The sequence below is a fragment of the Phascolarctos cinereus genome, unplaced genomic scaffold, assembly GCF_003287225.1.
Source record: "Phascolarctos cinereus isolate Bilbo 61053 unplaced genomic scaffold, phaCin_HiC Scaffold_5;HRSCAF=322, whole genome shotgun sequence".
NCBI lineage: Eukaryota > Metazoa > Chordata > Mammalia > Diprotodontia > Phascolarctidae > Phascolarctos > Phascolarctos cinereus.
In genome coordinates, this window is record NW_027555958.1 from 118,395,009 (window position 1) to 118,467,097 (window position 72,089).

General features: G+C 38.5%; 1 protein-coding gene and 1 non-coding gene across 4 annotated transcripts; one reads left to right on the forward strand and one right to left on the reverse strand.

Annotated features, from left to right (window-relative positions):
- The first annotated feature begins 356 nt into the window (after positions 1-356).
- On the forward strand, positions 357-54,250 carry IL20RA (interleukin 20 receptor subunit alpha). 3 transcript variants are annotated; one of them, XM_020987154.2, is made up of 7 exons: positions 357-803; positions 36,171-36,306; positions 43,472-43,650; positions 46,720-46,895; positions 48,457-48,601; positions 51,195-51,334; positions 52,160-54,250. In XM_020987154.2, the coding sequence occupies exons 1-7, from the start codon at positions 692-694 to the stop codon at positions 52,952-52,954; spliced, it is 1,683 nt and encodes a 560-aa protein (XP_020842813.1). In that variant the 5' UTR covers positions 357-691; the 3' UTR covers positions 52,955-54,250. The 3 variants fall into 3 exon arrangements, with proteins under 3 accessions (XP_020842813.1, XP_020842815.1, XP_020842816.1); XM_020987156.2 differs by lacking the exon at positions 357-803 and adding an exon at positions 35,746-35,845; XM_020987157.2 differs by lacking the exon at positions 357-803 and adding an exon at positions 40,250-40,337 and having other exon boundaries at positions 36,227-36,306.
- Positions 54,251-65,956: 11,706 nt separating this feature from the next.
- On the reverse strand, positions 65,957-66,058 carry LOC144458061 (U6 spliceosomal RNA). The gene has a single exon (XR_013487612.1). It is a non-coding gene; the product is annotated as a U6 spliceosomal RNA (small nuclear RNA).
- Positions 66,059-72,089: the final 6,031 nt, after the last annotated feature.

Below are 72,089 nucleotides of genomic sequence, written 5' to 3' on the forward strand. Positions count from 1 at the left end.
GATTTCTTGAGGGCCTACTTTGTGCTAGGCACTGTGATAGACCAAGGTGATTTAAAGACCACAAAACAACCACCAAAAATAAACAAATAAATAAATGGAACCAGTTCTTAAGGAGTTTACACCAGAAAGGTGTTTGATGCATGGTGTTAAGTTGTTGTCCCAGGGTCATCCAGTCCAGACATTTGCCAGAATGCTGGTTTCAGGGGCTGCTGTCTTCCTCCCTGGTCCCTCCTGTCCTGCAGAGATGTTCCCCTCCTGGGTTCCTCTGGGTTTAACTTTCCTCTCTCTTTCCTCGCCCAGACTTCTGGGCCTGGACGCAGGGAGTGGGTGGGGCCAAGCAAACACCTCCTCCCCTCCGGACCTTATTTTACTACCTAGGCTTAGCTCCTTCTCTCACCTGCTCCAAGCAGACCCAACCGAGTCCAGCCGAGCGAGGGAAAGGTCTTCCCTCTCCCCGCCCCCTTATCTGTCCAGTTGAGGTGGGGGCCCCGTAGTAGCGCCCGAACGGGAAGTGGGAGAGCTGCGCGGAGCAGAGCTGAGCCAAACTAAGCGGAGCGGAGCTGAGCGCAGCGCCGGCCGCGACCTCCCGGGAGCTCACGACAGCGGCTCGGCGGCTGCCTGGAGACCTGTGACCTAGCCACTCTGCGACGTGAGCTGACTATTCTGAGATGTGACCCTCCGCCCCTGCCCAATGCGGACCCTTCGGCCCCGCAGGAGAGCAGCAGCTAGAGGGCTCTGGGCGCCCTGGTACCTGCTCCTAGTGGCTCGGCTTCTGCTTCACTTACTGCAGCCGGGTTTCTCAGGTAAGTGTGTATGTATGCTTATGTGTGTGCCGGTCTGAGTGTGCCCTCCAGACGCAGCCTTAGCTCGTGCCTCCTCCCCAGCCCCCTTGCCCCTATCCTCTATACTGGGGGGCTGAAGTTGAAGTCCCGGGACTGCAAAGAGGGCACTCCAGTTGCTCAGGGCTCGGAGCCCCATGTGCAGGATTCGCCGCTGCCGCCTCCTCCTCCTCTTCCTCCTCTTCGATCGGTGTTTCGCTTTCAGACAGGGACACTGGCTCTGGCCCAGAAGTGGGTAGGCAGGGGTGTAGAGCGTCCACTTTAGAGTCTTCCAGGGATGCTGCCTGCTTCCTCCCTTCTTCCTTTACTGCAGATCGGGGCAAGGGCAGAGGGTAGCCCCAACACTTAGGACGTGGGGAGAGAAATTCCTACTTACCTTTCACCGTGATTGCAAGGCAGCCTAGCTAAGTTTGTTGATTTTCACTTTTTTTTCTCACCACAGGAATTGGATAATCTGTTGATAGGATGACAGGATATAGAGCTGGAAGAGTGGATGAAATTATTTAGCTAGTCCCCAAACAATGTACTGATGCTGGGACAAGGGAAATAATTTTCATAAGGTGATACTCTGTGGTACAACCGCAATTTCAATCCAGGTCTTCCAATCCCATATAAGAAAAACTGACTTTTATATAGCAAGTTGGAAAGCTTTTTTTTTTAACAGACTTTATCCAAATTTGATTGTTCCACATAAGGATTATCATCACCCTCATTTTACAGATGAGGAAAGTGGGATATAAAAGGTTGCTCAAGGTGGTGCTAGATGAGGTAAGGCAGGTTTCCAACCCAGTTGATCCTGAATTCAGGTTCAGAGAGCTTAATCCACTGCAGGCTGCCTGTAGTGTTCTTTCTACTCCAGTTCCTTCTAGTCATAATATGGATGTGACCTCTTTTGAAGTACTGCCAACTAATTGAAACTTTTATATAGGTTAAGTTACAATTAGGATAATTAGTATGTCACTGTTAAATATTGACATATTGACTGTCTCTCTTTTTTTTAGTTAGTAAAGGTTTCTATGAAGAAGAAAGCAAAGAGATACCTACTTTCATGGGTGCATCATTTTTTCCTTTGTCGTTACTTTCAAGAAGATTATTTTCAGATGGGTTTGAGAAGTAAACCTTTCAAATTATTCTAAGCATTAGTTGAATGACAGTAAATTATGACTCAATCAAAAACATCAATTTCCAGGCAGAGCAGATACACACCAGATTATGTTTCCTAACGGTATGATTTTTTAAAAAAATTATTGTAATAACAAGTAAGTCTAAAAATACAGTAAAGTTTCCATTAACTGGAACCAAATTAACCAACACTTTAAAAATTACTTTTTCTTTTTTTTTTTTTGCACTCCAGCTTTAGGAGAAAGAGGCAACTGATGAGAAAACAAATTCATTAATGCCTTTCATTGGTATTATACCTCACAGTTTCCAAAGTACATACATTATCTGATTTGATATCCAGAATAATCCTAAGAAGTAAACAGTGAAGGTATTATTTCCCTTTTGCAAATGATTAAATTGAGAATCAAAAGTTCAGTAACTTGCTGAAGGCAAGACTGCTAGCTGAGGGCACAGACTAAAACCCATGTTGCTTGATTCAATTCAGTTAGAAATTATTAAGTGTCTACTATGTGCTAGACACTGGATATAGAAAGGCAAAGTGAAGTAGTAACTGAATTCTAGGCAGTTTTATTCAACTGGGGAAAAACATGTACAGAGATAATGATATGGTTGTTGTTTTCAGCAGTGGTAGACTCTTCATTATCCCCATTTGGGGTTTTCTTGGCAAAAAATACTGGAGTAGTTTTGCCATTTCCTTCTCTAGCTCATTTTTACAGATGAGGAAACTGAGGCAAACAGGGTTAAGTGACTTGCTCAGGGTCACACAGCTAGTAAATATTTGAGGCTGGATTTGAACTCATGGAGATAAGTGGTCCTGGTTCCAGCGCTCTATCTGCTGTACCACCTACCTATCCTTTATGGTATGGTAGCCAGAGTTATTATTCACTTGGACTCAGGTAGAGCTGGGTTTACATTCTGCCTCAATCACTTACTAGCTGTGTAACCCTAGGCAAATCATTTAATTTCTCTGGTCCTCAGTTCCTCATTTGCAAAATGATGGGGTTACATCAGATGACCTCTAAATCCTTTTAGTTCAAAATTCATGATCTTATGATCCTAATTTAAATATAAAATATATACCAAGTAATTGGAGGGGGGAGGCATACAAATTGGAATGGTCAGGACAAGTCTTGTAGAAGAGATTGTATTTGGACTGAGCCTTGTCAGAAGTTTGGGATTGGGAGGCGCCATGGAACAGTGGAAATAGCATTAGTCCTTTAGAGAAGGGACCTAAATTCAGATCCTGCCTCAGACAGTTATGACCTGCGTGACTTTGGGGTTAGTCATTTCACCTTGTCTCAGTTTCCCTATCTGTAAAAAAGAGGGATTTGCATTAGAGAACATCTGAGGTCCATTCTCATTTTATGATTCTCCTGTTCGAAGAGGTGAAAATAAGAAGGGGTCAGCTTATATAAAAACATGATTGTAGGAGATGGAATATTGTGTACAGTTTGTATATTGCAAGGAAATAAATTTGATTGGCACGTGGAGTGCATGAGATAGATTAATGTGAAAACAGTATAGAAATATAGGGTGGAAAGTGATGTTGAAGGACCTAAAAGATGCATGTAGGTCTCACAGTGTATAGAAAGCTCAGGCAGGATTTAGGAAGACTTGAGCTCAAATCCGGCCCCAGGCACTTACTAGCTGTGTGACCCTGGGCAACACATTTGACTTCTCTCTGCCTCTGTTTCCTCAACTATGAAATGGCAATAACAGTACCATCTCCCTCCCAGGGTTGTTTTGAGGTCAAATGATATAATGTTGGTAAAGCACTTTTAGCACTGTGCCGAGTACATACTAGGTGTTTAATAAATGCTTATTTGCTTCCTTTCTTTAAATGCCAAACATTTTATATTTTATCTTTGATGTAATAGGGAACCACTGAAAACTCTCGTGCAGGAGAATTACATGGTCAGACTTGTGCATTAGGAATATTAATTTGGCCACAGTGTGCAGGATAGACTGGAGAGGAGAAAGAATGGAGTCAAGGAGATAAGATTGGAGGATGCTACAGTAATCTAAGTGAGAGCCTGAACTAGTATGGTGGACATGTAAAGACTAGGGAAGGGACAAGAAAGATGTTACGGAGGTAGAATCAGCAAGACTTGGAACCTGATTGGATGCAGTACAAGTGGAAGGTGAGGGAGAATTAAGAGTCAGAGATGCTTCCAAGGTTGGGAAACTGGCTGAATAGACGCATAGTAGTACCCTCAGCAGAAATAACAAAGTTTGGGATATTGGATAAATTTAAGAGAAAAGACAATCAGTTCCATTTTGGACATATTGAGTTTGAGATGCCTCTATGGTCATTCAAGTGGAGATATCCAGAAGGCAGTTGGCATGCAAGATTGAAGATGAGGACAGACAGGATGGCTAGGTAGATTTGGCAATCATCTGCTTGGAAATGATCATTGAATCTTGAGAAATTGAACTACAGAGTACAGAAAGAGACAAGGACACAGGACAGATTCTTGAGATATACTCACAAAGTGGGTAGATCATGGATTGTGAGCCAACAAGGGATCCTTGGAAGGAATGGTCAGACAGGTAGGAGAAAAGCCAGGGGAAGAGCACTGTCAGGAAAATCCAGAGAAGGGAATGAACAGTGTCAAATGCTGCAGAAGGAAAAATGGATGAAGACCAAGAAACGTTACTTCCTGGCCTCTCTCCCCTTGTCCCCGACTATTGCCTTCTTTCTGAGATTGCCTTCCATCTGCTCTTACTTGTGGATAGTTCTTTGCATTATTATTATTATTATTAGCGTGTGAGATATTTGAGGTAGGAACAATTTTTGCTTCTCTTTGTATCTTCAGCACTTATCAAAGTGACAGGCATATAGTAACACTTAAGAATGGTTATTGACTGATAAAAGCAAGAGATTTTTGGTAACTTTGGAAATATCTGTTTCAGTGGAGTAGTGTGACTGAAAACCAGAATGCAAAGTGTTAAGTAACTGCAATGTGAGGAAATGGAGGCAGTAAGGCAGTTTTTTCTAGAAGTTCGGTTGTGAAGTAAAAGAGATAGAAAAGACTATGACTTGAGAGGATGGCAGAACCAAGGGAAGACGCTTTAAAGTTGGAGGAGACATGGTAAATTTAGATATTTTGTGGATCACAGGAAAGAAGCTGGAGGTAGGGAGAGGTCGAAAATTAGAGAAGGGATGCTCTGGGGTACTGAGTATTGTGTTAATCCAGGAACTCAGAGGAATATGAAGCTGGAGACCTACAAGCTTTCTGTGTTCTCAAAAACTGATCTGATCTGGGTCAAAGTCTGCTTGTTGCCCTGGTCTGAGCTGTGCAAGTTCCTGACTTGTGTTTGGGTTTGAGTAATACAGGTATGGACTTATCCCAGTTGGAGTTCCAGTAAACTGCTGCTGACTCTGCCACCATCAGTCAGCTGGAAAGCTCTGTTGGTTCAGCGTACCAGAACTGCAGGCTTCTTTTTGGTCTGGGACGCCTTTTTTGGTTATTTCCCTGAAGTCCTTAGACTGGAACTGAGACATTGCTCCACTCCTAGGGTCAGGGCCATGCAGCTGCTGCTTCCCTCTGAACTTGCTACTCTCTAGATATGCTATTCAAAGCCTACTGCCCCTCCTCACCCTGGACCACCACCCCAAGGCTCAGATCCATTCCAGTGGGCCCCTTTTTGCTGGATCTGAGACCTTTTCTTACCCTGGTAGGGAGCTTCTTCCAGGGCCCGAATGCTGCATAGGGCCATTCCTCCATGTGCACAAACCTTGCTTTCTGTCTCGTTTTGCTGACCTGTGCTGGAAGAATGACTGAGAGTTTTGGGGGGTTTTCCCTCTTGGATTTCCCAGATCAGAACTCAGTCAGGTACATTTAAAAAATTTGTGTGGTGGGATTGTGGGGTTGAGCCTGTATCTTCTTCCTGCTTCTCTGCTGTCTTAGCTTCTCCTTCTGCACCCACTCACCCCCACCCTACCCTCACACCTGACTCCATTGATTTTGGATGACTGTAAATGTCTGTTACAAAGGAGAGTGTCTACAAGGGAGTGGGGAATAGGTTACTGAGTAGTGATAGATATGCCTCCAAAAAGTGTAAATAAAGGGTTCTCCTGCATGCAGAGAAGAAAAAAATTTTAAATATAGATAATTCAAATAAAGCAATTTTATTACTACCTTGTTAAATCTTACATATGTATATATCTATATCTGTATCTAACTATAGTATATTGCCCATATGTGTATATATTTATGCACATATATGTATACATACTGTGGCTCATATTTATATAGCTACTACTATGTGCCAAGCATTATGCTAAGAGTTTCAAAAATGTTAATTCTTCTGATCCTGACAACAACCAGCCTGGGAATTAGGAGGAAATAGCTATATGCTTTTTTACATAGGCTTTTTGCACATCCTTTTCTTTTTGTTTTTGAAGGCAGTTGGGGGTTAAATGATTTGCCCACACAGCTAGTCAGTGTCTGAGTCCAGATTTGAACTTGGGTCCTCCTGACTCCAGGGTCAGTGCTCTATCTACTCTATCCACCTAGCTACCCCCCTAGCTGCCCCCTTACATATTCTTTCCAAGACCCACCTCTGACCAAAATACTGGCTTACCCTGAGCAAAGCCACTTCATCACTCAATGCCCCAGGTAACTCTCCAAGACTCTAAGTTTAGGGAGTTTTCTTAGTGAGAATTCTCTACAACAATGAAATCACAGGTTATAACCAAACAGCTGGTAAATTCTAGAGGCAAGAGTTAGACCTCCTTACTTCAGGTCCAACATTTGTTCTCTATACCAGACATTTTTCAGACATCTTTGAGGAAAGTAAAAAAATAAACAAAAAAACCCCAACTTCTCTGCATTATTCTTCTCATAATAATTCTGTTTATTTGAGATGAATCAAAAGGTCTCAGGTAGCTATGGTGAAGGTGGCTTAAAGCCCTTTGACTCACCGTATATTTGAATGTAGATATGCATCCATTCTTATGATGCCCTTTCAGTAGAACAAGGAGAGCCATTCTCAAATCTTCTATTTTCTAAGTAATCTAAACTTCTTTAGACACATTTGTCATCTTCTTAACATATTTTATAATTCTCTGAATCCTTTCCAAGTCTCCACATCTTTTTGGCTTACAGAGTCTGAAATTAGATCTCTGATTACTACTGAGTGATTTATTGCTGAGTTGTTATTGACACCTGTTGGGACTACTGTTGCCTTCCTTTTGGCTAAAGTTGGCTGAAAAGTTGTTTGGCTTTTTTGTCTTGAGCTCCCATGAGGTAAACTTATCACTTAATAGTATCTGTTTGGTAGTTTTATGTTGGGGTTGTGGTATAAAAGCCAATCTAAAAATGTAATGCCAATTAAGAATTTAAAACAAACATAAACCCACATTTAGGGGAAAATAAATACAAAGACAGATGTTTTCATCCAGATTTAGGAGGAAAAAAACCCACTTAATATCCACCATGTTAAGTGCTCTGAGACTCTCCAGATCTGTATTCCAATCTCATCTCTGAGACTTTCCACCTGTAGGACCTTGTGCAAATGATCTAACCTACTTGAACCTCAGTTTCTTTACCTGTAAAATAAGGGTATTGAACTAGGTGGCTTCTGAGGCCTCTTCCAGCTCTAAATCTATGATTCAGTGATCCTACAAGCCATAAAATGAAGTCAGCAAAGCCTGGATTTTGCAATAACAGAACTATGACTTAGACTTTTCTAAAGTTTGTATGGCACATCAAATCCTGTCTTGAGTTCAAGGGAACTGACTCAACTAAATCACAACCTAGAGAACAGCAAGAACTATTAGATGTGATTGCTGAGCCACTCTTATGATTTGGAAAGATACTGAAAAATGGAGGGGGTACCACAGGAGTAGAGAAGAGCAAATCTCTTGATGAAAGGAAGAAAGAAAGAGAAAGGAAGGAAGAAAAGAAAGGAAAAAAGAAAGAAGGAAGAAAAAAGGAAGGAAGAGAAAGAAAAAGGAAGGAAGGAAGAGAAAGAAAAAAGAAAAAGGAAGGAAGAGAAAGAAAAAAGAAAGATTAAGGAAGGAAGGAAGAAAAAAAGAAGGAAGAGAAAGAAAGAGAAAGAGAAAGAAAGAAAGAAGTTAGTCTACAAAACATGGTTTGGTTATAATTCCTGGCAGAATCCAAAATGTATTATTAAAGGGATAATTAGTGAATGTCTAGAAAAGGAAGCAGTGATCACATAAAGCCAAAATGGCTTCTTCAACAATAAATCATGCCAGACTAGACTAATTTCCCACCCTCCCCCGCCCCTATCCTTTTTTGGTCATGGTTACTAAACTGGTAGATCAGGGGAGTGTTACAGATAGAGTTTACCAGCTGTTTTCTAAAATCTAGGTTAAGCGTCTCCTCCTATCATTTTGGGAAAGATGGAGACGCATGAGCTAGACATCATTACATTACATGGATGCAGAATGGACTGGACTCATTGAATGTCTAGACTTGAAGATTAGTCATTAATAGTTCATTCTCAGTTTGGAATGAGGTGTCTAGTGCCCCAGGGTTGGGCACTTGTCCTTATGCTACTTAACATTTTTATCATTGACTTCTATAAAGGCACAGATGACCTACTTATCAGATTTACAGATGACAAAAAATTGGGAGGGATAGTCTACACATTGGATGACAGGCATGATTCCAAAAGATTTTGACAAGCTAGAACATTGGGTTAAACTGGTTAGGATGAAATTTAATAGGAGTAAATGTAAAGTATTACATGTGGATTAAAAAAATCACAAGTAAAAGATAGAGAAAACATGGCTAGACTTCAGTATGCCTGAAAAATCTGAGGTTTTTGGTATAGTCAAGATCAATATATGTTAATAACGTGGCATAGCAACCTAAAAAACCAGTCTGACCTGAGCTTGCATTAAGCCAAGTATGGCTTTCAGGAAGAACAAGGTGATGGTCCCATTGTATTCTGCCCTAGTCAAACTGCATGTGAATATTGTGCCAACTGCCATATTGTGCTACGTGCCATATTTTAGGAAGACATTGATGAGCTGGACAGCATCCAGAAAAAAGGTAATCAGAATTACTGAAAGCAGGAATTCTTAAATTAGGGTGTGAGAATTTTTAAAAAATATATATTTTGATAACTATGTTTCAATATACTTGGTTTCTTTTGTAACTCTCTATATTTTATTTTATTCATTTAAAAACATTATTCTCAGAAGAAACTCATAGGCTTTACCAGATTGCCAAAGGGATCCATGACGCAAAACAAGATTAAGGAACTCTGGCTTAAAGGAACTGGACATATTCAGCTGGGGGGGGGGAAGTCTTAAGGAAACTATGATGGCTGCCCTCAAGTATTTGGGAAGGCAGGTTATACTTGTTCTGTTTGGTCCCAGAGGACAGAATTAGGAACAATGGGTAGAAATTGCAATGAGGCAAATTGAGGTTTAATATAAGAAAAAAAAAATTCTAAAAATGAGAGCAACCCAGTGTGGAATGGGTTGTGTCATATGCGCTTCCTCAGTGTTGGAGGTCTTCAAGCGAAACACTGGATGGCCACTTGTCAGGTATGTTAGAGAGATTCTTGTTTAAATATGGTCTGGACTAGATGCCCACTAACAACTTTTTAAGCCTGAAATTCTATGAAATTTTTACTATGAAAGTCAATAAAACCAAAGTTTAAAAAATGTGATTCATTGATAAATACATTTCATGAGAGTGGTATTGGAGTGTAGTGTTGCTTTTTTCAATTAGAGTGCCCTTGTGGTCCCTTCATGTCATTTTTGCCAAATGAATGTATTTTAGAATGTGTCAGATTTAGATCACAGAGCATCATGAAATGGATGTTACTTAATCTATTCCTCTCCATGAGGAAATTTCCTTATTCTAGATTTCCTCAGTTGTAAAATGAGAGGGTTGAACCAGATGACATCTAAAGTCTCTTCCAGCTTAAATCTATGACTGAATTAGAAACCTTACTTTCTCTATGTATGATCTATTCAGTAAATAATAATAAAAGCTCAAAGTTGTCTGGTGATCTAAATAAACTCTCTGATTTATTCCTCATACCATCCTTATAAGGTAGAAGGAAAGTACTTTAGGCCCATTTTGTAAATGAAGAAACTGAGCCTCAGAAAATATTTTATCAAGTTAAATAGCTATTGAATTTGACTTGAAATTGAACCAAAACCCAATTCAAGTCCGTTGCTATTTCCACTATACCATACTATTTTTACATATGTGGGTTACACACAGTCATTTTTTTGTTCAATAGTTAAAGACTCAGACATGCAGGGAAAAGTGGGTAAGGAGACTCAAAGAAAAGAGATAGTAGATAAAATGCATTGTTCTACTCATTCCCCATCCCTCCTCATGGCTCCTGTGAAAAACCAGGAAAGGTTACCTGGAAAGCATGAGTGTTCAGATAGGATTTTTAGGAGATTGAAAGAGAGGGGTGGGCTTAGGTTTCAGACTGTTTATCCTGATAATGTTGAAATATGAATGGGGGGATGAGGAGGAATCAAGGAAGAATAAGAGATGTATGTGTTTTTGTTGAATAGAAAGTGTATAGAAAGAAATATCAGACTACTGATGTAAGCAATGTAATGTTCATCATGGAGTAAAACGTTAGATGATGAAAATTATTGAGAACAATTAAAATTAAGTTGTAAGATGGTCATGTTTATTAATTTGGAAAGGTATTTAAACAAAATAGAAGGTCAAAAGAAGAAAAAAGTTTCAGGGAGGAGGCATGGGATATATTGGAAGCTGCCCTGGACTAGATAGAATTAGAGTCCTGGGTTTTTATTCTAGCTCTCTCACTAACTCATTGTGCAACTTTAGGTAATAATAATGATAATAGCTGGTATAGTATGTATTAGGGCTTTAAGATTTGAAAAGCACTTAATAAATATTTCTTCATTTTATCCTCACAACAACTCTGGGAAGTAGGCAGTATTGTTATCTCCATTTTACAGTTGGGGAAACTGAAGCAGACAGAGGTTAAATGATTTGCCCAGGGTCATACAGCTACTAAGTGTCTAAATCAGAATTTGAACTCAGGTCTTCCTGACTCCAGGTCCAGGACTCTACTGCCCCACCTAGCTGACTTCTCATTTTAGCTCTCTGAGCTTTTGTCAAATTAGGATATTGGACCAGATGATCTTCAAAATTCTTGCCAGCTCTATTTCTTGTTAAAATTCAAGAATGTTGGTCTAATATATGTTGAAGACAACATAATTAACAAATTAAGGAACTGTTAGCTATTAACATTTCAAATAAACTATTAAGTATATGCAAATAGGTTATGCCTTACGCAAATAGGATATTAGGGACGATTTATTGATAAAATTATACTTGCATTTTGAAACTGTATTTACATTCTGTAAATCTTTCACTTTCAGGAAATCAAGCACAACTACTGCTTTCCAATAGAAATATTTCTTAAGAAGGCATAAAGCTGGATTTCAATTAACATTTTAATAAATTGTTAGGTGCCAAAAAGTTTTCTCCTTCAATGGGAAAAAAACCTACGTGCCCAGTTAATGACTTAAAAGTAAAGTTATCGGGTTATCTTGCATTTTAAAAAAAGCATTTTGTTCTAAACTTTTACGGACACAATAGATGTCTAAATCTTTGCTCTATAATACACTTAATACTAATTTGTAATTTTCGTTAAATGAGCCTCATTTCTCTTTCTCTTCCTCTCTCTGTCTCTCTCTGAATCTGTCTCTTTTCTTCTGTCCTCTCCTTCTCCCCTCCCCTCTCTTCCTCTCTCCTCTCCTCCCTTCCCCTCCCCTCCCCTCCCCTCTCATCATCTCCCCTCTCCTTTCTCTCTGTCTCTCTCTCTGTCTCTGTCTCTGTCTCTGTCTCTCTCCCCACGATCAAAAGTAAGTTTATGAAAATGTGTACTTGTATGATTAGCACAAATGTTTAAGTATTAGGGAGGGGGGAAATGGCAGCAATCCTTCCCTAAGCAGCTTTTATTCTTACCCCAAAGGAAATAAGAGTGAGGGTCATCGGAGATATACAGTTCTCCAGGGTGTGTCTCTTGCTGGCAGTGCCTGTTTGCAGGGCTACCCCCAGCACATGTAGAGGGGAAAATCCTACTTACTACTGGTTGCCTAGAGTGTGGTTTTGAGGTGGTAAGCCACTTCTTTCCCTTAGGTGTAAACCTTGGGTAGAAAGAAGAAAGGTTTCATTTCTTATTTGAATTGGTGTATGTAAGTACATAGAGCTATCCTTGAAGTCAAGTAGACCTGAGTTCAGCTTCTGAAACTAACACGTCCTCACCTGGACCCTGGACAGTGACTGCACCTCACAGTTGTCTAGGCCGGGGGTGTCAGACCCAAATAGAAATGGGGGCCATCAATCTGTACATAAGGACCCTAGTTTTTTGTTGTTGCTGTTGTTTAGTCAATTCGTTACATCCAACTCTGTGAACTCATTTGGGGTTTTCTCGGCAAAAATACTAGGGTGGCTTGCCATTTCCTTCTCCGGTTCATTTTACAGATGAGGAAATTGAGGCAAGCAGAGTTAAATGACTTGTCCAGGGTCGCACAGCTAGTTGTATCTGATACAGTGTTATCTATCTTTTATTGTATTTTTATTTATTTTGTTAAATATTTCCCGGTCACATTTTAATCTGATTTGGTCTGCAAGAGGGAGTATTTTGTATTCTACAGGCTACTTGTTCGAGACCTCTGCTCTAGGCATCTAAAGACTATAGGTATCAGAGAAGGGGCCAACCTACATTTGCAAGAGGGAGTTTACTTATCAGTAACTGAATTTCAGGTCTAAACTCTATGTCCATGAGACAATTAAATTTTTAAAAAGTATCAATTTCCACATGCCTGTCTTTTTTTATGCAATAATTTTCCCAGATATTCCTAAAAAGATCATTTTTGTTGCTATGGAAAGCCTAAACATTATTACTTAACCTATGGATTACTTAAAGTTATGTTTAGTAGCTTATATTTCCTGATGTGAAATAGCTTGAGCAGTCTTAATGTAGTGTTGTGCATATATAACCAGCCTATTTTTCAAGTTTGACTACTTTTGGGGGTCCAGATAAACAGACTTTAGCATTAAACTGATACAAACAAAAGGAATTGAATGGAAAACAAAATCACCCTTTATATGAAAAGGCACAACTGAACAGTCTTCTTGCTTTTTCTATATCTGTGACATCATCCTTTTCTTTATGCATCTATTTCAGGGCAATTACAGAAACATTTTCATACTTATAGTATGAATAATGTATAAGCATAGTCTCTAAAACATGGCAGTTCTGTCTAGCCAGAATATCAGATTGTTAGAAAAAAGAACAGTAGAATACTTGACAAGTGGAATTGGAAAGTTCCTTTGTGTTTTCCATTAGGACTGTTTCCTTGTGGCCTTTTGGTTACCTTTAACTTTTGTGTGTTTTATTCTGTTACACATTTACTCCATCAAGTTAAGAATAAATATTTGAATGGTTCTCCTTTTTCTAAAACTTACTTGTGGTTTTTTGTGACGTGTGTTTTTATGCAAATTTCACTACAATTTCCTGTAGTTCTGGTTTTTAGGAGCTGTCAGCATATGCCATCCATGAATTCTAGGTCTTTTGTTTTTGGAAAAATGATGTGGCTTAACAATCCTGTGGGCCACAAAATCAAACAGTAGCACAGACAGTCCAATCACTTCAATCACGTTTGTAATAATTTTGATCAAGTGGTCATATGCTCTCTTATGCTGACCCCTTTGATCAGCTCTCCATCAAACTAATTATTGTCTTAAACCACTGGAAGAGAACCATGGCATGGATAATCCCAGCCACCCAGAAAAGCAACTACTGGTATGATAATGCATTCATTATAAGACATTTTGGCAAAATTGTCTTCTTGGTTATTGTTTTGGCACATCATTTTCTGCTTGTGGACTTTCCTCCTTTCCCATTTTTCAGGAATATACAATGTTAATCAGCACCCATACGAGTGTTGTTGAGAGGAAATCCACCTCAGCCCCATCCAGAACCATCAATCAATGAATAAATATTTATTAAGTGCCTACTATGTGCCAGGCTCTGTGCTGAGCATTGGGGATACAAAAAGGCAAAAAGGCAGTCCCTGCCCTCAAGAAGCTCACATTATGAATAATGAATCTTAACCCAGAGAGTAGCTCTGGGTCTTCAGAAACACCATCTTCTGCATCAGCTGCTTCATATTTAATGTGAATGAAACTTTTCTGGAGCAGGAAAGAGAGTTGCACTTCTGTCTCCTTCCTCTTAAACCTTATCCTCTTCCTTGGAGGCTTTCTTCTTCTTAAAATTCCTAAGTAGTTTCAAGTAGTATTAGAGAGTTTTTGTGAAATCAGAGAAATAAACATGTGTGGAGATGATAGACTTAGTGGCTATAATGTACTATAAGAGCCTCAAGGATGATGGTGGACCCAAGAAGTTACTTTCCCATTCTTCTTTAACAAAATCAACATGAATGTTTAACTATGGCTTTTCTTCTATAGAGTTATTATCTTGGGTGATATTTTACCACTTTTTGAAGAAGACATTAGTTTTCAGGGCTTTATTAGATTCCATGTGCTTAACAAGATACTTCAAACCAAATCTACTTTATCTATAACATGAGAGAATGGAATGACTTTTTTTCCGCTAAAGATATTTTTGCAGTAACCTTCCAAGGTCTTACTTGTATTCAATATTTTCAAGGCCAGATTTTTCTAATTTCACCACCTGAAAAACTTTTTTTTAAGAACTTGTGTTTTCCTGATAGTTATACTCTATTTGGAGAGGTTTCAAGGCAAAGAGGACAGATGTCCAGTTTGGGAATGAGGAGACCTGGACTCCAGTGTCAGCTAGCTGCATAATGGGATGCCAAGATACTTAGACCCCAGGAAGCTGCTGGACTCTTGGAGGCTAATTCTTCTCACCTTTTAGAGTCACAAGATTGTGGTCTCTAATCTCTACACCTAAAATGGAAAAGAACCAATGCAGAAGGCAAGAACCAAGGTATTTTTCCTGGGGGCACAAAGCCAGCCTCTATGGGGAAAGCCCAAGACCTCTCTTTTCACAGCATTGTCTCTCAATGATTCCATGTTACCTCATTCATTCTCATAATTCCACTATCGATGATATTCAAATATACTTCAATCATCATCATGATGATTGATTTCACTGTTTTACAGTGTACGTGACACTATAAAATGTTGGAGAATTACAAAGTGGAGAAATTGTTTATTCCTTTTCCCTAACTAGCATGTACTAATAACTGAGGTTCAGTGAAAAAAAGAGTATGGTTTATATCTCATTAAAATAATTTCTTACCTGTATGACTTCAGACAAATCCTTTTATGTCCCTGAACCTGTTTCCTCCTGCATAAAAGAAGGGTTGAACCACATGGCCTCTAAGGTTGCTTATAGCTCTGAAGTTCATGATCTTGAGGCAGTTAGGAAATGCAGTGTATAGCGTGCTGGACCCAGAGTTAAAAGGATCTGAGTGCAAGTGTGACCTCAGACACTTGTGTGATCCTGGGCAAGTCTCTTATCCCCTGTGTGTCACAATTTCTTCATCTATAAAATAGGGATAATAGCACCTACCTCCCAAGGTTGGGATATTTGTTAGCATAGTGCCTGGTACATAGTAAACTTTGCCAACCTCAAAGCACTATGGGAATGCTAGCTATCATTGTCTTAGGATCCTGTGAATTTACGACTATCTCATGTATAAAATTTACAAAGTGATTTACACATATTATTTCATTTAATTTTCACAACCACCTTGTATGGTAGGTACTACAGATATCATTAGTCCTTTGATTCAATAATAAAACTGAGGCTCAGAGGAGTTAAATACATGGTCAAACAACTAATAAGTGTCAGAAGTAGGATTTTAATTCAGGTGTTCCTGACTTCAAGTCCAGCATTCTGTCTACTATATCATGTTGCCATTGAAAGACTGATAGAGTCTGGACCATTTAAAAAAAAATTAAACGTATACTAGAACTTGTACTCCTAGCAGGGGTGTGTTGGAACCAGCTTGAGCCAGCCTGCTGATTGTTAAATGTTTAATGTGAGCATTTACACCTCAGTAATCAGCAAATTGTAAGAGCACTTGATTCATTGTTCCACTGATTGTCTAGATTTAAGAAAGAGTTTGGACAAAATGTTAATAAAGCAGATTAAACTTTTTAAATCATAGTGTCAGAGATACTTTTTTTTTTTGGAGTCACTTGTTAAAACCAGCATACACCCCTGCCTCCACGTGAATATTTTCCTATGCAAAGAAATCTTCTTGGGAGCCAATATACTTATTTCAGTGATTTTACCATTTTTCAAGGAATTTCTGGAACTGTTCTTTTGGACTCACCTTTATAGCCCACAGTATATTCTTATGAATATCTTAAGTGTTGCAAATCATCATTCTTTGAAAGTGGATTTGATTTTCAGAGATAACCAAGGATCATTTCAGAATCAAGCCTGGTGAGCAGTATAGATGATCAAGCTGGGCAGTGCCACTTACACTTTTTTGTTTGTTTGTTTGTATTTTAAAGCAGAGTCTATAAGGGAATGAAACTGATATAGGAAAGCAGCATAGCTCTAGACTTGGAGTCTCAGGGCTTATGTTAGAATCTCAGCTCTGTCACTACTTGTGTCGTCCAATTCTTTCATCTGTAAAATTGTAAAGGACTTAGCTTCAGTGCCTAGCACATAGTAAATGCTATGTAAATGTTAGTAATGATGATGATGATAGTGATGATAAGAACATTGGACTAGGTGACCATTAAGGTCCCTTCCAGCTCCAGATCTGTGATTCTTGGTATTATAAATTGGTCTTGAAGGTCATCCAAAAGAGGAAACCCCAAAATACCTAGAATAATGGCAGCATTATTGGAATAACCATATCATCTCCCAGTTCAATTTGGCAAATGTTTTTTAAGGCTTTCTGCTATGTTTTGAGGATACAAGACAAGAAAGAATCCATCTAAAATTATGTTGTTTTTCCCTTTTTCTGATCTCATGGTAGTTTATGATCTGCTTATGCACTTATCATATTCTAATTTGCATTGTATTTCTCTAGGTACATCTTGTTATTCTTAATAGACTGTAATCTCCTTGAGGAAAGGTATTTTCAGCTCCTTTTTCATATCTCTCTCAGAATCTAACATGTCACATATAGTAGGTACTTAATGTTAACATCCCCTTTAGGGCCACTCCTGCGGTTACTCATATTAGCTACTTCTTTCTGTTTCTAAGGGCGATCGTGCATTCCTACTGCTGTTACAGTAATTCATGAGCCTCTATCACTGTACTTGCTATTAACGATTAGCCAGTAGACTCAAATAGTTCTCATCAAAGGCATTTACTGAAATGGCAAAGCAAGAAGTTAGTATAAAACATTCTCCAAAAACATTTTGGGTTCCATTCTTCCACAAAGTACAGAGTTGGGGGGGTGGAGATTTGGCACAAGCTTAAAGTATAATGACAGTGAGGACCCAATGTGGAGGCGTGATGTTCCATGGAGTCAAAACCAAACAGCTGTTGATGGAGATTGGAGAGTTACCATTAAGAGATATGTACAAATGATTAGCAGAACCAAAAAAAAAACCAACAAAAATTTAAAAAAGGATTTTTCTTACCAAAACTCAATCATGCAACCTAGTTAATAAACAATCTTGTATATCTTTTACATGAGACAAAATTCCAGACCTGATTGTTGTCATAATTTAACTTGTTTGCAGCTAAGAAGGCCAGAATTTCAAAGCTGAAAGACACCTATCAGCTAATTGAGGGACTGAAGTTTTTCAAGACAAAATTAGAAGTCTTCAAACAGAGATAGATGGCCACTTGTCAGGAAAGTTTTAAAAAGTTATTGCATCAGTTTGGACCAGCTAGCCTCTGAGGAGCCTTCTTGATTCAGATTCTGTGAGATGTGCATGTTATGTTCTCAGTGACAAGAAGTTTTACACTGTTTTTAAAGATTAGACATATTAAATTAACCATCTTCTTTCATTTTTCTTTCTCCATATATTTAAATAATATGAAAAGGTTTCTGAAATTTGTTTGCAGAGATTGCTTTATCAACTGTAAGTGCTTATATCTCAGTCCACGATAACCTCATTCACCACAATAGAAACCACACTGGGGGAGTGGAAAGTTGTATTTTTTTAAACACTCTGAGGTACTTTCCTATTTCAAAGTACATAGGTTACATACAGTAAATGTTTATTGCTTGCTACTTTACCCATCTCCATTCATTCTATGATGTATGAAAAGTTTGATAGTTTCTGAGTAGTTAATAATTTTATTAATTGTGGCTAGCAGATAATTAATAAAATGGTCATTGGCTGTCTCTTATAAACCAAAGATCCTTCCTGGAGAATAATGAATGTTTAAAAAGCCTTTGGAAAAAGGCATGTCCCTGAGGATGGAAATCTTCTCTGATTGGTTAACAATTAATGGTAGACATATTAATGAGAAAGTGAGCAAAAAGTCTTCAGCTCCTCCTAGAGAGAGGGTGATCTATCATGAGACTCAGCTGCCTCCAGCAATCTGGGCAAAAGAATCCATCTCTACCCAGACCTCACTGTGTGGGTCTCCCTACATTCTAATGGAAGGCTCCAAGGCTTATTTCCTAAGGGAAAGATCTGGCTTAGACTGGATTCTGTTTGCAAGATCTCCTAGTTGGGTGGAGTCCCACACAAGATCCAAAAGCATGTACCTTGAGGATTTGGGTAATCCAGTTTATCAGCAATGTCCTTCAGAGAATGGCTGAATAACCTACAGGGGTTTATTTCTGAATGATGAAATAGAAAGAGAAAATTTAATCTCAATTAATAATTGGTTATTAATATGAGAGAAATAATCATTTCTCTTAATTCTTTTATCCAATAAACATCTATTAATCAACCATTGTGTACAAAATTCTGTGTAAAGAAGTGATACTTGGGCAGATGAGTAAGACCTCTTCCCTACTTCAAGTACCTTACAGTCTATTAATGATCATTAAGTATGTTTACAGGTAAATATAACAAGAATTAGGATATGATAAGTATATAGAAAGAGTGTACATGCTGAAAGACCAGAGAGACTAAGTTTATCTGGAAGGCTCAGGGAAGGAGTCACAGGCAACATTTGATCTGGGCCTTGAATTCTAAAAACATATTGATGAGTAATGAGTCATATAGCTAACTTCTGCCTCTAAGAATCTCTATATACTCTCAAAACCCAGCTTAAGTACCACTTTCTACATGAAGCCTTCCTGAAATCAATCCCCCCAGCTATTTGTAACTCCCCCTACCAAACTGCCTTGAAAATATGTGTGTATATACACACATGCATGTATGTATGTGTATATATACATACATACTTATATATACACACATACATATGTATATATACACACACATACATTCATATGTATGTGTATATATATGTGTGTGTGTGTGTATATATATATATATATAAAATGTGTGTATACATATCCACATGTTCATGTGTGTCTATTTGTATATGCTTATATGTGTCCAAGATATTTTCCCAAATAAAATTGAAGTTGCTTAATGACAGAAACTTCTTTCTTGTCTTTGTACCACCACCCCTCAGCATGTAATATAGACATGGGAAGTACCTCCCTGACATGGAGGTATTCAATAAATGTTTACTGAATGACAGATTTACCTCAAAAGATATGAAAGTTCACATGATCCCATGATAATTCAAATGATGAAATCCCCTGTGGATAGGCTCTACTGGCTGCTCCTGAGCCCCATGATTTTGGTTATTCACATGATTCTACACGCAGATCCAATTTTAGAAAACCAAAAGTAGACCTAGAAGGTCTGGTGTAGTCTCTGATTAGCTTTCCCACAACTTCCCTAGCTAATCAAAACCATGAGAACTTCATTGTCCCTAAAGGGGAAGTCCCCAGAACAGGCAACTTTTGACTGTTAAGTCGTGTGCAGGCGGGTTCTTTCCCTTGTTTCTTGATGACATTGACGTTGACAATGTGAATTGGAAAGTCTGAGTTCAGTGGTCAAAGTGAGGGTTTGGTGGGAATCACAGTCTGAAGGTCTGGATAAACTTTCTTATAAGCAGCTCACCACTACTTATTGATGATAATTAGGGAGTATTTTATATTTAGGATAGTATTTCTATATTACAGGTAAGTGAAAGTACTATTTTTCTGCTAGATGGACAGCTAAAGGTGGGAGTATAAAGAGTAATATCCCATAGGAGCTGTGAAACAATCATTCTTTATTATATCCAGTGCACTGTGACAGTTGGAGATAGTGTAACTGTATTTTATATAGTTCAGGTATAAAAATATAATTATGAAGTTCTCATAGGTTTTTATAGTTAATAATAGCTTGCATTTATACATAGTAATAATAGCTTATGTTACGTAGTTAATAGCTTATATTATTTAAAGCTTTATGCTTTCCAATTTACAAAGCATTATCATCTCAATAGGAGGTCAAGTATCGTTATCATGGTTTTTCTGGTTAACAGGTGATTAAGGATGGGAAAACTTCATTTCTTCTTTAAATTGATTTTTTTTTTCATATTGAAGTTCAAAACTCTTTCCCTTTCCTGCATTAGCAATGTCCCTCTCCTGGTCCCTCTTGTCATTGTGAAAGCAAGACAATTCAATGTTAGCCATGTCTCAAGTCTCTTGGATGATTGTAACTGATCCCTTCACTAACAGGGTGTTAAAATCAAAACTTCACAAAATACTTTCTCAATGGCACGTCTTTAGCAAGGACATTAATAAGCCCAGCCCCTCTAGAGTGTAAGCTCCTTGAGGGCAGGGTCTGTTTTCATTTTTATTCTTTATATTCCAAGGACTATCACAGTTCTAGGCATATAGTAGACACTTAAATATGTGTTGAATTGAATTATTGAATTGAAAGTGGAAAGCATTCAAAAGAGAGTGGATAGGATAGTAAATGTCCTCAAGCTCATGTCAAATGAAAATATGATTAAAGGAACTGGAAATATTTAGTCAAGAGAAGACTAAAGGGGAATGTTACCGTTGCCTCTAAATATTTGAAAGATTGAAATTAGAACAATAATTAGAAGTTGCAAAAAAGGAAATTTTAAGAAAACAAATGTAAAGAAAGCTCTCTGCTCTTTCTGAGTCTGGTCACAGAACCTCACAGGTTACGAGTCTCTGGTCTCTGGTCACATTGGGAAGCTGCCTAATTATTTGCCTAAGCAAATAGTAGCTTTGCTGATAGCCCCCTTTACTATTTCCAGAAGGACTCCACTTAACTTTTTGTACTATTTTGGGGTAGAAGAAATTACTTATTATAGTTTCTCATTAAAAGTTTTGACCGGGTGATATAATAAACAAATAGGTGATACCATAAGCAAATTAAGGGAGCATGGAAAAATTTACCTATGAGATTTATGGATAAGGTGAAAATTTATTACCAAACTAGACAGAAGGAATTACAAGATGGATAATTTTGATTACATTAATTAAACAACAAATTTACAAGTTTTTGCACAAACAAAACCAGTGCAGCCAAGGAAGGGAAGCAGAAAACTGGGATAAAATTTGTATAGCAAGTTTCTCTGATAAATTCCTTATTTCTCAAATACATAGAAAACTGAGTCAAATTTATAAGAAAACAAGTCATTCCCCAATTGATAAATGGTCAAAGGATATGAATAGGAAATTTTAAGACAAAGAAATCAAAGCTATCTATAGTTGTTTGAAAAAATGCTTTAAATCATTATTGATTAGAGGAATGCAAATTAAACCTCTTGAGGTACTACCTTACACCTATCAGATTAGCTAATATGACAGAAAAAGAAAATAACAAATGTTGGAGGCATTGTGAGAAAAAGGTGGAGTTGTGAACTGATCCCACCATTCTGGAGAGCAATTTGGAACTATGCTCAAAGAGCTATAAAACTTTCCATACCCTCTGACCCAGAAATACCACTACTAAGTCTGTATTCCAAAGAGATTATTCTTTAAAATGAAATGATCTATCTGTACAAAAATATTTATAGCAGCTCTTTTTGTAATAGCAGAGGATTCCCTATCAAATGGGGAATGGCCAGTAAAGTTGTGTCATATGATTGTAATGGAATACTATTGTGCTATGAGAAATAATGAGCAGGATATTCTCAGAAAAGCCTGGAAAGATTTACATGAACTGATGTAAGGTGAAATGAGCAGAACCAGAATAACATGGTACACAGTAATAACAATATTACATGACCAGTTGTGAAGGACTTAGCTATTCTAAGCAATACAGTGATCTAATATAATTCCAAAGGACTATGATGAAAAATACTCTGTACCTCCAGAGAAAGGGCTGATGGAGTCTGAATGCCGATCAAAGCATATTTTTAAACTTTTATTTTTCTTGATTAGGGGGAGGAGTCTGTGTTTTCTTTCACAACATGACTAATATGGAAATGTGTTTTGCGTGACTGTACACATATAACCTATATCAAATTGCTTGCCTTCTTGATGGGGTGGGGGAGGGAGGATAGAGAAGAGGAAGAAATTTGGAGCTTTAAATTTTTTATAATAGATTTTAAAGATTATTTGTACATATAATTAGAAAAAATTTTTAAAATTTTAAAATTAATAAAATAAGAAATAAAAATTTTTTATTATTATTTGGTCTGGTGAAATTTTTAGTTTTTTGCTGGAAGAGGTATGGGAACCCTTCTGCTTGTTTCTATATTGGCCAAAAATCTCTCATGTTGTAAATTGCTCTTTTTCTTTACATTGCCATGGTCATTATGTAATTTGTGTCTTACTTCTGCTTACTTTGCTCTGTATCAGTTCATACAAGTCTTCCCAATTTTCCCTGAATTCTTCATAGTTGTCATTTCTTAAGGCATGATAATATTTCATTGCATTCAGATATTTTAACTTATTCAGTCTTTCTCCCATTGATGAATGCCCACTTTGTCTCCAATTCTTTGTACTAAAAAAGTACTACTATCAATATGTTTGTGTATATGGAACCTTTTCCTCTGTTTTTGTCCTCCTTGGTCTATAGGCCAAATAGTATTAAAATTAGGTCAGAAGGTATGTATAGTAGCACTATCTTCAAGTGAAGGTTATAGGCATAATGTATCTAAGTGTATCTCAGATTTCTGCTGAGTATTTGACAAAGTCTTCATGTTTTCCTTAACTGAAAATTCAAAAAATGTGAGCTAGATTTCAGGTAGATTTGAAAAACCAAAGAATTTTTACTAACACATCAATGAGGACTGTTTCTGATTTTTCTTTGTATCCCTATCATGCGTAATAGGTACTCTATAGAAATTCATTGTAAAGTTAATGATGTCATCATGAAGGCGATTCCCTAATGGTACACCCCAGGTTTCTGCCCTTGGTTCTGTTCTCTTCAACAAACTATTTTACTTTGATGAAGACACAGCTGACATACTATCACATTTGAAGATCATATTAATTTGGGATGGATGAAGCAAATTCACAATGGACAGTCATCATCCAAAAGATCTTAACAGACTGGAATGATAGCAATTGCTAACAAGCTGAAATTTAATAGAGATAAACTTCTGTATTCTGATTCAAACATTTAGCCACACAGGTGCAAATTAGGAGAGAACTGATTTAAAATTATTTCATATGAAAAAAATTTCAGCATTTTAATTGAATGTTAGCTTAGTATAAGTTTTTTTTAAATATAAATTCATTTATTTTTAGTTTTCAACATTTACTTCCGCAAGATTTTGAATTCCAAATTTTCAACCCATCTTGCCCTCCCCCCCCAAGATGGCATGCATTCTGAATACCCCTTCCCCTAGTCTACCCTCCCTTCTATCTCCCCCCCTTCTCTTATCCCGTTCCTCTTCTATTTTCCTGTAGGGCAGGATAGATTTCTGTACCTCATTTCCTGTATTTCTTATTTCCCAGTTGCATATGGAAACTTTTTTTTAAACTATGTGTTTTTAAAACTTTGGGTTCCAAATTTTCTCCCTTCCTCCCACCCCACCCAACCTCATTGAAAAGGCAAGCAAGTCAATACAGGCCATACATGTGCAGTTATGCAAAACACTTCCATAGTAGACATGTTGTGAAAAACTAACTCTATTTCCCTTAATCCTATCCTGCCCCCCATTTATTCTATTCTTTCTTTTGACCCTGTCCCTCCTCAGAAGTATTTCCTTCTGATTACCCCTTTCCCAATCTGCCCTTCTCTCTATCATCCCCTGCTCTCTTGTCCCCTTCCTCCCCTATTTTCCTGTAGGGTAAGACAGATTTCCATACCCAACTGAGTGTGTATGTTATTCCCTCCTTAAGCCAAATCCTATGAGAATAAGATTCCTCATTCCTCTCACCTTCCCCTGTTTCCCCTCCACTGTAAGAACCTTTTCTTGTCTGTTTTGTGAGATAATTACCCATTCTACCTCTCCCTTTCTCCTTCTCCTAGTATAATCCTCTCTCACCCCTTAATTTTATTCTCCAGATATCACCCCTTCATCTTCAACTCACCCTGTGCCATCTATCTATCTATCTATCTATCTATCTATCTATCTATCTATCTATCTATCTATCTATCTTCTATCTATCTATCTATCTATCTATCTACTATCTATCTATCTATACATACATATAATTTTTCCCTCCACTACCCTAATACTGACAAAGGTCTCATGAGTTATAAATATCATCTTTCCATGCAGGAATGTAAACAGTTCAACCTTAATAAGTCTCTTATGATTTCTCTTTCCTGTTTACCTCTTCATGTTCCACTTGAGTCTTGTATTTGAAAGTCAAATTTTCTATTCAGCTCTGGTCTTTTCATCAAGAATGCTTGAAAGTCCTCTATTTCACTGAATGACCATTTTTTCCCCTGAAGGATTATACTCAGTTTTGCTGGGTAGGTGATTCTTGGTTGTAATCCTATCTCCTTTGCCCTCTGGAATATTATATTCCATGCCCTGCAGTCCCTTAATGTAGAAGCTGCTAAATCTTGTGTTATCCTGATTGTGTTTCCACGATACTTGAATTGTTTCTTTCTGGCAGCTTGTAATATTTTCTCCTTGACCTGGGAACTCTGGAATTTGGCTACAATATTCCTAGGAGTTTTCCTTTGGGGATCTCTTTCAGGAGGAGATCGGTGGATTCTTTCAATTTCTATTTTGCCCTCTGGTTCTAAAATATCAGGGCAGTTTTCCTTGATAATTTCTTGAAAGATGATGTCTAGGCTCTTTTTTTGATCATGGCTTTCAGATAGTCCAATAATTTTTAAATTCTCTCTCCTGGATCTATTTTCCAGGTCAGTTGTTTTTCCAATGAGATATTTCACATTGTTTTCTAATTTTTCATTCTTTTGGATTTGTTTTACAGTGTCTTGATTTCTCATAAAGTCACTAGCTTCCAATTGCTCTATTCTAATTTTTAAGGAAGTATTTTCTTCAGTAATCTTTTGGACTTCCTTTTCCATTTGGCCAATTTTTCTTTTTAGGGCATTCTTCTCCTCATTGGCTTTTTGGACCTCTTTTGCCATTTGGGTTAGGCTATTTTTTAAGGTGTTATTTTCTTCAGTATTTTTTTGGGTCTCCTTTAGCAAGCTGTTGACTTGTTTTTCATGATTTTCTTGCATCACTTTCATTTCTCTTCCCAGTTTTTCCTCTACTTCTCTTACTTGCTTCTCAAAATCCCTTTTGAGCTCTTCCAAGGCCTGGGACTGATTCATATTTTTCTTGGAGGCTTTGGATGTAGGAGCTTTGACTTTGTTGTCTTCTTCTGGTTGTATGTTTTGATCTTCTTTGTCACCAAAGTAAGATAATATAGTCTGACTCTTTTTGCGAGGTTTGCTCATGATCCAGCCAACTACTTGAGTTTTAAACTCTTTGTTAAGGTAAAAGTCTGCTTCCAATGTGGAGCATGTACTGTCCCAAGCTTCAGGGGTTTGTATAGCTGTTTTCAGAGATACTTGCAGGGACCTGCAAATTTGCAGTTCTTCCAAGGTGGTATGATAAGGGTCGAGGTGTTTACTCCCTTTCCTGGCCTGTGCTGTGGTCTTTGAGTGACTAGCCACAAGCAGTCTTTTCTCTCTTGGAACTGTGAGGAGGGTTTCCTCTCCACCACCACTACAAGCTCCACTGCGCCAGCACTCCTCCTCACCCCAGGACCGCCACCCAGAACTGTGACCCAGATCCAAGCACGGGCAAAGCAAGAGATTCCTGCCTCAGCACCCAGCAAAGAGATCCTTGCAATCCCCCTCTGATCAGCCACTCAATTCCCCCTCAGTCAGTGGGCCGGAAGCTCAGGCCTCAGCCACCACCCCGTCTCCCACGCTCTGTGCTCTGCGCTCTGGAACTGGCTCTGACCTAGCTCTTCTCTCACTGAAAAAACAGACTTTTCCCACTGACCTTCTAAGTTGTCTTTGGCATTCATGGATTGAGGAGTCTGGAAATCGCCACAGCTGCCATGATTCAGTCCTCTAAGGCCTGCTCCAGGTTCGCTGCGGCCTGCATGCCCCCCGCCTAACTGAGCTCCTCTCCCTGCCCGGCAAGATATGCCTTTCCAATCAACCATCCAGGCTGTCTTGGGATGGAAATTTGTTTTCCTCTGTCTTTTTGTGGGTTCTGCTGCTTTAGAATTTGTTTAGAGGGGTATTTGGAGCGTTTTGGGGGAGAGCTCAAGCAAGTAACTGCTTTCACTCTGCCATCTTGGCTCCGCCCCCCTAGCTTAGTATAAGTTAACAGTATGATGTAACTGGCCAAAAAGGTCATGTGATTTTAGGCTACATTTATAGAAATGGAGTGTTCTTAACAAGGGAAGCAATAGTACTACTGTGCTTAAGCCACACTTAAAGTAATATGTTAGTCTGGGGATCCACGTTAGGGGTCATCTTCAGCACACTACAGCATATCCAGAAGAGGATAATCAGGATGGTGAAGAGACTTGAAATCATGCTGTATGAATTGGTATTGTTTTACATGGAGATAATATCATGTGAAGGGACTTGATCATTGATTTCAGACTACCATCTGAAAGTGAGATTTGATTTTTTCCTATCCAGATTCAAATGGCAAAAGTGCATAAAAGTTTTTTGGCTCAATGTAAGAAGTTCTCAATCATTAGAACCATCCAAAACTTGAGTAGGAAGATATAAGGTAGTGATTTTTCTATCACTGAAAATATTCAAAAAGAGGTAGAATCTTATAGATACAGACTTCATGTATCAAGTAGGTTGAATTCTCAGAGGTTCTTAGCTATTTTTTGTGTCATAAACCCTTTTGGCAGTTAGGTGAAGCCTAGGGACCAATGTTGTAAGTATATAAACTAAAATAAATGTAATTAATTATAGTAGCAGCAGCAGCAGCTAACATTTGTATAGGGCTTTATGGTTTGCAAAGTGCTTTACAAATATTATCTCATCTCCACAACAACCCTGGGTGGTAGGTGCTATTATCCCCATTTTGCAGTTGAGGAAACTGAAACATATGACGGTCAGGTGACTTGTCCAGGGTCATACAGCTGTTAGTAAGCATCTGAGGCTAGTTAAACTCAGGCCTTCCCTCCTCCAGGTTCAGTACTCTATCTAAAGAAAAGGAAACTAATTATATTAAAATAAAGATGTAATTTTTCCCATCTAAGGTCATGGCTTTTCTGAAATCTATCCATGGTCCTCTTGGGGTTCTGTTGGGGATGCTAGGATGGCCTAGCAGGTTAAGAATTCCTGGACTAGAACTCTAAGGTCTTATTTTAAAATTAAATGTAAAATTTACATTGTAAAACCAGTTTTATTCTGCAGGAAAGTATACCTCAAGTGAGGGAATTCTTGGAAATATCCTTCACTGAAAAAACAGAAATTACCTTAGATCAAACCCAACGGATTCCTTGTAAATCATAGGAACACCAGCAAGATCTGGTCCCAACTCCTCTGGGCTTTTGTTTACTCATCTATAAAATGAAGAATTTGGAGTAAATGATCTCTACGCTCTCATCCAGCTCTGCCTCTAAGCCCTATGAGTCATGGGAATGAGGATGGTATAGGGCTCAATAAATCAGGAGTTTGTCCACTGAAATAAGCAAAGGGGTTTTTTTGTTGTTGTTTTCCTTTTGTTTGTTTGTTTTAGGCAATTGGGGTTAAGTGACTTGCCCAGAGTCACACAGCTAGTAAATGTCAAGTATTTGGTCTGAGGCTGGATTTGAACTCAGATCCTCCTCACTTCAGGGCTGGTGCTCTGTCCACTGTGCCACTTAGCTGCCCCCCGATGAGCAAAGTTTTGATGCATGAAGTTTTCGTTCCCAGGAATCAGTCAGTCAGTCAACTAGCGTTTATTAAGTGCTTACTGTGTGCTAGACACTGTAATAAGTGCTAGGTAGACAGATAAAGATAAAAAATGCAGTCCCTGCCCTCAAAGAGCTCATATTTTAACAGGGAGACAAGATGAAAACAACTATGAACATACAAGATATAACATGATTATAATAACATGAAGCCATTGCATTGCATACTTTCCTAGCCACTAATGGTATAGCTTAAAACAACACTAACATTTTTGGGACACCCTGTTCAATGTGAAAGGGAGGCAATCCTTAAGGGGAGGCATTTGCGGTGGGATGGCGCAGAGTAATTGGGAATTTTCCCTTGAAGAAAGTGGGGTTTGAGCTGAGACTTGAAGGGAGCCAGGTAGCAGAGGTGAGGAAAGAGAGCGTTCCAGGCAAGGAAGGCAGCCGTTGAAAAGCAACAATTAAGAGATGGAGTGATGTATGTGAAGAATAGCAAAAAAGGCCAATGCCGCTGAATTGTAGATTATGTGGAGAGGAGTAAAGTGTAAGAAAACTGGAAAAGTTGGAAGAGACCAGATTGTAAAGGCCTTTTAAAGAGCCAAAAAGAGTTTTTTATATATTTGATCCTGGAAGTAATAGGGAATTACTGGAGCTTATTGAGTTGAAAGGGAGGGGGATTGTCAACATGGTCAGATCGGTATGGGAAAATCACTTTGGCAACTTAGAGAAAGGTGGATTGGGAGTAGGGAGAGAAGAAGACAGGGAAACTAACCAGAAGGCAATTGCAATTGTATGGGCAGGAGGTGATGAAGGCTTACATCAGAGTTGTTGTGGCTATGTGAGGGAAGAGAAGGGGACATGTATTGAAGATGTTGTAAAGGTAGAAAAGATAAGACTTGGCAACAGATTGGATATGTGGGGTGAGTGGAACGAAGAGTCGAGAATAACAAAGTGGAGAGCCTGGGTAACCAGGAGGATAGTGGTGCCCTAGGCAGTAATAGGGAAGTTGGGGAGAGAGAAGACTTAATATCTGATAGTTCAATTTCCTTCCATCACAGGTAGGTAAAATATCAGCTGACTCTATCATAAATTTCATTTTGGGCAATTCCCCTAGTCTTGACCAAAGAAGTAAGATATCTGGGCCTAATGTCTGACCTACTTTCAGCTTTAGAAGTCTTCTCCCAAGTTTGCAGTTCCATTCATTGGTGAGATGAGGTTCCAGGGCAGTTATAACTACTACTTGCCACAAGGTCATATAAATGTGCGATTCATTTCAGAAAGTGAAAATGGGAAAATTAAATCAGGCTTTAAGAAGTTTCTTTTTTTTTATTGTAGTCAAACTGCCATATCTCCTCTGCTTCCTTCCACCACCTCCCCACTCCCCACCCTCCAAAAAATACAGTGCAACTATTATTGGAGTTTTTTAAAGTACTGTTTCTACTGATTGTTTTTTGCCTTTCTGAAACCAAGGGAGTATACTCACAAACGTAGCTTTTAAAATCTCTTCCCCCCCACCCTAAAAAAACTACTACCACCTTAACACTATATTTAAATGATTATTCAATTTTAAATGTTTCTTTTTGAGTTTTTAGTTTTCCGATTTGACATAAAATAAAAATATTTGAAAGATAGTTATTTGTTAAGTTGTTTTTCAGTCATGCCTGACTCTCTGTGATCTCATTTGGGGCTTTCTTGGCAGAGATACTGGAGTGGTTTGCCATTTCCTTCTCCAGCTCATTTTACAGATGAGGAAACTGAGGCAAACAGGATTAAGTGACTTGCTCAGGGTCACACAGCTAATAAATGTCTGAGGCCAGATTTAAACACAGGAAGATGAGTCTTCCCGACTCCAGGTCCAGCACTCTATCCCCTGAGCCACCTAGCTGCCTAAAAAGATGGTTATTTCGTGTTAATATAGTATAAGTAAGAACTATAATTTTTTTTTAGATAACTTGGAAGAGAAGATAGAATTTTTTCTTCTTGTTGTTTAATTTTTGGGGAGGAAGAGGGCATGAGGGGCAGGGATAGTACTGTATTTCTGTTATTTCAGGTTTCCTAACTATCATAGAGTCTTATTGAGGATTGTGATATACATTAAGATCCTACTTAAAGTAGAAGCCATCCCCCCAAAAAAATAACAAGAAAATTACAGTTTTTACCTTTTCTAGTTGGTAATGAATTTTCTTGGCTGATCAAGAAGCACTGAAGCTTGACAGAGATCAGCTCCTATGCATCTGGGGTACCTTTGCTGGAAGGCCTTTAAGGAAGCACAAAGCAAAAGCCAGATTAAACCACAGACATTGTTGGTGCTCTAGAATAACGTCAGCCAATTTTGTTTCCTCATTGTCCCACTGCTTTTGATGGCAGAGAAAGCTATGCTGCCGTGTCTCTTCTGTTGGAAGAGCAATAGGTTTCAGAGTTCAGAAGCACAAGCTTTGTTATCTCCAAATTTTTCAAATTCAAAAAATATAATCCTTAAGCTTAGGCACTCTTCAGTTTCTTCCTTAAAATATCCTTTTTTTGTTTGTTTGTTTAAAGCTAACCAAATTCAATCTAACAAGCCCTGGGGATAAAAAGGTTAAAATTTAACAGTTCCTGCCCTCAAGAAGCTTACATTCTACTATCTAAATAGGATGTTTTAAATTCCTGGAAATTTCAATTCAGCATTTACCTGGATCAGAAGAGAAGATACATTTCACATCAAGTATACAGAAATGTGAATAAATTAAATAATTGCAAAATCATATCTGAAACAAATATATTTATGTAATTTTCAAATTCACGTGTTGTTATTGTTCAGCTGTTTCAGTCATGGTGTCCAACTCTTCATGACCCCCATTAGGGTTTTGTGGGCAAAGATCCTGGAGTGGTTTGCCATTTCCTTCTCCAGCTCATTTTACAGATGAGGAACTGAGGCAAACAGGGTTGAGTGACTTGCCTAAGGTCACACAGCTAGCAAGTGTCTGAGGCTAGATTTGAACTCAGGTCTTCCTGATTCCAGGCAAAGTGCTTTATCCACATTACCACCTCAATGCTTAATGATAAGGATATTAGTAGGGAATAAGCAGTCTTTTACAAGTGATATTCAACAATGGACTATATTTTTACTATTTCACAACTGATTAAAAATAGAGAGAACATAAGAGCCCACTATGTTTATTATTAGTGAATTGTAAAAAATAACATTCAACATGGTGCAACAAAATGCCATTGTATAACCTCTTTTTCAACAAGGTGTCCCCCAACTATACAGTAATTTCAGTTTCTTGAAAGCTATGACAACAGAAATAACACTGTTTAATGAATCTCTAATCGTAAACATCAGGTGAGGCATGAAAGGAAGAGGGGGGGGGGAGAGAGAGAGAGAGAGAGAGAGAGAGAGAGAGAGATGATCTCCAAAGTGATTTTGCCACTGTGCTGGAGGAGATCCAGGTAAAAATCCAAGTTGAAGAGAGATTCCCTATGGATGGTGAGCTCCTCCAGTGGTTTCTGTTTGCAGATGATATTTTCCTGATGGCATTGAGCCCCAAAACACTGCAGAGCCTCCTGGAAGTAATTCATAACCACTCAAGTTTCCACATTGGAAAGACCAAGTGAATAAAGAATGTTTGCTGCCCAGATTATGGTTTGCGATTGAGCAGATAAACTCTGGAGCAGCTAGGTGGCACAGTGGGCCTGGCGCCAGGAAGATTCATCTTCCTGAGTTCAAATCTTGCCTTAGAGACGTACTAGCTGTGTGACCCTGGGCAAGTCATTTAACCCTGTTGGCCTCAGTTCCTCATCTATAAAATGAGCTGGAGAAGAAAATGGCAAACTATTCTAGTATCTTTGCTGAGAAAACCCCAAATGGGGTCACAAAGAGTCTGAAATGACTAAATAACAACAACAGATAAACTCTTCTAAAACAGATAATGCAAATGGATAAGTTGAATCCAGAGTTGAGCTAGAGGAAGAGGGCTGGAGTGCCTTTGGGAAATTGAGAAGCATCTTTATGCTTCCCATGGAAATAAATGTTCATCTTCTTTATATTAACATTCTGCTGGTAGTGCTATGTGGTAGTGATACACATTCTCCAAAAGAACTAAAAATAAATATTACAAAGAGGGCAATACAGAGGCACATGGTGAGTGTGAATAGGCTTAAATATACAGTTAATGAAGAACTTTAAAGAAGAATGGCAGTAAAAGATGTCATAAAGGAAATGTGTGATAGGAAGAGAAGATAGGTTGGTCATGTGGGGAAGTTAAGTGATGACACAGGGACACTCATGTCTTCTTGATATCAGAGGAAAATGAGGAAAGCCTCCAGCACAACACATTGGATGGATTCCCTCTGGTGAACTTAAGGAAGGACATGGATGAAAGTTAAATAGGGCGAACAGGCATGGATGAGTTGTGATCTGCATCTTTGGAGAGAATAGCCAAATGGAGATCATAGAACCAGTTGAATATCTGAGTATTATATTCATGGTAAAGTGCAAAAGGCAGGCTGTGAATTGAGTTCTTCACAGTGAGTCCAGCACTCCAAGTAGTGTGGCTTGCAATTATATAGATTATATAGGAGTGGGAAGAGAAGGAAATGGCATGCCACTCCAGTATCTTTGCCAAGAAAACCCCAAGGGGTCACAAAGAGTTGGACACGACTGAAAAAAATGACTGGACAACAACAAAAGGAGTCCTAAAGATCTGGCCTGGATGCAGATGATTTCTATTCCTAAATTCAGGGATCCTCTAGGAAGAGTTGCTCTGAGGGGATTAGGACAGCAAGTGGTTGATTGTGGGAACTGAGTGAACCACACTGACTCCATCTTGAGACTCAGTTCTAGAGCTAGCTCAGTTCTCTTTCCATTCAATTATAAATCTAGTCCAATTTCTGTATTGTGAGAAAACTTTATTTAATTGTGGAAATCATGAGAGGACTTCATTGAATTGCTTGAACCTAGCCCTATGTGACTGGAAGTTATACCAGCTGTACTTGCTGCTTAGAGATCCTTAACTAAGGACCTAGGTTATGATGACCAGATCTGAAGATGGATGCTAGGAATTTTCTCACAATTATACATCTCAAGCAACTCATGTGTTATCTGAAAACTAGTTCCAAACTTGCTCAATCAGTTATTGTTTCTATGTTCGCTTGACTAAAAAACGCAGTTGGATGGAGTGGGACGCCTCTTTTTTTCTGATATCAGGGAATTGCACCTGTTCACTCTTCCCTTAAGCTGAGGAGGTCAGATCCTGATTTGTTAGGCAATTGGCATGCATTGCCTAATAAATTGATATGTTCAGAAGTTTTAGCCTTTGTTTCCTTAGTCCGTGCACCTTTTACATGCCGCAATTATAAGATGATGAGCCCAAATCACACATGCTATTCGCTAGCTTATTGTCCTCCATCAAACTCCAATTCTCCTCTACCTCTTGGAATCCCTAGATTCCTTCAAGACCCAGTTCAAGCATCACTTTATTCATGAAATTTGGTTTTTTTAATCTGCTGGAACTACCAGTGCCTCCCCACCCAAATTACTTTGTATTTATTTTAAATATATTTTGAATTAGTTTTATACCTACATGTTGTTTCTCTTGATAGAATGTAAACTTCTTGAAGACAGAGATTGTTTCACTTTTCTTTCACTTCCCATAACTAACCACTTGGAGGGAGGGAGGGAGGAAGGAAGGAAAATGATGGCAAAAACATTGATTAAAATGGACTTATTTATAAAGCATTGAGCTAAGTGCTGGGGATACAAATAGTAAAACAAGACAGACCCTGATCTCAAGGAGATCACCTCTATTAAGGGGACAAAACATATAGGAGGTTTCAGCTGCAAGTTAGTTGGGAAGGCCTATGGTCCTTAGAATGCAGTGGTAAAGCAAATGGTAATGCATCTTCTTTAATGTTATTTCCATTGATAAAAACCACATCCATTTCTGATATTGAACTATTTGATAGTGCCAAGGACTTTGGTGGCGAGAACTTTCTTTCCTCTTGTTTTCTTTCTTTTCTTCTTTCCTCTTTTCAGGAGCAGAGTTTAAAGAGGAGGCAGAAGCAATTACCAGTTCACATCTCCACAAGAGAAAATTTCCTGGATGGTTTCTGGGACCTGGAGTGAAAGCAGGGCTAGTGGTTTGGAGGATACCACTATTTCCAGTGCTTTTGTGTTTAGAGTTCTGGGCTGTTTCCACTGGGGTCTGAGGGAAGGTGGTGGTTAAGACATTGGAGATGACTTAACTATCTCAGCACACACCACCACCTGCTATCTCTCCCTCTGGATGCCATAGTGCTTCAGTTTATATTGATTTTGTTTGGAAGATCTTATCAAGTTCTTCAATAATTTCTCTACCTCTTCAACTGATGTATTGATACATAAACTACAGTCACTCTCATGGTGGTTGTTTTGCAAATGCCTATCATGAAGAGTACAAATAAGCCCTGAAATCACATTTCTTATTGCCATTAGGCATGCAATAACAGCTCCACCAATTCCATCTTTATCTCTCCAAGGATGTGAACCATCCTTCTATTTAGCTGCAATTTTCTTCCTTCTTTGGTTTTGTTTACAGTGGGACTGTCAAGATTGATATGACTGCTCCTCATCTACTCATTGATTATTGGCCATGGATTTCATGTTTATAAGACCAACAACTTATCTAAAATTTGTAGATCATCTAAACATTGTGATTCTTAACGTTCTTTACCACCTTTTCTGTCACTCTCCCACCATCAGGGAAAAAGGCCCCACAGGAATGGGGGCCATTTTGTATTTTTGTTTATTTCATAGATTGCTCTGGCCAAAGAAATAACCACGTGGCCAGCATACTGGTCTCTCTGTATTTAGAGGTAACGAGGCACCCTGCTTTCAGCTAGGATTAGCCAAGAAAAACAGTCTCATTCTGTTGCTGGGGGCCATGCTAGAGATTTTTCTAGCATGATAGAACCTGTCAGAGCTTACTAACTACCTCACAGAATTGTAGTGAGGATCAAATGAAATAACACGTGTAAAGTGCTTTCCAAATCTTAAAGCACAGCATAAGTGCTACTTGTTGTTGTTAACTTTTCTGGGCCTCCGCTTCTTCATCTGTAAAATGAGGGAGTTAGACTAGATGACCTTTAAACTCCTTTCCAGCTCTAGTTCTATTATCTTTATGATCTTCTGGCATCACCTTCAAGAGCCCAGAGCACCTCCGTACCAGAGGAGGCATGAAAGTCAAACCCTATGGAGAAGTCATAAAAATAGTCTAAGCCTCAGTTTCATCATCTATAAAAATAACAATGATGAGACCTATAATGCCTACCTCATAGGACTATAGTGTGGCTATAATTAGATGATGTATGTAAAGGGTTTTCCAAACTTAGAAGTGCTATATAAATTTCAGTTACTATTACTACCATTATTAGCACACATGAACCAAGTAGGTTTTTATCTAGGTCTACACCACCCTCAATGGCTGCATTGAAAGACTTTTTGACTCCCTGTACTGTGATATTTCCTAGCCTCTTGTCAAGGAGGATGTGTGGGCAGTCATGACAGGACATGTTCTTCCCACAGTAATGCTATTACTCAGTGCTTTGATCACAAATGAAATTTAAATTTTTCCTTTCATTAGATTGTATCACACTTGATATTAGAATTAAAACTTATGTTTTTAATTTTTCATTCCAAGATGGTCCTTCTTCCTCTTTTATAATCTAGGTATGTGGTATTTAGACACTCCATTATTATACTAAAATAGTAGCTAATTGCTCTGCAGTGTATGACATTGATTCATTAAATCCTCTAGTATGATATTGGCAAGACTAAACCATTTGAACAAATCAGCTTACTTATCACTGATTGTCTATTGTAATATGTATATTATAATATCCATCATCATACCCTTTTAGTAAAAATCAGATGATTAGTTTTTTTAAGTTGTTATAGAACTTTGTTGTTTTGTATTTTAAACACACATCCTCCAATTTAATAAGTAATAAATATTTTTCTTTCTCTGTTTGCTTCCTTTTTATTCCTTTTTCAGCACCTTGTATCAGTAGTGGTTTACCTAAACCAATCAATGTCACTTTCTCATCTGTAAACATGAAGAATGTCCTACAGTGGAATTCACCAGAGGGTCTAAGAGGAACTGACGTTGTTTATACTGTGCAGTATCTAATGTAAGTTTTCTGTTTGTTTGATTTTTCATTTTTACCATCTTTGAACAAGGATTCTTGTGATGTAAATGAAGAGAAACCTCTCATAGCGTGAAATGATGAGTCTTAAGTGAAGTGAAGTTAAGTGGTTCATTAAATTCTGATATATTTTTATGTTAGGGCAACTAGATGGCACAGTGGGTAGGCAGCAGGACCTGGATTCAGGAATCTTCCTGAGTTCAAATCCCCTCTCAGACATTTACTAGCTGTGTGACCCTAGACAAGTCACTTAACCCTATTTGCCTCAATTCCTCATCTGTAAAATGAGTGGAACAAGAAAATGCCAAACCACTCCAGTATCTTTGTCAAGAAAACCCCAAATGGAGTCACAAAGAGTTGGAAATGACTAAATAAAAGCAAAGTATTTTTAAGTTAAAGTAATAAAATGTTTTGGTTTTTTTCCATTAGATAAGTAGCATTGGTCCTAGTCAAGGGACAAATATTTAAGTGGAAAAGGATGGACAAAATTTCTATCCTTCACAAGTGAACAGGAAAATCCACCCATCATGAAACTTATTCATGGGCAGAAGTAGCTTAATGGCATTCCAAATATTCTTATGCCATATTAAATTTGGTGCAAAATCCTGAGCAGCAAAATCTGCCCTTCCTAATTTGCTGAATAATGATATTTATTACCCTTGGCCCCAGTGAAGTGGTGAAGAAATTCACCTCCTCCATTAGGTAGTAGAGGTGAAGGAATATAGGTACAAAATGTCATACTCACTGTCAGCCAAGATTACTGGGTTGGTAGTTTTACTTAATGCTTTTCTTTGTTACCAGGGGAAGCTTTTGATGTTAGGGGATATCCAAAAATGACTCTGAGATATAATGAAAAACATCATTTTTAAATGAGCACATTAAAGAGAAATATAGGCTTAAAGTACTCCTATGATTAAAATGGAACCTCTACCTAGTTGACCTTTTCTTATTGATTTAGAAATTTCTTAATTGGTGATTTAGAAATATAAAATGAGTTCTTGGATTCATATTTGAATTTATTCCTTAGTATCTATTCTCTACAAAATTCTCCTTTAGGTGGGGGTATAGGGCTTATTCTGATCCTTAGATGTTAATGTGATTGGAGGGCTGGGAATGGGGAGAGGATAATCTCAAGCATGATTTATACGAGCAAATACAGTTTTGATTGCACAACTAAAAAAAAAACTTGCAGATTTATCTACTATAAAGGAGTACTTATGTGTCTGTGCATGTTGCAAATCCATGTGAAAACATTTTAAGGCAAGCAACAATAGAATTGGGCAAAAAGTCACCAGACTCTGGCAAGCAGTGATGTTACATTGCCATTCAAATCAACTGAACCACCATTTGTTAATTGTAAGTCCCTAGAGGAGACTGTGTGGGTAAGTTGAGCTAAGACATGACTGCTGACCTAATGGAGCTGCCAGCCTACTGGGGGACACAACATGTACCTGATGAACTGCAATACAAAGTGATAGTTCCCAAGTGCCTATGATGGGTGTCTAGAACTCTAACCTGAGTAGGTGGGGTAGGAGTAGTCATTACTAACTGGGGGAATTATTGCATAAAATATAAAGCCAGTTCACAAGGATGGGGGAGTGGAGAAACTACATTTGAACTATAAGAATTTCTGCTTCTCATCCTGTCTGCTAAGTTGCTAGTTTGCTAGCTGCATTTGAAGTTAATTACTTGCTAATGCAGTGATTAGAAAGGAGATTAAATTTAACCTGTTGCTTATAAGTACCTTCATAAATTCACACAGAGATGAAATTAAATTGAGTTAGAGGGTAATTAGCTTTTTACTATTGAAGAATTGCCCTTCTCAATAATACAGCTAGAACTTAGCATTATACACTATACTGCATTGTATTTGCAATCATAGCTTGAAATTTCTCCTTTGATGTACTATTAGTACCATTTTGACTTCACATAACAGACCATAGGATCACAGGATTTGGAGCTGGAAGGGCCTTCAAAAAATCTTTTATTCCAGGAATTATTATAACATTATGACATGGACCCCATTGGCAGTCTGGAGAAGCCTATGGACCCCTTCTCAGAATAATGTTTTTAAATGCATAAAATAAAATAAATACAATTATGAAGTAAACCAATTATATTTAAAAAGTTATCAGAATTTTTTAAGTTTCAGATTCATAGATGCCCTGAAATCTATCTGTGGACCCCAGATAAGGACCTTGATCTAGTCCAAGGCCCTCATTTTACAAATGAGGACATTGAGGCTCCAAGCAATGAAGTGACTTGCTCATGGTCACCCAGGTAACAGTTAGCAGAGACAGGATTCCAAGTCATCCACTCTGACTCCAAATCCAGTGTTCTTTCCACTACGCTAGGTTCCCTCCCCATCAGGATCTTCTTCCTCCTCTCTCCCTATTCTCACCCCACTCCTACCCCAGGCTCAGATACAGTGTAATAGTTTTTCTCCACGTGTAACATTATTATTGACATGTTGGCTTAAATACTGCATAACTATCACCTTGTTCAGATATTGTCATTATCTTAATCCCTATAAAAACCTTTTCTTGCCATTGATGTTTGACACATTAGGGTTCATGCAGCGATAATAGAGATATGTCATTTTGGTTAGAGCAGAGGGCATGAACCTGGGATCTATTAACTTTTTAAAAATATTTTGATAACTGTATTTCAATATAATTGGGTTTCTTTGTAATCCAGTGAATTTTATTTTATGCATTTAAAAGCATTATTTTGAGAAGAAGTTGAGCTTGATAGTTTCTTTTGAGTTTTCATTTTGGTTTCACTAGACTGCCAAAAGAGTCCAATGCCAAAAAAAGGTTAAGAGCCCCATTGGTCAATAGGATCAGACTTTCACAGTTACGTCTTGGATGGCTTGGTAACTTTAACGCAAGTGACTGTACCCTTGCAAAATCCATACTTGAAATCTCTTGCTACCAAAAGTATAAATCTGTTTTGCTGAAAAGCCTAGTTTCCCTCAGCATAGTGGTGCCAGCTCTGTCCTCAAATCTTAAGCTCATGTGTTTTGGATGATGGTTCTTGTCTTGCAGAGTTTTTGTGTAACTACTATTTCCTTTATAATTTTTTCTGTTCAGTCATTTTTCAGTCATGTCTGACTCTTTGTGCCCACATTTGGCATTATTTTGGGAGATATACTAGGATGCTTTCACATTTCCTACTCCAGCTATTTTTACAGATGAAGAAACTGAGGCAAAAAGGGTTAAGTGACTTGACCACAGTCAGACAGCTAGTAAGCGTCTGAGATCAGATATGAGCTCAGGATGATGAGTCTTCCTGACTCTGGGCCCAGTGCTTTATCCATTGCGCCACCAAACTACCCTTTATAATTACTATATTATAAAAGCCAAATCTCAATTGCATAAACTCAGTTGCCTGTACTTTTAGAATGGGCAAAATGATAATGAAAATCCTCTTTCTGTATAATGTGAGGCATTTGACAGAAGGGATTTATGGGATGATTTGTCTGACCTTAATATAAATAGGAGCTATATGTTATACCAAGTGTCTATATAGAAAGTTTTCTTCTATCATAGAGTGGCTAATTGAATTTCATAAAATTTTAGAACAAGAACTAGAAAAGAATTCAGAGACCGTCTATACCAATCACTTTATTTTGTGTTTGAGGAAACTGAGGCCCAGGTCAACAAAGTGTCAAATGACTCTGGAAGGTCCCCTGACTCCAGACCTAGGGCTCTTTCCAGTTTGTGGATTGTCAAATTTAAGTGCATGGGAGAGTCAACTATGACAGGCAAGAGAAACCTCCCTGAATATAATACACTCACATTATAACTTTCTGTTATGTTTACCTATGCTCTTGTTTCCCCACTTCCAGTCTTACCACTAGATTATAAACTCCCTTCAATCAACTAATCAATCAACAAGTGTTTGTTAAATGTTTACTGTGTGCCAGGCGCTGTGCAGGGTACTAGAGTTATGAGGATGAAAATGAAATGGTTCCAGCCCACAAGAATTCACATTGAAGGGGGGAGAGACAAAATGTACGTATATAAGCATATATGGTACCTAATACGTACAGAATGAATACGTGGTAATTTGGGGAGATAGGGCACTGTGGGCTGGGTGGATCAGGAAAGACCTTGTCAAGAAAGTGATACTTGAGCTGAGCTTTGAAGGGAATTAGGAATTCTAGGAGGCAGAGATAAAGAGAGAGTGCACTTTTCTGCATGGGAAACAGCTCTTGCAAAGGCCCTGATCCTTGAGCACAGAAACTGTATCTGGCTTCGTTTTTGTATCCCTAGCATGTAGCACAGAGCCTTCGACAAAGTAGGCATTTCCAGACCTTGTAGCACATACCTATCACCCCAGCTACCAAGATGGCTGAAGCTCATGCGTCTTGAGCCTGGGAATTCTGAGGTGCATTGGGTTCTGCAGCTCAGGTATATGAATTAAGTACAGCATCAATATGGCAAGCCCCTGGGACCTAAGGAGGAAGGAACGGGCCTACTTTGGAAACAAAGCTGATCAAAGATCCCCTGTTAAATCAAAATGGAAACATACCTGTGAGTAGTACCTGCACACCCAACCTGGGTGAAATAAGAAGATCCAATCTTAAAAACAATCAATCAATGAATCAATCGATAAACATTTAAGTGGCTACTGTGTCACTGTGCTAAAAGCTGGAGATACAAAAAGAGGCAAAAGACAGTCCCCACCCTTAAGGAGCTTACAATTTAAAAACAGACTAGGTGTTTCATGAACACTAATTGAGTTTAACTGAGCTGCCTGCTGTGAAAGCACAATATACTGAGTGGACAAAAATGAGCACTTAGTTATTAAGCAAAATTTCTATCGTCTATAGCTAAATGAAGTTCTAATTTCACAAGTCTTACCCCATCATTAATGATTTGGTTTAGTGGGTAGGACATTGTGTGAAGAAACCTCAAAGTTAGTCTTATTTCCACCTCTGCCACCCCTTAAACAGCCTTTGGTTTCTCAGTCTATTAAATGAAAATAATAATCCCTATTCATCCTACCTCACACAGCATAATTAGGAAGATAATAGGTGTAAAAACCTTATTATTATTAGTTTCAAAATAATTTCGGTGGATTCTGGCAATGAATTTCTATTGGATTTTTTTTTTACATCAAGCAAGCTTAAAAATTATACAAAATGTCCAAGGTACAGAATCCTTAAGCCAGCAGCAATAATTGTTCAGGAGTAGGATGAGACTACTTTTTCTTATACCATCCAAGTGACCATAGTAAAATGATGACTAAAAACTGGCATATGTCATTACCCCTTAATTAGATCACACAATACGTAAGACTCATACTGTAGTCCAAGAACATTAAGAAATTTCTACTATCCAAGTGATAATTCGCAGAAGAGAAAAGGAATGACGAAAACACTGACTCATTCACCTGACAGCAAATGAAGAAAATGCTGGCAGCAAAAGTGGATTCTTCTCTGTCTCCATGACAGACGCCTTTGGGGTTTTGTTTTGTTTTGTTTTGCTTTTGTAAATAGTATTTCATTTTTTCCAGTTACATGTAGAAATAGTTTTCAGTGTTCATTTTTATAAGATTTTGAGTTCCGAATTTTTCTCCTTCCCTTCCTTCTCCCCTTCCCAAGACAGTAAGCAATCTGATACAGGCTATACGTGTGCTATTGTGGAAACATTTCCACATTAGTCATGTTGTAGAAGAAGAAACAAAACAAAAGGGAAGAGCCACAAAAAAGTGAAAATAGTATGCTTCAATCTGCATTCAGGCTCTGTAGTTTTTTTCTCTGGATGTGGATAGCGTTTTCCATCATGCGTCTTTTGGAATTGTCTTGGATCATTGTTTGCTGAGAAGAGCTAAGTCAATCATAGTTGATCATCTTATTGTGTACAATGTTCTCCTTGTTCTGTTCACTTCACTCAGCATCAATTCATGTAAATCTTTCCAGGTTTTTCTGAAATCTACCTGCTCATCATTTCTTATAGCACAATAGTATTCCATGACATTCATATACCACAACTTGTTCCCCAATTGATGGACATTCCCTCAATTTCCTATTCTTTTCCACCACAAAAAGAGTTGCTATAAACATTGTTGTACATGTATGTCCTTTTCCCTTTGGGATCTCTTTGGGATATAGACCTAATAGTGGTATTGCTGGATCAAAGCATATACATAGTTTGGTTGTCCTTTGGGCATAGTTCCAAACTGCTCTCCAGAACAGTTGTATCAGTTCACCACTCCACCAATAGTGCCTTAGTGTCCCAGTTTTCCCACATCTTCTCCAACATGTATCATTTTCCTGTTTTATCATATTAGCGAATCTGACAGGTGTGAGGTGGTACCTCAGAGTTGGTTTAATTTGCATTTCTCTAATCAATAATGATTTAGAGCATTTTTTCATATGACCCTGTAATTTTAGTGTATGTAATATAGATTTTTGTTATTCTTTCTTATAGTTTAGTTCCCAGGCTCCATGGCCATAACAATCTCTGGTTTCCAGGTGTTAGGTAATATTTCCCAGGCTCATGACTTGTAAACATCTCCACCATGCTTGCACAGTGAGATACAGGGATGAGGTAATATAAAACTTGTGAGGCTATTGCTGGCAATATGCCTTCTTTGTCTGTTGCCCTATAAAGCAAGTGGTCACTGGTCAATGAGTGAGGAACCCATTTTGGGATTTGGGTAATGCATAGAGAAATGCATGTACCTGCCTTGATCAGCCCCCATTACAGCTTGGGAGGAATCTGTGTGCTTGCCTCAAGCGGCCCCCATTGAGGCATTAGGGGACCTGTAGGAGTTATAGCTCCTACCGTTCTTGCCCGCCCCTGCAAGAAGAGTGATTAGGAAATGCGGTAGGAGGTAGTGCTCCTATTATCAGCAATCCTCTTGAGAAGACTAGACTAGAATAAAGTAAGCTTATTTAACCCCTCCGAAGCTGTCTTTCTGTCTTCCTTTCTGCCTGGATCAAGAGTGAACCTGTTAGAGGCTAGAGTCCCAAAACTCCAGTGTCTCCTGTGTTATTACCTGTCCTAACAGACTCCTTTATTGTTGTTGTTTTTTTTTTACCAGAGAGCATGTCCTAATTTCTAGTCAGTTTTAGGTTACAACTGTTTTGATTGGAATGAGCAATGGGCTCATCATGCTCTGCTCTCTCCTTATGCAGATATGGCCAAAAGAGATGGCTGAATAAATCAGAATGCAGAAATATCAACAGGACCTCCTGCGATCTCTCCTATGAGACTTATGACCATGAAGAACAATACTATGGGAGAGTTAAGGTCATCTGGGGAAAACATTGTTCCAAATGGGCAGAGACAGAACGATTTAATCCTTGGTTAGAAAGTAAGTAACATAGTTAAACAATCAGAGGTTATAAACAGAATGCAGAAGCAATTATTTTCAGGGCACCCACCACCATCTTTTTATATCTCTACTTTGATCTACTGATGCCTAAAAAAAATCAGCCTTATAGAGAAAATGAGGTCATTGAATTCGAGGTGTCAGGAGATCTGGATTCTAGTTCTGCCCCTCCCACAAATTTGCCGTGTGACCTTATCAGGGGTGGGGAACCTGTGGTCTTGAGGCCACATGTGGCCCTCTAGGTCCTCAAGTATGGCCTTTGGCTGACTCCAGACTTCACAGAACAAATCCCTTTCATAAAACGATTTGTTCTGTAAAACTTGGACTCAATCGAAAGGCCGCACCCAAGGACATAGAAGGCCACATGTGGCCTTGAGGCTTCATGTTCCCCACCCCTGCCTTAGACAAATCACTTTTTAACTTTGTTAGGTCTCAGATTCTCATTTGTAAGATGAAGGGATTGGACTTGAAATGTTTTAAGGCCCTGCTATTCCTAAAATTCTAATCTTGGATACTTTGATGAATCTGTGATGTGATCAGTATGGATACTGCCTTCAGCAATGCAGATCACAACCCATCTAGGCTTTCTCATTCTTTATGGCTTTTGTCCATATCTTCTCATAAACATTCCACAGGGAGGGTGGCCCAGTATCACAGGATCATAGAGTGAGGGCTGGAAGGGACCTTCAATTCAAACCTTGTTCAGTCATGTCTGACTCTTCGTGGCCCCATTTGGGGTTTTCTTGGCAAAGATACTGGACTGGTTTGCCGTTTCCTTCTTCAGCTCATTTTACATATGAGGAAACTGAGGCAAACAGGGTTAAGTAACTTGTGCAAGGTCACATAGCTTCTAAGTGTCTGAGGCCAGATTTGAACGTATGAAGATGAGTCTCCCTGAGTCCAAGCCCAATACTCTATCCACTGTGCCACCTAGCTGCCCTGGAAGGGACCTTAAAAGTCTATTGAATCCAATCCCTTCATTTTACAAGTGAGGAAATCAGTAAGTATTAGAGAGGTTCAATGATTTCTCTGAGGTCACACAGGGAGTGACAGGTTTTGAACCCAGGTCCTCTGACTCTAAATCTTTCACTGTATCACACTTAGCCCATCCCTAAATCTCCTGACATTGCATAAAAAGAGCACGCAAACATTAATCAGTTATGTCTCATACTTCACACGTGACTAGCCCACCTCTTTTTCAGTCATACATACCTCTCTCTGATAATGTCCTTTATGACAGAGGTATCAAACTCTCCCCTCTGCAGACTACCACACTCTCAGTGTGGCTCAAACCAGATTGAAATGTAATTGGGAAATGTTTAAGAAGATAAATAAAAATGCAATACAACATAGATAATGTCATTTTGTGGCTTTTCCAAGTCAATATACAGCCTACAGGGATCTAGGTTTCTATTTGACTTTAAAACCATTGCTTTTTGCCACTTTTTTTTATGCAATTCCTTATTGATCCCATGTTGCAGACTCTCTCTGCCCATCACACACCTCTCTATGTCCCTTAGGTGATTCTTAGCAAAATTTCCAAATTGAAGAGGAATTCCCAATAAAAGTTGTGGTCCCTGACATACTTCTTTCTGTTTGGAAATGACATTATGCTGGAACATTGCAAAACTTCTTAAATTAGGTTTAGAATCACCCTCCCAAATTTCAGTCTAGCTACCCACATGGAAAAAATCTGATGAAGAATGCTTTTTGCCCAGGCTTTGCTATACATGTGAACAATCCATGAAGCTGGTCCATCAGTACATACATCTTAAAAGAACACTAAAGATAGACAAGGAGAGGGCCCAGAATTAAACAGGAGATGAAGACAGACTAAATTGCCCTTGGGAAATCACACAGAGCTTTTAGTGACTCAAGGCTTCTCTTTGAAACAAAGGGTCATCTTTTTAACATCAGTACTCTTCCAGTGATGCTGTTTGGCTACAAGTCATGGAAAACTAGTCTCTGAAGAATTAAAATTTAAAATCTCTTATGAACCAATTGAAAAGAATGCCGATTTTACCTTTATTTCTCCTTTCTGTTTAGCACAGGCTTTGTGACTTTTGACTTGAAGGCAGAAAAGTTAAAATAAAAGACTTATAAAATCTCTGTATTTATTTTCAAGTCTGGACCAAAGTATCATAGTCATCAAACTTGTTGAGCCTTCCCATAAGCAGTATAGTTATCAGCCCATCTCCCATTTGTCCCTCTATACTGACCAGTAAAAATTATTCTCCTTCCAGGTCAAATTCAAAATCTGAAGTGGAATCTGCTTTAACAAAATAATAGCTAACAATTATATAGTGCTTACTATGTGTCAGGCACTGTGCTAAGAGCTTTTTACAATTATTATTTCATTTAATCCTCATAACCCTAGAAGGTAGGTGCTTAGTATCTGGAGTTTGGATTCTTCCCTACCCTAAACTTCCTGTCTCTTATTTCTAGGGATATAAGATTTTCTACTCCAGTAGCCCTGAGAAACCTCCCAATTACACCTCAACCCACCTACTTTTCTCTGTGATGCCCCAAACCCTGGTCCTAGTTCCTTCACTCATATCCCAAGAGGTCTTCAGTAAACTGCTCTATTTCTCCATGTCTCAGTTTCTCTACCTGTAAAATCAAGCTGCTTTTATTTGTTCCCTACCCTTTTGACCACAAGAATGCTGCAAAACTTTGGTAACTGGTGTTTTTGTGAGAATTTTTCTTGATCTTGAATTATCATCAATTAAATGTTTACTGAGGTTTCTGAAGTTATTTTAGAAAAGTGTTATCTAAATACAAAACACACAGATATTCTTTTAACTTAATCTGAAGTTCGGGGTCTGTGAAATAGTGATTTTTCCCTTCCAATGCTACAGCTTTGTGAGAGCACAGAACATGAAATATGTGGGTTCACTTTGTATCCTGTACATGACAGGTTATTTAACCAAAATGGCACAAAGGGTCTCATGATTGCCTTTATGATGTGATTGTGTACCGTGCAGTTTTTTCAAGCTTTCAGTGTAGTATTACTTTTAGCAATTAGATTAACCTATTTTTCTATCCATCTAGCACAAATTGGCCCCCCAGTGGTTGCTCTGACTCCTGGTGAGAAATCAATTTCAGTTGTTCTGACAGCCCCTGAGAAGTGGAAGAGAAATGCAGAAAACAATTCTGTATCCATGCACCAAATCTACCCCACTCTGAAATATAACGTATCAATCCACAACACCAAAGCAAACAAAAAGGTAAATTCAGAGTGAGGATGAAGCAATGTGTATGATGTCTGCATTCCATGTAACTCAGTTCTTGTAGGTAACTTTATCACTTTGCTCTGTGTGTGTGTGTGTGTGTGTGTGTGTGCTTGTGCGTATGTGTGATAGGCACTTTGCATTTTCAAATATAATTTTTAAAAATGTTGCGCATTATTTCTTTTTAAAAAAATTTTATTCTTTATGCAGCATTTATTTGGGGGGGGCATGTAAATGATGAGTGAAAGTGATGCCAAAGGTGACTTGCGAAATGACTCCTGCTTTTCTTCTCTAGATAAACTCCCCATTAACATGGCAAGACCTTGCTAATGGAGTCAGGTGTAGCAATCAGAGTTATGAAATATGTGGACCTATCTTCTTTGTGTAATGCCCACTAGTTCCTCACACTGAAGGCTGAAAAATGCTGGCAAGAACCAAGAAGGGAGATTTGGATAAGAATCACCCAGGGCATTATCATTTGTAGTTACTTCTACCTGATTCCTGTCCATGATACATGGAAACTATATTTAAAAGAAAATGATGGTAGAAAGGTGATATAATTTGTTTTCTTAAGAGCTTACAGTGATGGGGAATTTTATTATTTCTTATTCTTTTATTGCTTTTCTTCTATGGAGTCATATTTGCCTATGAATCATCATCATTATCACTTATTCAATTACAAAAAGTCATTTTATCCAACTGTGTAATAATCCTCTAAACATTCAATACAAAAGAACAATGATAAGATAGTGACCTATCCCTGGACCATTTCTATTTTATCTCAATTAAATATAAGATGAAAAGAATAAGAACATTTTTTTGAAATAGTAGTAGCTAATATTTATATAAATTCTTTAAAGCTCACAAACCATCTTATATGCATTATGTCATTTGGTAATAATAGCTAATAATAATAGCTAACATTTATATAGCACTTACTGTGTTCCAGGCTGAATAGAGAACTAGCCTGGAGCTAGGAAGGCTCTTCTTCTTGAGTTCAAATCTGGCCGCAGACACTTACTAGCTTAGCTATGTGACTCCAGGCAAGCCACTTAACCCTGTTTGCCTCAGTTTCCTCATCTGTAAAATGAGCTGGAGAAAAAAATGGCAAACCACTCCAGTATCTTTGCCAAGAAGATCCCAACTGGGGTCACAAACAATCGGACACAACTGAAAAACAAACGTTTCAGGAGCTGTGTAAAGTGTTTTACAGTTATTATCTCATTTAATCCTCATGACAACCCCATGAGGTAATTATGACAGGAATTATTCCCATTTTACAAATGACAAAACTGAGACCTGTCCATGGTCACAAAGCTAATAAGTGTCTCAAGCCTGTGAGGTTTTTACCACAGGTCTTTCCCCATTTTACTGATGAGGAAAATAGAGATTCAAAGAAGTTATGTGACTTGCTTGTGGTCACAGAGCTAGTAAATAAGTGTCTGAGGAGAGATTTGAACCCCGGTCTTCCTAAATCCAAGTCCAGCTTTCTAGCTACTACAGCATGTTTTCTATGAAATTGAGCTCTAGAAATCCCATTTGCAATTTCCTCTTCTAGTGGTACAAATTTGTAACAAACCATACCTTGGAGTTTCCCCAGCTGGAGTCAGATACCCTCTATTGTATCAGTGTGCAAGCCTATGTCCAAGGACCACTTCGAAAGGCTAAGGCTTCAGATAACCAGTGCATCACTACCTTGAAAGGTATGTAAAAAAATCTCAGTGTGTGAAAAAGGAAACTTGATAAAATCAAACAGAAGTTGAATTATGGGGCTGCTTTATCTAAGCAAGGGCAAGGTTCAGCAGGGTATAGTGGAAAGAACACAGGCTCTGGAGTCAGGATACATGAGATCATACCCACCTCTGATACTGAGTAGAAGTTCTTCATCTTTCACTTATCGCCTGTGGGACTTTGGGCAAATCACTCCATCTACCCGTGCCTCAGTTTCCTCATCTGTAAAATGAAGGGGTTAGACTACATGGCTTCTGAGATTCCTTTCAGTTCTGTATCTATGCTCATATGGCAAAAGTGATAATTACCTGGAACATAGCAACCATTATTCTTTGCTGTAGTTGCTATCTAATCTAAAAGGATGCTTTCAAGCAGAAAGTGGATTGTGATAGGGAACAGATCTCTGATTTCACTCCTATAGGGAACTCCCTGGTGAAGAAACTCCTCCTACCAGTTCAGATCATCAGCACCTCCTCTACACCTTAAAAGTCTTAGCAAGTTACCTAGAGCAACAATAAAATCTTGTGATCCATTTCCCACATTACCCAAGAATCTTTGCACTTATTCCCTGAATCTCTGTCACCCAACAAACCACTCTCCTGATCTGTTCCTCTAAGCCAAAGAAAGAGTCATGATGCCTTTTATTTGGGCTTTTTTCCAAATGACTCTCTTAGGCATTATCTCCCCCTGCCATCTCGGAACTGTGTGGGTTTGTCTGTCTCTGTTTCTTTCCCTAAAGCTTCATGCTCTTGATCACATTTTCAGGGTTAGGAATAAGAGCTGAACTGACCCTTTGAGGCCAGCTAGTTGAACACTTTCATTTTTCAAATGAAGAGGACAGAGAGCAATTAAGTGACTTGTTCAAAGATACACAGGTAGCAAAAGGCAGGATTCTAACTCTGGTCATAGAATTAGAGGGTCCTAGATTTAAAACTGGAAGAGAACATAGCAGTCAGTTAGCTAATCCCTTCATTTTACAGATAAAGATACTGAGACACTGAAAGGTTCAATGACTTCCAAGGTCACAGAGGTAAAAGCAGCAGAGCCAAGCTTTGAACTCATGTTCTCTGTTCTAAATCCAGCACTGTACCACATTATCTCCCTATGGATTGAGGCAAATGGTTTTTTAAAAAATATGTACCGTATTTCCTTAACTATTTTCCCTCCTAATATATTCTACTCTAATCTCCTATTTTGGGAATAAAATAAATAAAAGCATTCACTATACCTATGCCCCTCCCCTTTAAACAATATGTACTATTGTCATAAGTGATTCCTTGGGATTTAACAGTAGATGAGATACTATGGAAAATACATATGAAGTACTTGTGTTCAGAACACTCTGCTAGTAACTGAGAGACATACAAACCTTAGATCTGACTGGGTTCCTGACCTCAAGGAGCTCCTTATTCAATCAGGGGATACACAGTAGCACAAATAATTTAATACACAACATTATATGGTAATTGAATCACGAGTTACAAAACAAGGGGCAGCTAGGTAGCGTAGTGGATAGAGCACCAGTCAGGAGGATCTGCGTTCAAATCCGGCCTCAGACATGTAACACGCACTAGCTGTGTGAACCTGGGTAAGTCACTTAATCCCAATTGCCTTACCAAAAAAAAAAAAGTTACTTAACAAGGGGATCAGAAAGGCTTTCTGGATGAAGTGGCATTGAGTATCAATCAGTATAAAAGTGGTAGATAGAATAAGTGCTAGGGAACACCTTTTATGTAAAGCAAAATATTCTTGGATGTCACCAAGAAGGTAAAAGGTTAAATTAAAAGCACTTCTGGTTTTTTTCTTTCCTCTTGACTCTCCCTGGAAACAGTTGACTTTAAATTGTAATTACCAGGTTGCATGAAACCTTATATTCATCTATGAGAGATACTAGAACAATAGATGTTATAAGTAGTGCAACCTTAATCTGAAGCTTATAGTCTAATGGAAGAAAACAAGACATAAAGAGGACCTAGGCAGGGTTGGGGATGGGAGTACACATGAGTTGGCATGCCATGGAACAGCACAGGAAATGACATGGAGTTGCACCACAAAAAAATATAAGGCTAAAGTTCACCTATTAGAGTGGAGAAACCTAGAGGAGAAATCAAGTTTAATAGTTAGGGGGAAAGGGAGGTGGAGGTGATGGTCTGAATGTAAAAAGGCATGCTGTCATTCTAATAACTCGAATCCATGTAGCATCTTACAATTAAAAGTACTTTTACACACATTTTGTCACTGAAGCCTCACGAAGTGAAGAGACTAAGGCTCAGGTCCATCAGTTCCTCCAGCTCCAAATCCACTGCTTTCTTCTGCAAATCAGGGCTAGATTTCCAATTCCATTTTCTTTCCACTCTATCCCGACTCTTTTTTTTTTTTTTGCTTTTAGGCAATTGGGGTTAAGTGACTTGCCCAGGGTCACCCAGCTAGTAAGTGTCAAGTGTTTGGTCTGAGGTCGGATTTGAACTCAGGTCCTCCTGACTTCAGGGCCAGTGCTCTATCCACTGCGCCACCTAGCTGCCCCTCTACCCCGACTCTTAACTGTTTTTTTCTTTTTCTTGACAGATCAAACTTCAGAATTAAAAGTCAAAATCATCCTTTGTTATATTTTGCCCATTTCTGTTACAGCCTTTATTTTTTCAATAATAGGCTGCTCCATGTACCGATATATACATATTGGCAAGGAGAAACAACCAACCAACTTGGTAAGCTCCTATCATCCAACAACACCAAATAGAATGGCAATCTTTTGATCAAAAGGCAGCTTGGCATGGTGGGCAGAGAGCTTACCCCAGAGGAAGACCTGAGTTTGAGCCCTACCCCGAACAGAGGGACAGCAGCAATGGCAGATTGGCCCCTAATTAACAGCTTCCTTTATAAGTATCCCCTAGAGGCATTGCCATGGATAATTAAAGGTTGACTAAAATTCACAATATTTTTGTTTTATTTTCATCGTCATTATGAAATAAGGGAGGAATGTGTAATTAATGAAAAATGAGCACGTGGCCACACTGGCTAACTGGTGAGTGAGTACCCTTTTTTGTGTGTCAGATTCCTCCTCTTTAAAAGATTGCACCCTTTCTTGGGATTTAAAGGGAGATTAATGGGTTAATATTAGTGAAAAGCTCCCAGGGCCTCTGGCCATGGTTTTGAATGGATAGAGAGCAATGCTGTTCTTCCATTGTTAAATCTTGTTTGTGTGTTCAGCCACATAAATAAGTCATGGTAATTATTGTTCAGAGGTGAGATTGTGGGTCCAGATGCATTGAATCAACTGAGGTAAACATTCTGTGCCCACTTCATCCATGCTATTTCTAAGAAAGCCTGGGACTTTTGATCTAAATGGCAGTGAGACTTTGAGGTATCATTTGTTCAGGTCATAATTGCCACTGCCAGAGTTGGGTAAGAGTTGATCTTGAAAAAAAGGGATCTGATGAAACCAAGGTTTCTTTTAAATAAATGTCCATTTTAAATTTTTTAGAAAGGTTTTTTGTTGTTGTTGTTGTTTTAAATTCTGTTCCCCTTTTTAGGTGTTGATTTATAGAACTGGATATGACCAAAGACTTTTTGCACCTGCTGAAAAAGTAGTAGTTAACTTTATTACCTTCAGTATTGTAGAAGATGCCAAAACTTCCTCAAAGGATCTGAGTTTAATGGAAAGGGTCAATGACATTTCTGACGTGAGCACTGCTGAAAATATGGAGGGCAAGAGCCATCAGGAGGAACCGGAAGTGAAGCACTTGGGTTATGCTTCAAAGGCAATGGACATTTTTTGCGACAACAAATGCCTTTCTCCAGTTCAACCAGGATTACTCTGTAGTTCAAGAACAAAGAATGAACCAGTCATAGAATATGAGTTTGATGTGAGGCCCAGTGATACTGGTACAGATGATCAGGATCAGGAGATTAACTTGCAAGAAGGAATATCCTTTCAGGGCAAACTAATGCTTGAATCAGAGACTACGTTAGCAAATTTTGACCAGGAAGCATTACTCTGTTCATACAATCCACAGCTAAGAAATCTCCAGCAGGGAACACGGGAAGACACAGAGACAAAGAAGAAGCAAGAGGAAGAAGAGGAGTCAAGGACGCTAGTGGACTGGGATCCCCAGACAGGGAGACTATGTATACCATCTCTATCTGACTGTGGACATGTGGTAGATGAGGAAGGAGGTGCACACTCTGAATATGACGGGTATCCAAATGAGGGACTTTTGTCAAAACTTTGTGATGCACAAGCCCCCAACAAATCACCCCCAGGAAATGAAACCTATCTTGTGCAATTCATGGAGGAATGGGGACTACACATCCAAATGGAAGACTAGCTTTAGAAACGTAGTTTATTTGTTACGTCAATATTGTTGTGAGGCATGCACATACAGGCAGATGAGTTCAACTACACTAAAATAAATCACTCAAGAAAAAGATCAGTTTTTATAAACAGATTTTCCTCTATAAGTTCAAAATATTTTTAAGTTTTTTATATTTTCCCCAATTATATATGTAAAAACAATTTTTAACCTTTTTTTTTTTTAACAATTTTGAGTTCCAAATCCCCTCCCACCTCCCTCATTGAGAAGGCAAGCAATTTGATAAAGGTTGTATATGTGCAGTCTTACAAATAAGTTCATCCAGTTGTTATTGGGTAACATTTTCTAATAAGCCCATTGACACCAACTCTTTGAGTACCTATTAGATGCATGGGGCTGTGTGTGTATCATTAAAGGTCATCCTAAAGTTCTTTGTATCATTAATGAAGTATTTAATAGTAATATCAGTAATAATTCATGTCTCTGTTGTGTTGAAAAGGCTCCTTTTTTATAGGAGCTGTTGCTCTAAGGTAGATATTGTTGTACAAGTGTTATTGTCCTCAATTTCAAATTGAATTTAGAGAAAGAGCCCTAGGAGATGCTTCTAAAAGAGATCCACCAATCAATCGGTGACAAATGAATTGCAGGAAACATTCTCATCTCACTGCTGTCATTTACAACCCAGTTTTCCTCCTGGCCAAGTAAATAGGTTACCTCCATTCAACATTTGTAATTAGGACCACAAAATTTTCATTAACAGTCTTACACTGACTTTTAAGTCTTTCAAACATCACACTGAGTCGGGCATTTACTAATAAGAATTGTCCGTTATACTTAGCCCCTCACAGGTAACAAAAAATATTTCACGTGCTGTATCTCATATGATTCTTAATGAGTTCTTTCCTGGTGTATGTGAAAGTCCATTGAATTTTATTATTATTCCTTTTCAATTAAGAATCCTTTTTAGATAATTAATAAATACTATACTTTTGCTGTTGTTAATCAGCTCCACTGTGTAAAAGAAAGGCCAAATCCTATGCTAAAATATTATATTTATTTCTGAAGTTATATTTAGGAGAAATATTTGCTGCTAAACTGCTCTGGGAGTTGAGCTATCATGTTACAGTTATAATATTAAGTGCTCCTTGAAGTGGGGAGAAAGAATCTGTCTTGGTTTTTATTTTGGTATCCTCAGCATCTAGCTGAGGTGCTTGCACATAGTAAATGACTTGCATGTAGTAAATGTTTAATACATGTTTGTTGAAATGAAGTATCCATTGCTTTTTGCAAATAAATCACATATCAAGCAAAGCTAACATAATGGTGATTTTTTTCTACTTTGTAATTGAATCTCCTATGACATAAAACAATATCTTTCAAACATCGAGAGACTTCCAATAAATGGCAAACTATTGGTGATCTTTAGAAATGGAGAGGCTGAAGGAAACTCAGTGGCAGATGAGTATAGATGAGGGATCAAATTCAACCTCAAAGGACATGTTGAGCTTGATGAAGTTTTTCTCATCAAGCCAGGACCATTGCCACAATGAGGCATTTGGAAGCTCTGTACCCTCTGTTGATACCAGGGCCTTTCACCGCTTAGTTACTATCTACTTACGTGGTAATGAGGAAAACTCTGTAGCAATTTGAAGGTTCTGTAATATTACTCTAGCATTTCTAGAATAGCAGCATCCACTTTGTTTCCTCGTACTGCTGCCTCAGAATTCTCATGCTGAATCAATGGAGGGGGGATGGACAGAGGAAGAGACATAATAGTGTCCTCCAGCTGGCATAAGAACCATTTGAACCACTGATGGCTGGCTTGATATTTGACTAATGGCTTAGACAGGTGATGACATTAATTGAAAGAGAGGAGTAGAAAAATCTCCTTTCACCATTTCCAGGGCCCCATTAGTACACAATTTCTCCATACAGCCCTACATTGAGCTATTTAGGGTGTCCTACCACTTCATTTGGTCTTAAAATAAAACTCTAGGTCACAGCAAGGAAGCAGGAAAAAGTTTGCCACCAACTTTTTTCCTCTGTGACAGTTTCTCCTCAGGTCTTTGAATGAGAAAAAAGGACTTTAAAAAAAATATATGGGATTAGTATAGTATATGAGGGATGGTGCCTTAAGGAAGGAATATAGGACAAAGATCCTTAGTTCTGTCTTGCCTAGAATAGCGCTGCTAAGTGCATAGCACTTGTACTGTGCCCCAGCATTTAGAACAGTGCCTGACACATAGTAGGCACTTACTAAATGCTAGATGACAAAACACCTTTAAGGTTTTTTGCATGGCTGTGTCACTAGTTGCTAGGGACATCATGGAAGTTAAAAGGAATTCATTCTCCTAAACCAACATAACCATGAGGGGACTTGGTAGAATTGTTGACCTTTTTTGCACTGCATTCTTTCTGTTTTAACAAAAGCTCCCATCACCCTTTAAAAGTGGTAGACTTTGCCCTTAATTCCCTCCAGTATAGCAAAGGTCCCCATCTTTTAGATTATCTTGACTCCATTTTTCCCACATCCATGAGTTTTTTCCTCCTATTACTTCACAATCATACATTTCAAGCCAGTGGTTCTCCAGCAAAGTGTGATGATCCCCAAGGACCTTCCAGTGTCTCATGAACTGTTCCAGTATGGTATTAAGTTTAAAATATTACACAGCCCACACATTGGTTTCTAGCATTTATTTTTGTTGTTGTTTAGTCATTTCAGTCGTGTCTAACTCTTTGTGACATTATTTTGGAATTTTATTGACAAAGATACTGGAGTGGTTTACCATTTCCTTTTCCAGTTCATTTGACAGACAAAAAACTGAGGCAAACAGGGTTAAATGACTTGCCCAGGGTAAGTTTATGAGGCCAGATTTGAACCCAGGAAGACTCATCTTTCTGACTCCAGGCCTTTATCCACTTTATCCACTATGCCATCTAGCTGCCTGTTGCATTTATTTACAATTTTTAAAAAATCTACCACTTAATTTGATTTTCATCCTAAGTAGCCTCACATGCTATAAGAATTCATAATAGTGGTAGTGATGACTTCTGAAGTGCCAAAACCTGATCCATGGACCCCTATGATCTTTGCATGTGGATCACAGACCAAGATAATTTCAAGACATATTGTTTTAGATAATCTCATCAAAAATATTCCCTTCCTTTCAAACATTTTGTACCATAACCTATGAGAATTCAAAATACAGTAAGCGTATAACGTTTAGCAGCCAAAAGTAATTTACAGGAAAAATAGGAGGAGAGGGGAAGAGACTGTAGTCTATTCACTGAAGGGGAAGCCATGTAGATAAATATAGTTGGATTGAAAAAAAAGGACAGTGCCTAATTTAGGGTGTTTCCCTCCAAAACTCCAATCGAACATGTTTCTATGGCTCTTTCTCTATAACAGTGCTGTGAGTAGGTGGCACAAGTATTATATCCCCATTTTACAGATGAGGAAGTTGAGTTTAATTGACTTGCTCTGGTTGACCCAGGTAGTAAGTATAGGAAGCCAGAATCCAAACCCCAGGTCCTCTAATTCCAACTACAGCACATTTTCCACTATAATTCATTGACTTCCCTTCTATCTGTACATTAGAGTCCCAAGCCAATATCTTTTGGTGGTATGACAGATTTAGTGACTTTTTAATGTCACAAAAACAGAATGTTTCAGTTGTATTTCTTTCTCGCATTGTGAGCATATTAATAGTAATAAAATATGAATATACCATGAACACCAATTTTACAGGCAAATACTTTCTCAAAAGACATATGTACTGTTCATTAGTGGGCACTCAGATATCAGCAGCACAGGGAGTCATCTATGGATTATGTACTGTGTTGCTTCTTCTGTAACCTTTCCCAGAAGCCCCATCCACTCTGTTTTCACAGTATAGGGATTCCAGAAACAATCTCTAGGCCTTTGGCTCAAATGGAAACTGAAATACTAAAAAAGGAAATCGTATCTTTGGAAAGTATTATTCACCCATCCACCAACTGGCCTGCAATGATAGGTTTTTCTAAACCTCCTTTCATGACAGATAACTTTTATTCCAGTTCAAAATCTCTAAATAAACTATATGTTCAAGAGTTGGAGGATAGAACAAACTAGTATAAATTAATGTGATTGGTGTAGGAAACTCCTAGTGTGAAATTTTCTTCTATCAATACAAGTAATACTAAAAAATTAAGTGATTTGTCCAGGGCCAGAGCCATTATATATCAGAAGCAGGACTTTGAATTCAAGTCTTTCTGACTTAATAGATGGTCCTCTAATCACTATGCCAAACTGCTTTTCAATGAAGCATTGTAATGCTATAAAAAATAATACATATGAAGCTATCAAGGAAATATTGATATGCCTACATGAGGTGATGCAAAGGGAATCAGAACTAAATACATATTCACATGTGTGTGTATGAATTGGATTGTGTGTGTATGTATATGTTGGAGTATGTGTATAAATGGAAAGAGAGATGGAAGGAAAACACAGCCAAAGGTGGCAGAACTTCAGGCAGGCTTGGAAAGGGACAGAGAGTAACATTTTCATTTCCTGCTTGTGCTTTGCTAATTCGTTTGCTTCTGCTCCTTTAAAGGCTGAGGATTTTGCTTGTTTGAACCTTGTTTTATATGTATATTTGATTACTATTGCTGACAATGGATGCATTTGTAATTTTTAAAAAGTAAATCCCTTAAAGATTTCCATATCTCATAAATCCTTCAGAGGTTAACTATCACACTACTCTATTGGCAGTTTTTTGACAGTGATGTGGCCTTTTTCATTAGTGCTTTCGATGCCTAAAAATGGCCATCAAACTCATAATTAATTTTTTTAAAAGTGACAACAAAGAAGGGAACAATTAGAAGGCAATGGTATAGGCAAAAGGTTATTGTCAACATAGCCCAGAGTCACAAGCAAAGTAAATGTGTGACTATTTAAAGAGGGGACATTTGTAGCTTCAGTCTAGGACAGTGAACAGAATGGAGGGACCTGCAGAGTCATAAGGGATTAAAATAAATGCAGAAAGAAAATGTGTTTGCACAGCCCGCGGTGAGTGGCAACCAGGCCCACATGTTTAATTCTGATGACAGCATTAAATAGAATACTGGATCGCAGTGATTGGGCACGCCTGTGTCATAAATCAAACTTCCCCTTTCCACCCACAGTATCACTTGAGATGCAGATACTTTTTGCACAATGCTTTTGGAAGAGCTGGGTTTCACCATTTCATATGGGGTTTCTGTCCCAAATCTTTTCTCTCCAGTAGCTTCTTAAAGACCATGGCTAGCATAGAGATTGTGCCTAAAGGCACAATAAATCTTCCTGTGCTATTTGGTCCAACTCTACTTAGATCAATTTGATGATTCAGAATTCCAGATCTAGCTTGAACAACATGGGTGCTTATTACATGGAGAATATTCCATTATAGACCAGGCCTTTTTTTCCAGTTACAAAGTCAACCTGCAACATATTGAAAGTGATACTTGAACCACTTTGCTACTGCATGAAGACTTTTGAAAAGATACATATGTGCGTATATGAAACTGCCTCGAATCTCAAAGTCAGTATTGGATGGCAGTTTTTCTAAGAAATGTGTAAGATCCTTCTTGCCTTTCCATGTAGGGCCTTGACATGTCTTTTCCTACTATTGAAATAGCCCCAGTCTAACATTTTAAAGTGGTTCAACAAAAACAGGATGTTTAAAAAAAGTGTGTTGTGGGAGGCAGTTAGTCCCACAAAATAAATAAGTAAGCTGCAGGCAGTAAGCAGACATGCTCAGAGGGCTCCCTATAGTGCCATCTTGAATCAGAAGTTGTTGTTGATTTGATTTGCATCAGCAGAATTTTGTGATGTCAAGGAGTGGTTCAATCATAATGAAGTCATGCAGGGTACGCCTCTATGCTAGTTTAAGCCTTCAGACCCATCCCATCCTCCAAAAGACTCTTGCTTTCTGTTCCACTGAAGTCTGGCATGCTTCTACTCTCCTTTGATGGTTTTATTGACTGATTATTCTGGCAGTTGAATTTTATTCATGGCATTCCACTGAAGATGAGCTTTCAATGGCACTAGCTTTCTACCAAGCCACTATCTCTCGACTGTATTCAAGGCTCTCTTTAGAAAGGCTTTTTCATTCCTTTCTTTCTCCAGATTAGGCAGTCAGCTAATGTGTTGTCCCTGAAGCTGGGTCCCTCTGTAATGTTGGCCAGCCTAGCTTGCCTATCCCTCCCTTGCAGATTTATTGTTATTTCTCAGTCTGTCATTTCCTGGGATAGAGACTGCTTGGAGCCCATTCTTGGGCCCCAAAGATGGGCATATGGATCAGGCTTCTTGTTGTTGTTATTGTTTTTATTACATGTGCTACTTAAGAGGATGGCTGAACATTGGTTGAGATAAATACGACCTAGCACTTTGCCCATCCTTGGCACCAAGCTGATTTGGAGGAAATGAGTGGGTTGTAATTCTTTTTGAAGGTTTGAAATATGTGAGTGTCTGACACATATCCTTCTTTCATCTCTTATATGTCTTCGCTACACGAGTCACCCCTAGAGCCCAGAAATGATGGCATGAGAACCATTCTTAGGATATTTTTAGATGAACTATCAAGAGCTTATTGAGTAGTTCTCAGAATTACTTTACTTCTTCTGTTTTTAATAAGAATTTGGCAGCAAGAAAATGTATTTAACAGATCTTCAAACAGATCTCAGGAGTGACATCTAATATAGTATTTATAAAATAAGGATGTTTATCTATTAAAATTGAATTAGGCTAATTTCTACTAATTTCAAATCATCGATAAATAATCTTGTCACCCAAAAGGCGAATTTATCTCAAACTGAGATGACTCTTTAGTATTTTCCTCTTGGTAAATTAGGGCTAATTTACAGTTCAATTCAATAAGCATTTATTGTCTACTACATGCCAGACATTATGATGGATCTTGGAGATAAAAAACCAAACAAACAAAAAGGAAACAGTTCCTGCCCCTTAAAGACCTTGCTTTCTACTGGTTGAAAACAATGTGAATACAGATGAGTAAATACAAAATAATTTCAGGGATGGAGCAGTACTAATAACTGGAGGAATCAGGAAGGGCCTCTTGAAAGAGGAAACATTTGAGCTGATCTTTAAAGGGAGCCAAGATTCCTCTAAGCTACATCTTTGTGTGTCTGAGTCAAGACAAGATGTTTGAGTTGCCTGTAAACAGGAAATAGCTATTAGCAGATTATTTAATGAAGGGCTTATTATGAAGGCAAATAACTTGTTAAATTAAGGTTCCATGCTTTAATGAGAGATGTGCTTGTGTTAAAATATTGAGAGGCTGAGTTCTTTCCGAGATATGGCGGGGGGGGGGGGGAGGTTGCCACATGCTTGTGAAGGTCAAGCTCCTTAATTTTTTTTTTATGTCTAATAATGTACGCTTCATTCTGTAGCTACGGTCCATCACTTCTCTGTCAAAAGGTGGGGTGTGAATGTCATCATTCCTCTTTTGGAATCGTGATTGCACATTGCAATGATTACAGTTCTCTAGTCCTCACAGTTGTTTTCTTTTCCATTATAGTAGTCATTGTGTAAATTGTTCTCCTAGTTCTCTTTGGGGGCAGCTAGGTGGCACAGTGGATAGAGCACTGGCCTTGGAATCAGGAATCCATCTTCCTGAGTTCAAATCTAGCCTCAGATAAATACTAGCCAGCTGTGTGACCCTGAGCAAGTCACTAACCCTGTTTGCCTCAGTTCCTCATCTGTAAAATGAGCTGGAAAAGGAAATGGCAAACCATTCTGATACCTTTGCTAAGAAAACCCCAAATGGGGTCATGAAGAGTCAGACATGCCTGAGCAACAGCAACAACAAAGTTCTCTTTACTTCACTCTGATTTCATTCATATAAGTTTTCCCAGGCTTCTCTGAATCAGTCCCTTTCATTGTTTCTTAGAGCGCAATAATGTATCTTTATATTCGTTCAACCATTCCCCAGTTGCTCCTAATGCTTAAACACCTTATCCCTTATTGATAGGTAGTAAGAAATCAGTTAAAGAAGTCTAAAATGTCTTAGTGAAAGGGGAAAATCCAGGTGTTACTTAAAGTATAAATGAAATATCAATGAAGAAACTTACAAATATTTTGTATCTCTTTAACCCCTTTATTGATTACCTGGGGACAGTCCAAGAGGAGGTAGATTAAAGTCTCAATTCTGACACCTCTTACACATCCCAGAGCTGGCTCTTTATCCACTATTTCACACTATCTCTTGAGTAAGGTAAGACTGCAAAATAAGGTTGGAATTTGGGGACAAAGAGCTTTTAATGCTAAGCTAAGAAGCTTAGACTTTTTTCACAGGCAATGGAGAGTCACTGAAGGTTTTTAAGCCCTGAAACAACATGATTAGACCTTCTCAGTAGGAAGATGAATCTGGAAGTGGTATAAGAGATAAATTGGAGGAAGGAGATAAATAAAAGCAAAAAGATCAATTTGGAGTCTCCTGCAATAGTCTAGGGAAGAAATAACAAAGATCTGAACTAGGGTAGTGGCAGTGGAAATGCTATGGAATAAAGGATCCAAGAAATATTAAGGAAATATTTAATATGAAGAATACTTCACAGCAGTTAGTCTAGAATGAGAGAAAGAGAACAGTCAAAGGCTCCTCTAAGATTTCAAGTCTGAGTGACTGGGAGGATGGTAGTGCCATTGATAGAGTACAAGATGAGCTTGATTTTTAGTCATACTCATCTTGAATCTTAGTGGGGCAGCCAGATAGAGACATGTAGTAGGAGTTAAAAAGGAGAATCCAGAGTTCAATAGAGAAGTCAAGACTCGTATATGAATTGTCGTGTTCTTTTTTATTTAAATACATATAGATCCTCAATCCAAGACAACATATTATTAGTCAGTGAAAAACAAAAGTGCTACAGTAATATATCAAAGAATATATGACCTTCTAGTAGACTTGCTTATCTCATCCTCGAACCCACTGATTACCCATAATTCTCATCAAAATGATCCAAGCAACCCTAATGTCAGTTAAATTAGGTTGGATGCTTCTTTACCTTAAAGTATTTTATTAAACACAGTTGAGTCAACACCTGATGATTCATCTGAACTCAAGGACATGCTTGCTTGAACCTGAAAATCCCATTTTAGTGTTTTCATTGCATAATTATCACTTAGGGATTGACTGCCATTCATAATAGTCTTTTATAGTGTGTTCTAAGACAGTAGGCTTCATTAGGGTGCATGAATTTGCATGTGTTTGCATATGATTGCCATACCCTTTGCATAGTCTTTTTCAGATAAATTTCAAGTTAAAAGTTTATTACTGTTACTCTTAATGTTGTTGTTTTGATTATTTATCATCTCTCTTCTTTCTCGCCCAGATCCCAGATACAGAGAGCAAAGGGAAAGGTGAGAGGAAAATAAAAGGGCCACTAGAAACCCTGGCAAGGTTCCAAAAGGCCTGTGAAACCAGGGTCTAAGATAAATGAGTGAGAAATATCAGAAATAATTACCACCATAATTATTCTAAAGTGTGTGGGAACATTGTATCATTGGGCCACAGCTGGAAGTCTCCCCAACTATAAGTCAGGCAACAAGCATTTATTAAGCACTAATTGCATACCAGGCACAATGTTAAGCACTGGGGATGTTAGGAAAGGCAAAAAAACAGTGTCCCTGCCTTTAAGGAACTACATTTTAATGAGGGAGACAACATATAAATAATTAAGTACATACAATATAGATACAGCATAGATGGAAAGTAATTTTAGAAAGCTTTTGGCTATCGTCATAAAATAGATACAGGGTAGGTGGCAAGTAGGGCAGCTAAGTGGTACAGTGGATAGAATACCAGCCCTGGCGTCAGGAGGCCCTGAGTTCGAATCCAGCCCCAGACACTTACTAGCTGTGTAACCTGGGCAAATCACTTAACCTTCTTTGCCTCAGTTTCCTCATTTGTAAAATGAACTAGAGAAAGAAATAGCAAAAACACTCTAGTATCTTTACCAAGAAAGCCCCAAATAAGATCACAAAGTATAGGAAACCAATGAAGAAACTTACAAATATTTTGTTATCTCTTTAACATCTTTATTGATTACCTGGGGACAGTCCAAGAGGAGGTAGGTTAAAATCCCAGTTCTGACACTTCTTACACGTCCCAGGGCTGGCTCTTTATCCACTATAAAAAGATGAATTATACAACCCACCTCCTGACACAGAGGCAATGGACTGAAAATGCAGAATGAGACATATGTTTTTAGATGTGGCCAAAGAGAGAATTTACTTCCTTTAAATATGTGTATTTGTTATATGAGTTTTCTTTTTATTTTTTCTTTCTTTCCTTCCTATTCTGTTGGGGTGGGGTAGTGGAGGATAGAGAACACAGGTGCATTTTAATTGAAAAAAACAATAAAATAAAATTTCAAATAAAAGTTGATGGCACTTCAATGGAATTAGAAAAGAAGTGCATGAGGTGAAAAGCTTAAACAGCAACTGTATACTATTTCTCAATTCTGATTATTGAAAATAGGTTTGATGAAAGAAAATCAAAGGGCATTGGTGTTAATCAGGTGCCATGCTAAATGTTCCAGGCATGTGGTTCAGTGCTGAGGTGCTAATCTATTTGAAATTAGGTAGTGAAATTATCAGAGAAATAACATTTATGCTTCTAGTCTGGTGGAAGAAATTATCTTATTAGTGCAGGGTAGTTATAAAGTCCTTGTAAAGTTTCTGACTTTAAAATTTTCAATAGCTCATACTGAAGCAATAAAAACTAATTATAATATTCCTAATAATGAACAGCAAATTATTCTACAAATATTGATATACTTTTTGAAACTCTAATCAATATTTACATTATATAAATACCAATTCAATTATCTAGAGATCAATAATAATATCTTGCATACAGTTATTGTCCTGAATATTTATATATTTAGTGTCTTAAATTACATTTTATTATTTTCTAGCAGCAAAAATCCACCTCCCCAAGTTGCACCCCTCCCCAACAACTGAGAATGAAAGAAAAATAAGATCAGTTACAAAAATGTATAATCCATCCCCCAGAAAAATTCCACATTGGCTATACCCAAAAATTATTTGTCTCATTCTGCACTCTGAGTCCTTCACCTTTCTATTGAGAGGAGGGTAGCATGCTGTATCATTAGTTCTCTGGGATCAGGATTGGTCATGATGCTGATCAGGATTCCTAATTCTTTTAAAGTTGTTTGTCTTTACCATATTGTGATAATTTATTAATTGTTCTGGTTTTGTTCACTGCAGCAGCAGTGAAGTAGCACAGTGGATATAGCACTGGGCCTGCAGCCAGGAAGACTCATCTTTGTGATTTCAATTCTGGCCTCAGATACTTACTAGCTGTGTGACCCTGGGCAAGTGTCTTAACACTGTTTGTCTCAGTTACCACATCTGTAAAATGACCTGAAAAAGTAAATGGCAAACCACTCCAGTATCTTTCCCAAGAAAACCCCAACTGGGGTTACAAAGAGTCGGACAAGACTGAAAATTGACTGAACAACAAAAAAAAATTTGTTCACTTAACTCAGCATCTGTTCATACAAGTGTTCCAGGTTTCCCTGAAACCATCTCCTTCACCATTTCTTAAGGCACAGTAGTATCTTTCACATTTCTATGCCATAATTTGTTTATCCATTCCTTGATCTATGAGGATATCCGCTAAGATTCCCATTCTTAGGGAATCTCAAAAAGGTTTGGAGTGCTCTGTACGTAGCATGTTCCTAGCCCAACTCTGTCACTAGTGTCTGCGGAGCTCTCTGGCTATCTTCCTGTGGTGACCTAGGCTAGATATGTTGATCCTGACACGGTGTGAAGAAGCTCATTATCACCAAATGATGGTTGATCACCAAGCAATAATGGGGTATTTTGGCCATCCCTGCAATTTTTGAAACCATCTACTAAGAAGGCAAAGAGAGCAATAAAAGAGGTGGCTACTCAATGTGTAATCAGAGGGCTTTGGTTTGAATACTGGCTCTTCCTTTTACTTCCTGTATGACCTTGGGTTGAGGTGTTCAGGGAGGACTAGCTCTTCTGGTGAGGGTTTGCCAAGCCTTTTTCAGGGAAGCTCCCCACCTTTGGTGTTCACCTGCCATTCAACGTTCACCTGTGGCTCCAAGAAGTGATAGCCACACCCCAGTGAAACTGTCTCAGCAGATGGGCTAAACCAGGTTAAGGATAATCGACAGACCTCAAATCTGTTGGTGAATTGGGGTGGGGGAAGTGTCTACTCTAACCATGTGAAGACATGGTGGAATGGGCAGATGACAACAATTTATTCCAATAGCCATGAAAGTAGAGTGCTTAAAGCTTGATTGGATATCGAAGACACCAAGGTCATCCACTGCATCCCAGGCCATCATCAGTCATCCTGACTTTTGTCCTGCCACTGGACTTTGATGATTCTGGAAGAGATAGTGAGGCTGATGACTTTGTACTACTCTGCCTCACTTAAATCCAATTCACTCTCAAGTCAAGACATCACCCTGTGATGTCATTGGTCCTCTTCAAAAACAAAGGACATACAACAATGACCTTGGGTGGTAGTTGCACTTGTAATAGCAGTACTAGTACTAGTAGCAGTAGTGATGATGATGATGATGATGATGACGATGATAGCTTACATTTCAGATTTGCAAAATACTTTACATATAATATCTCATTTTATCCTCATAACAACCCCATGTGATAGGTGCTATTATTGGCCCCAATTTACGGATGAGGAAATTGAGACAGAGAAAGGTTAAAGTTACCCAAGGTCATACAGCATGTAAGTGTCTGAAGCAGGATTTGGTCTCAGGCCTATCCTGACTTGGATTTCAGTGTTCTTTCCACTACGTACAAAATCAACTCACCTCTTTAAGTTTCAATTGCCTCATGCATAAAATGAGGGAGCTGGGCCCAGTGATTTCTAATATCTCTTTCGCCTCTATGTCTGCAGACCTATGACTTTATAAAGACTCTATGTTGTCTGTCTGCCTGAGGGCAGTCAAATCAATGCAGGTCTTTGTATCTTCTCTGTATGTCGTGTTGTCCTGGTACAGGGCCATGCTATTCTCTGTGTCATTCCAATTTGAGTGCATGCATTTGTCAAAGCAAACACTAGCTTCTCTGTATTTCCTATAGAAGTGTAGATGACTGTGTTTGATGGCATTTAGATAACATTCCATGTTCCCAAAGAAGATTCTTTTTCAATTCTAGAATGTATTTTTTTTTAACACACAAACTAAAACTCTCTGTACCAAATGAGACAAACCCATCCTTTGTCCTGTCCTGCTCTCAATAGATTTCTACCTCAGCTAACCTCTTCCTTACCAGGGCACTCTTCCCCATCCTAGGACTATGTACCTGGGCTTGAGCTGATGGGGTGTTATATATGTCTATGTATATAATATAGGGGCAGCTAGATGGTAGAGTAGGTAGAATGCCAGGCCTGGAGTCGAGAAGACTCATCTTCCTGCATTCAAATCTGGTCTCAGATACTTACTAGCTGTGTGACCCTAGGCAAGTCACTTAATCCTGTTTGCCTTCGTTCCTTATATGTCAAATGAGCTGGAGAAGGAAATGGCAAACCACTCCTATATTTTTGCCAAGAAAACCTCAAATTGGGTCCCAAAGATTTGGACATGACTGAAAACAACTGAACAATAACAGATAAAACACAGAGTTCTGTCTCTATGTTGGGTGTTCTATTTTAACAAATAGCAATTTTTGGCTTCTGCCCTATCTAATGCTGTACTTTATTTCAGTGGATTGGCAAAGTTAGAGAAATCTTCCAGAAGAGTAGAAAGGAAAACTTTTGTGCTTTGTGAAGTCTTTCATCTTTTTGATGTGTATAGATCTGCTTCAAAGGAGGTGGGTGGCTAAGTACTGAGGGAAGGAATGGAGGCAGCAGACAGCAATTAATTCTTACCTTGAACTATGGCACTCAAAACCAAAAACATTTATTCCCCCAAATTATTCTTCCTAACCTATAACCTTCCTATAGTTAGAGAAAAAGGCTCAACTGTTATTTCTGTATCATCTCTTTCCAGAGGGCCACCATCAATTGTTTTCTTTTAAAAGAAGCCTTGAACGAGTGGCAGCCCCTAAACTCAGAAATAGAATCAGACTATTCATTCATCCTTGATGACAGCCCCACCTCCATATCCCCAGCCCATGCTAGCTTCCACTGTAACCTGACTGCAAAAAGACAAAGGGAAAGAATGACCAGGATGACTCATGTCTTTACATTCACCAGACATGCAGAGTGAGTATTGCTATACTTGTTAAGCCTTGATTAAAACCTTGCCCATATGTGGGGCAGCTAGGTGGTACAGTAGATAGAGCCCCAGTCCTGGAGGCAGGAAGACCTGAGTTCAAATCCAGCCTCAGACACTTACTAGCTGTGTGACCCTGGATAAGTCACTTAACCCTGATTGCCTTTCCCCTCCCCTCCCCACCAAAAACAAACAAACCAAAAAACCTCTCCCAGATAAGACTGAATATTGTAGTTCATGAATCCTGAAATGGAACCTCACAGTCCATATTGTTTTCAACTGAGGCCCAGAAAGAAAAAAAAACTCCCTTGTTCAAAGTCACATAGATAACATAGTTCAGAGGTAGAATTTGAACCCAGATCCTCTGGGTGATGTACACCCAGTGATGTACAAAACACAGGAGATTATAATTCTGCTATCCTGTGCTCTGATAAGTCCATACACAGGGTACTGTATTCACCTCCAAGAGCTTTAGCAAAGAATTTAAAACTGCAATCCCTGTAATCAACCTAGCCCAGTTAGATTCTAAGTGAAAAACTCCAACTTTGGGAGCTTTAGGTTTGCACTAGCAAGAAGCAGGGGCAGCTAGGTGGCATGGTTGATAGTGTACTGGCCCTGAAGTAAAGAGGACCTGAGTTCAAATCCGGCCTCATACACTTGACACTTACTAGCTGTGTGATCCTGGGCAAGTCATTTAACCCCATTGCCTAGCCAAAAAAAAAAAAAATGCTACCCAAACACAGGGTCCTAACTAGCTTATAAGCTCCAGTTGCTAAATTTTCAATTATGAGTATTTACACCTGAGAAACCAGCAGTCCTTACAAATCCTGGTTTCATTTGTTTTTGTTGATTGTCTAGACTTGAGGAAATGTTAATTATGCATATTGGATTTAAAAGTGTGAATGTATACATTTTGTGGAAAGGCGAGTCCAATAGTTAAACATTTACCAACACACCACTGTATTGCTCTATAAACAGTACTTAAGCTCAGCATAAGTGTGCAGTAGAAGGGTTAGGAAATGATCATCACCAGCCTGGAGGCCTAGTGACTATAAAATAATAGTAATAATAACAAAATAACTGGCATTGATATAGCACTTTAAGGTTTGCAAAATGTTTTACATTTATTATCTCCTTGGAGCCTTACAACACCCTTACTCAAACTCTGAAAAGTTTTGATGCTTAAATACAAAGTATACTGTCAATTAAACCTATTTAAAATATTTTAATTTAATATTTTAAATATTTTTAAAATATCCTTTATTTAAGGATAAACACTTATAGGGATATGGAGATAGTTCAGGTCCTTTGGGGAGATGGAGTAGGTAGGGAGAATTCTAACCAGCCCAGATCCCTTGTTCAGAGCAGCCTGGGGCTTTGCAATTCAATTTTTGCAGAGAACAACCATTAACTTCCACCTTTTTCATAATAGATCAAATGCTCTGTTTTTGCGCCTTCCTTTTTAAAAAATTAAACATTCAGATGAAAAGCTCACAGGAGTCAAGTAACTGTCAGAGAGTGCCAGGTGGAGATAATTAGCAGGTGATTGAAAGTAATTCAGGGCTCCATTTCCAGTGTGGTTTGACAACGTGAAGAGATCATTACTTCTTTCCCTCACTGCTGACAGAGAGGCTGAGCTCCTTTCTTTAGCACATCCTTTATTGCCTTTAATTTAGATATCAGCTTTTATAGGAAGCCTTATCATCAGGAAGAAGTGAGCTCTGGTTCTCGAAGGTTCTCTGATCGACAGAGTCAGATTGTACCAAAATAGAAAGGTTTTGAGGAAAGTCCAGTTGAGGGCCAGTCACTTCCTCTGTGAAGTCCATCAAGACCCACACCAATGGTAATTCTTTTTTTAAAAAAATATTTTATTTTTCCCCCAATTACATGTAAAAATAATTTTTAACATTCAGGTTTTTTCAAGTTCTGAGTTCCAAATTCTATCCTTCCTTCCCTTCCCTCCCCCCTCCCTGAGACAGTAAGCAATCTGACCAACTATAACTCTTAAATCAACAAGCATTGACGCACCTACTGTGTGCCAGGCATTATACTAGGCTCTGAGGACGTGAAAATAAAAATTAACGAGACTCTGCCCTCCAGTAGCTTAGATTCTAAGTTTCTATTCTCAATCTGCCTGACTCACAGATAACTTTTATGTAAAACACATTGTGAGCTTTATAATACTAAAGTAATGAGATTTGTTACTTCTTTTGTTATTATTATTATTTTTTTTGTCTGCTCTCTCACCTCAAATCTCTCTGAACTTTCAAAAGCACTTACCCTATTAGAGCCATATTTATATGCCCTGTCTTCTACAGCTCGGTTCGTATGGAGAAAGTAAATTGTTTTACCTTTCTCCCATCTTGGAACTTTTGTACCGGTGATCCCCCATTCCTGGAATTTTCTGCCCCCTCATATCTACCTTTTGGTTTCCCTGGCTTCATTCAAGACTCAGCTGAAGTCTTACCTTCTGCTGGAGGCCTTCCTGGTACCCCCAGCAAGTCCCTTCCCCTTTCAGACTCCCTTCCTTCTACTCTGTACATATTTGATATATGCCTAGTGTTTATGTTTTCTCCCGCAGGAGAATGGATGCTCCTTGAGGATAAGGTCTGCTTTTGTCTTTCTCTGTATCTCTAGGTTTAGCACAATGCCTGAGTGCTTTTTGATTGATTGATTATGTATGCAGTGGGTGCCTACTTAATACAAGTTTATTATACTGACCATGAGAATGAAACATGCTGTAGGTTAGTTGGGATGGCTCCATCCTTGGTAAATGGAATGGGAAATACCAATGCCTCAAAATAAATGTAGAAGGAATTGGGTAGGGGGTGGTGGGGTGGGGGAAGAGGAGAAGGCATAATATGATGGAGGGTGAGGATTGGTGTGTCATTTTTCCATTTAGAGTTGTTTGAATGTAGCAGTTACAGAAAGTATCCTCTTTCCCTCTTAAATATTAATAACAAATAAATAACATTTGGCCTTAACCATCAATGTTTGCTCCCAAGCTTACATGTTCAAGTAAGGAGTGTGTATATAAGAACATAGCACTCTAAACCTCTTCCTTGAGATTTTCATAAAATCCACAGAAATTTCTACATGGAAGGGACCACAGAAAAATAGAATGTCAGATTTAAAAGGGATCTTAGAACACAGACTGTTTAGTCGTTTTTCAGTCCTGTCCAACTCTTCATGAGCCCTCCTTGGGGTTCTCTTGGCAAAAATACTGGAGTGGTTCACCTTTCCTTCTCTAAGATGGGCTCTAAGGTCCCTTCTCACTCTAACTCTATGATCCTACAGGCCTGGAAAGAGACTGGGTATTTATTTATTATCTGAGGATCCAAACTAGTGAAGTGTGGAGAAGTCCATCAGAAGGTTAGCCAGCAGGTGATGGATCTTCTTGGGGTCCCAGCAACTCTGAGATGTCAAGAGGTTATTGTCTAAAGGCAGAAGCAGTGCCCATACAAGTGAAATTGCAGGTCTCTTCAATCTATTTGGGATTTGGTAGGAGATTTTTATTACTTTCACAAAGACATGTTCCCTTTTTAAGTGGAAGCCCCCACAGTCTTCTCTTAGGGAGATTTACATGTGACATTTTGCTTTCCTGGGTGCCAGGCTCCCTGAGGGCAGTTTTAGGAATGACAGCCAAAAAGGCAGAGGACAGAGGAAGCTGCAGGCCAAATAAAGGGCTATTTTGTCCTCTGGGGCAGTCAAGTTCTTCTTTTCTCTTATCTTCCATCCCTGAGGAAGGTGATTTATATCTGATGACTACAAAAACAGCTAGCAGCCTTGTGCTGGAGCTTCAGTCTGAGCTGCCTGCCAGGGACACAACACAGTCAGGGAACATATGTCCACCAGTTTCTATAAGAAGAGGCAATGCCTTTAATAAACATAGATCTTAAGATAGAGGGTGTATGTGAATTCCCTAGATCCTACGCGAGTCAACCAAATGAAAAAGGCCAAGATAGTTTCTATAAACCAAATAAAAGTAGATACTGTTCTTCCATATGAGGCAACGGGGATACAAGAGTATAGGACACATTCCCAACTGTCAAGAGCTTAGGACCACATTTCTAGAAAGGGTCCCTCCAGCCCAACTCCCCTCACTTTACTGATGAAGATACTGACTCCACAACAGATTAAGGGACTCACCTAGGGTCACACAGGTGGTATCAGTGATAAATACTCAGTTCTCTTTCCACTGTACCACACACTGCCTTCTTTATCTGGCATCCCTGTGGAATCTACCTAAGTGAGCTTCCCAGATAGCTATATCTTTCCCCTTTTAACACATTAGGGCAGCTAGCAGGCACAGTGGATAGAATGCCAGCACTGGAGCCAGGAGGACCTGAGTTCAAATCTGGTCTCAGATACCTACTAGCTGTGTGACCCTGGGCAAATCACTTACCCTGTTTGCCTCAGTTTCCTCCTCTGTAAAATGAACTGAAGATGGAAATGGCAAACCATTCCAGTATCTTTGCCAAGAAAATCCCAAAAGGGGTCATGGAGAATCAGACATTACTGAAACAACTCAACAAGAACATTTCAATACATTTTTTAATTATTTATGTTATTGTTTATGTTAATCGTTCTAAAATATATCATTAACTTTTCCTCAAGGATTCAGAGCCATCATTATGTACAGTTTCTGAACAGTGATACCATCAGAGACTTAATGACCCCGTTTTGTGGATATTTTTCTTCTGACTCCTACCCCATTGTCAGCTGCCACTTCCCCCTGCTCTGATTGAGCACCCCTCCCCTATCCAATTTGTTGCTTCTAATCTGCTGTGGGCTGGAAAACCAGATACCCAAGCCTGTTTGAACTGTATATGAAATTAAAGTGCCAAATTAATGAAATTAGTGTTTTAAGCAA

Bases quoted from the DNA above. Each gene is read 5' to 3' on its own strand.
- IL20RA (XM_020987154.2), top strand. From the start codon at position 692: ATGCGGACCCTTCGGCCCCGCAGGAGAGCAGCAGCTAGAGGGCTCTGG. The intron at 804-36,170 runs GTAAGTGTGTAT...TTCCTTTTTCAG, and splicing joins ACTGCAGCCGGGTTTCTCAG to CACCTTGTATCAGTAGTGGT. The intron at 48,602-51,194 runs GTATGTAAAAAA...TTTTCTTGACAG, and splicing joins GTGCATCACTACCTTGAAAG to ATCAAACTTCAGAATTAAAA.